General features: G+C 42.9%; 6 protein-coding genes across 8 annotated transcripts in view; 4 read left to right on the forward strand and 2 right to left on the reverse strand.

The window, feature by feature from the left end:
• Window positions 1–848: 848 nt before the first annotated feature.
• Window positions 849–5,714, reverse strand: LOC310799344 (fibrinogen-like protein 1; the record flags this gene model as incomplete). Its single annotated transcript, XM_083661937.1, has 6 exons — window positions 849–1,191; window positions 2,112–2,374; window positions 2,551–2,663; window positions 3,869–3,946; window positions 4,562–4,757; window positions 5,469–5,714. 6 exons carry the CDS (start codon window positions 5,712–5,714, stop codon window positions 849–851), a joined length of 1,239 nt encoding a protein of 412 aa, XP_083518063.1.
• A 7,764-nt stretch (window positions 5,715–13,478) lies between these two features.
• Window positions 13,479–16,087, forward strand: LOC310799345 (ras-related protein rab7-like; the record flags this gene model as incomplete). The annotated part of the gene is made up of 5 exons (XM_083661938.1): window positions 13,479–13,535; window positions 14,034–14,160; window positions 14,810–15,028; window positions 15,784–15,912; window positions 16,079–16,087. Exons 1-5 carry the CDS (start codon window positions 13,483–13,485, stop codon window positions 16,085–16,087), a joined length of 537 nt encoding a protein of 178 aa, XP_083518064.1. The 5' UTR covers window positions 13,479–13,482.
• A 4,035-nt stretch (window positions 16,088–20,122) lies between these two features.
• LOC310799456 (ras-related protein rab7-like) lies at window positions 20,123–33,348 on the forward strand. Its single transcript, XM_083662041.1, has 6 exons — window positions 20,123–20,448; window positions 26,828–26,890; window positions 27,701–27,827; window positions 28,927–29,145; window positions 31,293–31,421; window positions 31,978–33,348. The coding sequence occupies exons 2-6, from the start codon at window positions 26,838–26,840 to the stop codon at window positions 32,071–32,073; spliced, it is 624 nt and encodes a 207-aa protein (XP_083518167.1). The 5' UTR covers window positions 20,123–20,448; window positions 26,828–26,837; the 3' UTR covers window positions 32,074–33,348.
• A 1,045-nt stretch (window positions 33,349–34,393) lies between these two features.
• Window positions 34,394–39,605, forward strand: arpc4 (actin related protein 2/3 complex, subunit 4). The gene is made up of 6 exons (XM_083662036.1): window positions 34,394–34,452; window positions 35,592–35,710; window positions 37,046–37,157; window positions 37,353–37,448; window positions 37,585–37,755; window positions 38,743–39,605. Exons 1-6 carry the CDS (start codon window positions 34,450–34,452, stop codon window positions 38,746–38,748), a joined length of 507 nt encoding a protein of 168 aa, XP_083518162.1. The 5' UTR covers window positions 34,394–34,449; the 3' UTR covers window positions 38,749–39,605.
• Window positions 39,606–44,203: 4,598 nt separating this feature from the next.
• On the forward strand, window positions 44,204–60,103 carry LOC310799258 (structural maintenance of chromosomes protein 2-like; the record flags this gene model as incomplete). The annotated part of the gene is made up of 25 exons (XM_083661829.1): window positions 44,204–44,371; window positions 45,809–45,958; window positions 46,986–47,108; window positions 47,613–47,651; window positions 47,753–47,863; window positions 47,993–48,037; window positions 48,644–48,877; window positions 49,147–49,296; window positions 49,598–49,831; window positions 50,108–50,267; window positions 51,804–51,921; window positions 52,884–53,022; window positions 53,133–53,252; window positions 53,414–53,621; window positions 54,819–54,957; window positions 55,200–55,324; window positions 55,516–55,709; window positions 55,862–56,005; window positions 56,798–56,872; window positions 57,156–57,275; window positions 57,992–58,192; window positions 58,322–58,438; window positions 58,639–58,799; window positions 59,423–59,570; window positions 60,020–60,103. 25 exons carry the CDS (start codon window positions 44,204–44,206, stop codon window positions 60,101–60,103), a joined length of 3,507 nt encoding a protein of 1,168 aa, XP_083517955.1.
• Window positions 60,104–65,591: 5,488 nt separating this feature from the next.
• Window positions 65,592–71,436, reverse strand: part of pfkfb4b (6-phosphofructo-2-kinase/fructose-2,6-biphosphatase 4b) — an 18,844-nt gene continuing 12,999 nt past the window's right edge. For 2 of the 3 annotated variants that reach the window (XM_083662042.1, XM_083662043.1), the window contains exons 9-14: window positions 71,252–71,398; window positions 71,060–71,164; window positions 70,817–70,946; window positions 70,057–70,119; window positions 68,945–69,009; window positions 65,592–66,228 (exon numbers count right to left, since the gene is read on the reverse strand). In XM_083662042.1, coding sequence (XP_083518168.1) covers window positions 66,169–66,228; window positions 68,945–69,009; window positions 70,057–70,119; window positions 70,817–70,946; window positions 71,060–71,164; window positions 71,252–71,398 — 570 coding nt within the window. In that variant the 3' untranslated portion in view covers window positions 65,592–66,168. Of the gene's footprint in view, window positions 66,229–67,750; window positions 68,037–68,944; window positions 69,010–70,056; window positions 70,120–70,816; window positions 70,947–71,059; window positions 71,165–71,251; window positions 71,399–71,436 lie in introns of those variants that run through there. The other variant, XM_083662044.1, reaches the window with a different exon arrangement.

The raw sequence follows: 71,436 nt of genomic DNA on the forward strand, positions 1-71,436 counted from the left end.
CTTTTTGGCATGCATGATGATACTGGCACGGCTTTATTATAATTAAATATCGGCATCGGACCGATATGACATTTCTGCCGATATGACAGGCAGATATCATCTACGCCTGTTTAAGTAGGATGAATTGTTTTGTTTGAAAGAAAATGTTTAAAAAAAATCATGTTTTACATGACCTGAATTGAAAAGCATTGTAGTCTGCATCTGCCAGTGGGCCATCACAATAGGAGTAGGCATAATAATGTGTTAATTCCACTACAGGAGAGACTTGATGTTCACTGAAATTAAGTGGGGGCAAATGTGTGCATATATCGGCATCGGCATCGGCCAAAAGACATCGGCAAAAAAATCCAATATGGTGCATCCCTTCTTTGTTTCAGTTTTATGGACATTTTACAGAAATACAATACAATTTGTCTGCAAAGCAAAAGCTGCTGAATGAACAATAGACCCTTCTCACGGGGGCCATTTTGTGTCGAAGAGGCAGGGTAAACACAGGTGCGAGCAAAACACTAATGAGTGTTTCCAACTTCCATGATTGGAATTTGGAAACCCTCATTAGTGTTTTGCTTGCACCTGTGTTTATTCTGCCTTTTCGACTCAAAATGGCCCCCGTGAAAACGGTCTATAGAAGAATAATCTAGTGGGGTCTTTAGCTTCACCCACTGGTGATGTTGTTCGAAAAAGTCTTTATTTCATTCCTTTGTTGCCATTTGCACATGGTAAATGATGGCGGATTCTCTAAACAGAGTGATGTCCGGGAAGTGACAAAAACATCTAACAGGTTTCACATCTAAGATTGACATGTATTATGATACTGTGCAACAAGTTCCACCCGCTTCATTTCGGTTTTAGGTCGCTCCGACAAAGTTGCGAGGCCTCGTCTTCATCTCCACACTCTTAAAGGAGTAGCGCTCTCCAGACCGGCCGTCTGTCAGGATGTACCACGTGCCCCAGTAGATGCCGTTGGTCAGCCCGCTGTAGCGGCCGCGGTAATACCGTCCGTTCAGGTTCGCGGCCAGGCAGGCGTCGAACCACCAGCCTGCACCGTAGTACTGAGCACAGTTACCGGCCGTGTAACGGTCGTGGTCCCGGTCGGTGGTGCTGAAAGCTCTGCCATCGTGGTTGTAGCGTTTGCTGTAGCTCAAGGCATTGCCTGCATCGCCAGAGTATTCCCGCGCTGTCAGACGATACCTGGAAGAAAGACGGAGAGCATCAGAACCAAAACAAACGATCTATCTCAATCTTACAACAAAGGCCATGGAGGAATAGTTCCTCTCTCTCTCTAACCTCGAGGTATTAGGTAGGCTAACTGTACTGGCTCATGTGCCCTCAAGACCATCCAGAGTGATCCAGAGTGTACTGACCGTCTGCATTCAGTGTTGGGGAGGAGCACTAAAGCGTACGAAACAAGAAGAATCAACTAGACAGGGTTGCCAAATTGGGCAGTATTGTGCAGTATTACAGACATGTCAGACCGGTATATTCGAAAAGGTTGCACAAAAGATCCTAGCTGATCCACTGCACCCTCTATGGTGTGAGTATGCACTCTTACCTTCAGGGCGAACGTACTGTACGGCCAGGATGAGAACCAAACCTGGCATTACATCCTTCGTCCCAGGCAGCATTCAGCTTAACACGTTTTAATGACTTGGTCTGATTTTAGCACTTTTTGAACTTGCACCGGATGTCCTTATTGATCCTGCAAAGTGATGCTTTTTTTATTATGTATATTATGCTTGTGTTTGTGCTGTATTATATGTGTGCCTGTTATGTTTCTTTTTCTGGCTCTCTTTGTGTACACACACACACACACACACACACACACACACACACACACACACACACACACACGTCTGTGATGGTGGGAGGGAACCTACATGAACACAGGGAGAACATGCAAACTCCACACTCCTGGGACGGACCCGGGTTCGAACCCAAGACCTTGCTGTGAGGCAACATTGCTAACCACTGATCCACCCTGCCATCCATAGCCACATGGATATGGTGACCTTATACAGTCACAAGTGTGACTGTCTAATCTTCTGCCTAAACTTAGGTTACCTCCACCCGTTTAGCCAGTGTGTTTGTGCCCGTGTGTTATGCTGCTTCACCTCTGTGCCTCTGACACTACTTTGAAGGTGTTGTAGGTAGCATGGCGTCTCTGGTGGTGCCAGTCCTCCAGCTCAATGCGGAGCTGGTGTTGGCCAGAGGAGGTGAGGGCATGGAGTGCTGCATTCCCCAGCCAGTGCTCTCCCTGCGGACTGCCAAAGCCTTCCCGGTATTCCTGCCATGTCCTGTTGAAGTCCACTGAGCCATCCCGCCGATTCTGGAACACTGTCCATCCACCACCCGCCATCACCATGTCACATTTAGCCTGAACAAAAACAAAGACTTTAGAAAGGCGAAATCCTTTTGATCTGCTGATAGCAGAGGCTTCACATCAGAGCAGAAGAAGAAGTGGTGGCTGTCTGTGTGTTTTATGTGTGTGCTGTATCTGTCTGTGTGTATCTGTCTGTGTGTTTTATGTGTGTCCTGCTGTATCTGAAATACCTCCACTGCCGGCCTCTGCAGTTCAGGCTGGATGGTGTAGATTCCATTCTCTTTGATCCCCAGCTTGTAGATCTCTGCGCAGTCCTGAGGATGTAACCTTGCCAAGGGGGCAACTTAGAACCACACACAGTGCATTAGAACCACACACAGTGCATTTAGAACAACACAGTGCATTTTAACTTAGAACCACAGACAGTGCATTTAGAACCACACACGGTGCATTTAGAACAACACAGTGCATTTAGAACCACACACAGTGCATTTAGAACCACACACAGTGCATTAGAACCACGCACAGTGCATTAGAACCACACACAGTGCATTTAGAACCACACACAGTGCATTTAGAACCACACACAGTGCATTAGAACCACACACAGTGCATTTAGAACCACACACAGTGCATTTAGAACCACACACAGTGCATTTAGAACCACACAGTGCATTTAGAACAACACACAGTGCATTTAGAACAACACAGTGCATTTAGAACAACACAGTGCATTTAGAACAACACAGTGCATTTAGAACCACAAACAGTGCATTTTAACTTAGAACCACACACAGTGCATTTAGAACCACACACAGTGCATTTTAACTTAGAACCACACAGTGCATTTTAACTTAGAACCACACAGTGCATTTTAACTTAGAACCACACACAGTGCATTTTAGAACCACACAGTGCATTTTAACTTAGAACCACACACAGTGCATTCTAACTTAGAACCACACACAGTGCATTTTAACTTAGAACCACACACAGTGCATTTTAACTTAGAACCACACACTACTTTTGTTTTTATCTCTCTCTATTTTTCTCCACAATTGTACTTGGCCAATTCCCTGTCCCGGTCATGGCTCCACCCCCTCTGCCAATCTGGGGAGAGTTGTTCTTCCTCCACATGCTTCCTCCGATACACGTGCAGTCGCCAGCCACTTCTTTTCACCTGACAGTGAGGAGTTTCACCGGCAGGACGTAGCATGTGGGAAGATCAGGCTGTTCCCACAGTTCCCCTGAACCACCCTGAACCCTGGACAGACCGACCAGAGGATGCGCTAGTGCAGCTACTAGAACTCATACCCCACCTGCAGGCACAGCTAATTGTGTCTGTAGGAACGTCTGACTGAGCCGGAAGTCCCGCTGCCAGGAATTGAGTCCGGGTCTCCGCGGTGGTAGGCAACTCGGGGAGGGCTTTTACCTCGACGCTACCCACACTGCATTTGATTCAACTCATCAATCGCCACCTCAATTCATCATTCTGTCTCTCATACATGACAGGGCAAGACACCTGTTGATGACTCCTGATGCCCTCACCTGTAGGTGGATACTGTGTGATGCTCTTCAGTAAAAGCAACAGATCTTTCTCCCCCTCTCTCCCCACCGCTGCACTCTCTGGACATCAGACAGAGAGGAGGTTAGAAGCAAGAAGACACCACACGTAAAAATACATCTCCTGATCTGCTGTTGAAGGAATCCAATTTGCAGGATGGTTCTTTCAAGGTTCCTCACATGATGAGCCGTGTGTGTGTGTGTGTGTGTGTGTGTGTGTGTGTGTGTGTGTGTGTGTGTATCTATGTGTGTGTGTGTGTGTATCTATGTGTGTGTGTGTGTACGTGCATGGCGGCGCACATACACAGTTTTTCCTCATCCAACTCAGTGCACCTACATTCCGATGCACTCACCTCTGACCGACACTTAGCAGGCCTCACTGAGGTTCTGTTTACTGTGTATGTGTGTGTGTGTGTGTGTGTTGTGTGCGTGTGTGTATGTGTATGTGTGTGTGTGTGTGTGTGTGTGTATGCGTGCGTGCGTGTGTGTGTGTGTGTGTATATGTGTGTGTGTGTGTGTGTGTGTGTGCGTGCGTGCGTGCTGTGTGCGTGTGTGTGTGTGTTGTGTGCGTGTGTATGTGTGTGTGTGCGTGCGTGTGTGTGTGTGTGTGTGTGTGTGTGTGTGCGTGTGTGTGTGTATATATGTGTGTGTGCGTGTGTGTGTGTGTGTGCCACTGACCCAGTCGTTTGGCCATCGCCCTGAGGGCCTGGCTGTGACAGTGGAGGTCACACTCTGTCAGCACAGCTGCCATCAGTGCCAGGATGGCCCCTAGGGAGCTGCTGTCCTGGCCCCCCTGGCTCCAGGGGCCCCCTGTTGCCTGGAGGGAACGCATGCAGCGCTGCAGCTGAACTAGACGCTCCTTGATATCCCCAATCTTTTATAAGGAGTTATGGTCACATGTGAGGGGGGGGGGGGAAACTATAATCAATAATCCATGTTTAAACACTTCAGAATCAACGTTAAGTCAGTTGCATAGGAATTTGGTTGGGTGGAATGGTGCTGTCAGTGTATGAAGTAGTCATTAGCACGACGTGCATCAGTGATGATCACATCACACATCAGACACACAGACAGCAGAACTCCAGCAGGGGGCGTGTGTGTGGTGTTGGTGACACACTCAATCGGTCACTTACACTTACATCACACGTCCCATTGTCATAATGTCCCTCACACACCTGTTGCTGCATGAGCTCAGCACAGCCATACGACGAGGACCATTTTAAAGCAGATCTAATTTTATCCCTACTTTGATTGCCGTCACAGTTAGGTGGTGCCAACTTTACTGAGCCTACAGTCCCAAGAGAAGGGACCTGCTGGCGCGTGACAGACAGTCTCCTTGGCACACTCCAACCAACAGACTGCAGCTCCTCCATTCCACTTTGACTTGATGACTGTATGTCAATCACTGCTTCCTCAGGCTGAACCATCCCAATACAATATCATGAACTGTCCCTTTTTGTCCAGCTTCATTTAAAGATCTACGCTACTAAAGTTAGACGTGCTGCATCTCTCTGTGTGTAAACATCCTATTAGGCAAAGCACAGGACGTGACCTCGCGCTGACCTACATGGGCGATGTCACTCACCTTAGGCTGAACCTGGGGGAGATCCTGCCTGTGCTCCACCCTCCGAGAAGCATCGGAGATGGCCGGAAGCGCCCCGGCTTGACCCTCGCAGGCCGTCCCCGTCCCGGGCTGCAGCGCGGGCGGCGCGGCCACCAGGCTGTCCCTGCAGGGAGGCCGCGGGCAGGCCGGGGACGCGTCCGAGGACAGCAGAGCTCCCACACAGAGGGACAGCAGAGGGAGCATCCCCAGAGAGCCAAAGGGAACCATGGGAAAACTCATAGAGACAAATGCAGACCTGTGTCCCTCTTGATGGTCCACCTCGTCTTCCAGGAGGACAGCCTCCCTCCTATGTGCTACGAGTTTTCTTCTTAGTGATCCTTCTGTTGTTGAAGGTTCTCCTCAGCAGTAAACCTTGTCTCTGTCCAGTCCAGTCGATCTGTCGATTGACGTCTCAGAAGTGTCCTGCCCACGTCCACTACTCTTTCATTCAGCCATATAGTTTCAGCATGAAGTGCCTCATTCCAGTCTTCAGTGTGTGTGTATGATGACCTTTCCGTTTTTGCTTGGGTCTATCTCTTGATGTCCTTGTCTTTCTTCTGTCCTTCTTTCATCCTCTTCTCTCTTTCTTTCCTGACTTCATCTCACTGCCCTGTCCCCCTCTCTCCCCTCCTCTCTCTCTCTCTGTCCCCCTCCCCTCCTCTCTCTCTCTCTCTCTCTCTCTCTCTGTCCCCCTCTCTCCCCTCCTCTCTCTCTCTCTCTCTCTCTCTGTCCCCCTCTCTCCCCTCCTCTCTCTCTGTCCCCCCCCCCTCTCTCTCTCTCTCTCTCTCTCTCTCTCTCTTTCTCTCTGTCCCCCTCTCTCCCCTCCTCTCTCTCTCTGTCCCCCTCTCTCCCCTCCTCTCTCTGTCAGCGAGGTCGCTTTGGCTCAGATTCCTAGATAACTGCGGCACCCTTTGCTGTCTGACACAGACTAATGCACCCACCCCCCGTCACACACACACACACACACACACACACACACACACACACACACACCGTGCATCTTTTTGACTCATCTCATTCTCTCCATCTCTTTGTCTGTCTGTCTGTCTGTCTGTCTCTGTCTCGCTCACACACACACCACATACACACATGCACGTGTGCGCGCGCGCACACACACACACACACACACACACACACACACTGGGTTCCCACGGGTCCTTGAAATCCTTAAAAGTTTGTGAATTTGAGAAAACAAACAAGGCCTTGATGTTTAAGAACCAGTCTTTCACAGATCAACAGACTTTTTTGTGCACAAGTTCTTCACCTTGTAATTTGATCTATCTCACATTTTGCTGCAGTCACGTTTGTCTTCTTCTCAGACACCCTACCTCCCGGTCTGGACAGACATGACCCACCTCTCAATCAGTGGGCAATGTTTACAGAGATGAATATGCCTCGGATCTGCTCCAAGTATGCAGCTGTATGTGTGTCGTCCGCTGTCTCTTCCATTCCTGCGTCCCACTTTCTCAGCCGCCACCTTTTGTCTCGCAGTGTTTGTGTTTACAAAGCCAGTTCCAAGGAGGCCATAAAGACGAGGTGCGAGAAGGCAGGAATTCCTCTATAAACACCCGAGTCATCCCAGGCATCAGGATTCTACACAGAGGCACACTCCCACTAACAGGCACACAAACACACACGCACACACACACACACAAACACAAACACAAACACACACACAGGCGCACGCACACACACACATACACACACACACACACACACACACACACACACGCGTGCACACACACACACACACACACACACACGTGCACACACACACAAACACACAGAAACACACACACACACACACACACATGCACACACTGTGTATCTCCAGCAGAAAGCTATTAAAGGATTTGAAAGAAAACTCAAGATGTGGTCGTCCTTTTATATGTCGTACGTTTTACACACTTAGCATTTTTTTAGGCTTCTGTGAGATAAATTATTCTTAATGAAGTCAAGTCAAGTTTATTTGTATAGCCCGAATTCACAAGTATGTCTCAGAGGGCTTCACAGAGAATATGTCTAGCTAAATCTAGCTGACACAACAATAACAAAGTACAGTAATAATAATAATAACAACACGGTTGAACATTCTTATGATAGAGACAGAGGGAAAGGGAGAAAGTGGGGGAGGAGAGAGCAGGGAAAGGGAGGAGGTGGAGAGGGAGAGAGGAGGGTAAGAGGAGCAGAACAGACAGGATATACTGGGGCTGGGCGATACGGTCACGAATAGTCACAGGGGTCAGTCAAATTTTTCAATCAAGTTATGTATTATAGTTATCAGGCGATATGAGCCAGTGAATAGACAAGAAACGATTAGTCTGACATTTATCGGCCAGTCCTATAGGGCATACAGCAGCTACTCAATCTGCCTGGCCATCCCACTGCAGGGGCCGGGGCAGTAGCGGCCGAGGCCGAGGTAGCAGCGGCACACTAGAACCAGCAGCAGAGCGGCCAGGCCAAACAAGCTACAGCTCAGACAATCTGACTACTCTATCCATTACCCGGAACTAACTAGCACACAAGAAATCTAATCTACAACCTAGTTTGCCCTGTCCTAATCTAATCTAATTTTAGCCTGAACACTATAACAATCAAAAGGTCCAGCTCAGAGGTTTCCAAAGTGGGAGGTGGGCCTCACATGTTTGGGGGAGGCTCAGTGAGTTATTTCACTTATAGTTATTTTAGTAATTTGAATAAGAGTGAAGGGGCTTTTCCATGGAGCTTTTTCCGTGCTTTTTCTGAGAGGAGGCCCATATGGTCTCAGACTTGGGAATCCTCTGGTCTAATCTACATCCTACAATTAGGCTGTAGCTAATTTATAGCCTAGCCTAGCCTAAACTATTCTGACCTACCGGCATCCCTCAACCAATGATGGAGAGCACCGATGCCCCCCACCCCGGCCCCCGCCCCCACACCCATAAGGCGTGAGAGCGAAGGCCCGGCTGAGACACACCGGAATCCCCCCTCCACCCCCAGTGCATGCAAAGAAACCTTTCCATCCGTGGAATTATATCCCCGGGATTGCCTCAGTGACAAGCTGAGAAAGATCCTTGTGAGGGCCGATGCACCGTAGGGGCCCAACTATGGACCCCCTCCGGGATAGGCCGAGGTCAGTAGTGGTGATGATGAGGCCGGGGAGGGGGGGAGGGGGCGGACGAGCAGGCAAAGAAGTAACGAGTATTGGGCCGAACGACCGGATGAGCAGGGCCAGCAGCTGTGGTGAGGATCATCGGGCAGGGCCATCAGAGTTGACGAGACTCAGGCCAACAAACGGCACCTGAGGAGGAAAAGAGAAGGGGGGGGGGCAGTACGGCGGAATCTCCAGACAGAGGTGGAAATAGTCGTGCATTCCTTTATAACTGGGAACTGGTAATCTTACGGTTCAAAGGTCATGAGCTGGGACGGTGACGTCACCAGAGCTGGTATTTCCCATTCCAAACTCGTAGGAGCCTTAGCAGCCCCGACCTCAAAAATCAAAGATGGCCACGCAACAACAGTAGTTAATCATCGTAATAATCGTAGTAAATGTTGTTTATTATCACTTCTGTCTTGTTTGTGTCTCATTAAATCAGCTGTACACACAGCACTGCCTAACTTATATCTGTGTGGACATGAGGCTGCAGTGTTTGTATGCGCAAAATGCCTTGTTATCAACTATTATTGCTAACAATGGCCAGCCTGGCTAGCGACTGGATCTGACCAGTGAACAGTGAACTTCCCAGCTCAAGTTTTCTGCAAATGGAACGCTAACAAAACGGATGTGATGTCATTTAGCCTACATCCCTTATTTTGCGATAAAGGAACGCACGACAAGTTTGGCAGCTATAGTCGTTTCCTGCCTATGTTGCTGGGACAACTAACTAACTAACAAATACTAATTCAAGTCCAAGTCCAGGTTTAGACTGATACTGCTGGCTTAGTTGCAGCCCGCTCAGCAGTTCAGGACTAAATTTATTCAGCAGCTATTAAAGTTTCTGTCTATGCTACTAGGTAGACTAATGCTATACTACTAAGTCAGGTCTAAGTCCAAGTTTAGACTGATAATGATAATGAAGACTGTCAACTGAGAATTATCTGAGAATCCCCATATGCCCGCATTTCTCCTGGAAAAAATCGTTAAGATCATCAATGAAGATGTGAGAGAATTGAGATTAATTTGAAGTTATTATTTCAGTGATATCTGAGCAACCTAGATCATGTGTTTTTTATTTATAGCTCCATATTACTATTTATCTCAGGAGGTTTGTTTAAAAGGAAGAGTTATGTTATCAGATGAAACTGATCTGAAATCTAATTTGTGCTTCTGTCGTCTCAATCTCCATGTCCACTGATTTCAATGTGTTTCTCTGAAGCTAGATCAGGAGAAACACATTGTAGGTAGACAGTGACCAGATCTCATACTGTACTTCACAAGCGGTTGCACAACTTTTAGGAAACACATTTCAGTTGTTAGTCAGGAGAAATGTGCTGTTGGAGGCATATCTTGCTTTGTCACGCTTCTTAGATTATTATTATTTAGAAGTTTATTTCAGGGACAACGCACAAAAAACATTAATCTCAGAAGAGAAAAGATGCATTGCACTAGATTATTAGCCTAGGTAAACCCAGCCCCCACGTGACCTGCTCTCTCAGTTCGTGTAGTGACTGAGAACAGGTCTGAGAGTAGGTCACGTGGGGGATGGGTTTACCCAGGCTACTAGATTATAGCTTTTGCTATTTTACATCTCCAGTCCCTTGTTCATACAATTTAAAACAATACAATAATAATCTACAATGTACAACAATAATATAAACACTCACACAAACATATAGAACCCCTCCCCCCCCCCCCCCGCCCCATTAAGGGTACCCTACTGAAAGTGGGAACAGGATTGATTAGCTAGCAACTGTCCTTTCAGGTGAGCTTTGAAGGTGTCATTTGAGCTACACCTCCTCATCTCTTCTGGCAGACTGTTCCACTGAGTTATTGCTTTTACAGAGAAAGATGAGTGTCCAAACACAAAAAAGATACCTTTTTGTACTGAATGTTTTTTTTATCTCCTTTAGTATCATTACAATATTATATTATTGTTGTACTGATGTTGTAATTTCATAATGACTGATCACTATAATAGTCTTATGTTTACTGTAACGTTCCTATAAAAATAAATGTATTCATATTATTGTTATTTTTGGTAAAGGATGAGCATATGTGTTTATTTCTCTTACCACCTATCAGAGGTTTCACTTCTTACTGTCCTGAGACTTGGGAATGTTAAGACTTCTGAGCAGCAAGCTTTAACGACCCCACACTGTGCCAAAAAAACAAATGTAGGTTAATATGTCTGACTACCAGTTCACTTTGCTCATTCATTTGAAATGAGTTGACACTGTCCTCTAGTGGTGGTTTATTACACTTCCCCCCCTGTCAATGATTTAGCCTATTCCATCGAAACACATTGGAAATAAAGAAATGCATAACTTTTTAAAATCCACAGTGTTTACATGTGTTTTTCAGTAGGCTATGTATAAAATTTGATTATCATAGAAATGTTTTTATACAGATCGACATCAGTAAATATTGGTTATCGGCCATACCAGCAATGTTAATATCGGTATCGGCCAAAGTTTTCAAATTGATGCATCCCTAAAAGGAAAAGGAGCAAAAATATTGATGATTAAAACTGAATAATGACATAACAATATAGTCTATCCATGTTCATTTAAAATGTGATATTCCTCTAAAATTGGCCAACATTTTCAAAATAGCTAAATTGACCGATTGATTGATAGATAAATTAATGATTGATTGATAGATAAATAAATCAATCAATCATGAGTGGATTCAGCAGACTTTATCTGGGTAGATTGATTGAATCATTGCAGAATCAGCAGACTTTATCTGGGTAGATTGATTGAATCATTGCAGAATGCAGATATTCAGACCTTAGGTTGCTGCCGAAACTTTTCAAGGCCAATGAAATCAGCTCAGGGCGTGGTCATCCCGCGTTTATATCCTAGGGAAAAAGATCTCAGCTACATAATGTTAGCTACCCTAACGCCTAGTTAGCCGCTAGCTGTCCTGAACAATAACACAGCGTTTAGCACTCCAGACTCCAGAGATCCTCCTCGAGAAGTCGCCGCTCCCGTGTGTTACAAAGTAAGTTTTGAAGATGGCAACAGTTAGTTTGTTTAGATCAGGGGTGTCAGACTCATATTAGGTAGAGGGCCGGATTTGTTCAACTGAGACCTCATGGGGGCCGGATTTTTTTTTTACTAAAATCAATTTGACTCATTTACCCATTTACTTCACAAAAGAAATACTGCTCTTTCCATTTCTCTTGAAACTGCCTGCATTCCGTGTCAACCTTTCTCTTTTTTGACAGCATCTATTCTTGTTGATTCTTTTGTTTTTTGGTAGGTAGCTGAATGCGCGATTCAATTCCAGCGTGGCATCACTTTGTTTACACCTGATGGCCTACTGACATACTTCCTTGTAGTGCAGGTTAATTAACTTATGAATGAACTCTTAGCTTGCTTATTAGCCACACGTAGTTCATGATAATGGGGTGCGAATTTAATAATAATAATAATAATTAAAAAAATATATATACAGTATATATATATTCCAAAACATCTCGCGGGCCGGATGAAACCTGCCCGCGGGCCGGATCCGGCCCGCGGGTGTTAGAAGTAGCTATATAACCTTTTGACTTGTGGCCGTGATGATTAAACAAAGCATCATCCCGTTCTCATGTGCTTCCAAAATTGAGGAAGCAAATTGTCTCAAAGACAATTATTGTTTCAGTCATTCAGCTCATTCAGGACTCAGTCTACAGTCAAAGAGGTTAGAAGATCATAGACGGCATAATGAATCAGTGTCTCTTCTGTCACAGTTTAAAGGTCTCTGATTTGACTGACTTGAGTTGTTGCTTTAAACATCTTGAGAGATTAATTTCCATTGACTCAAAGCTGTGGTTTATCATGCTCAGGTCTTGTAAATGTCAAACATGTTTGTGTGATGTTTTGTTCATGTGGACACTTTGTTCCATAATTAGGCTGTGCCGCCAAATGAAAAACCTGTTTGTGACTGTGTGGATTGATTGGTATGTCTGATTGGTTAATTGTCTGTGGATTGATTGGTAATGTCTACAAGGTCCTCTGTGATTTGTACATGATGTTGACATTGGGTGTAAATGAGAAGTGGTCAAGTTCTCTATGATTATCTGACGGTTATCTAACAAGTTATTGCACTGCACTACCAAAGAAAAGCTGTGAAACTTTTTTTAACCAGTGACTAAATTGCTGTTTGTCATTTTATCTGCAAAGTATACCTGTGGTACCACCCTCACAAACATAGGCCTAAATCTAATCTAATCTAATCTAATCTAATCTAATCTAATCTAATCTAATCTAATCTAATCTAATCTAATTTGACACAATAGTTTTGCCTCATCACCACTAGCACACTGGAGCCAACCAGTGCTTTAGTAGTTTGTCTGATTGGTGCTTACAGAGAATCTGACAGATTAAATGACAGATGGTTCACACGGTTCAGCTTTGTAGTGCAAAGGAGGAGTCAGTCCTGTATAATATATGGATGAGATGAAGAAATGGCCTTTCTCCTTAAACGTACTTCGAGAGAGAGAGAGAGAGAGAGAGAGAGAGAGAGAGAGAGAGAGAGAGAGAGAGAGAGAGAGAGAGAGAGAGAGAATGATGTGTTCACGAGGGCCAACAGCTTAAAAGCACATGACTGGAATGAATGGCGTTCAAACTTGATTGGTCCAGCGCCATGGAACTCTACATGCAAATTTGTAGACTGCTTCTAATGGGCTTGTCTAAATACATAGAAACAATTTTACGTGTACATGGGATGTATTGTCCTAATGTAAACCTGCTGATTAGGTTGTGACTTGTGATTAATAAGTTAAGGTATGAGGCGTTTGGATTATTGAGCGCCCCCTGTAGGCTAAACATTCATTACTTTCTGTTGTCTTTCTGCAGCTTTGGCAAAATGACATCCAGGAAGAAAGTGCTCCTGAAAGTCATCATTCTGGGGGATTCCGGGTGAGTCATGAAACAGTCCTTTCTTCCCCTGGAGGTTCACCACAGCATTGCAGTTTGAAGTGATCACCAACCAGTTCTGCTCTATAAATCAAAGTTTGGCATCTGGTTAATGTTTATCTCAAATTGTCTTGCTTTATTAGTTTGTCACATTTTCCATCTTTTCGGTGACTGTTATGTTGTCTCCGTTTTAGTTTTAGTTTGACTTCCTTTCAGACAGGATAAGCTGTCTCCAGGCAGAGTAAGACTCAAGAGTTATGCCATTGGTTTGCATGCTCAGTGTTGCACTGGATTGCCTGTTGAAATTGATTACATCAGTTATGTACACAACATTTGAAGGGGATTTAATTGGTTATTGTCTTACCTTCATTAAGAAAGGTTTTTGATGTAAACTCAGTAGAACTAATTACTGTACTGAGTGAATACTACCTATCAACCTTTTTATTGGCGGTTTTCCCAACCATCTGTTATCCTGCTGTCTGTCCTCTGCTTCTCTGACAGTGTTGGAAAGACGTCCCTGATGAATAAGTATGTGAATAAGAAGTTCAGTAACCAGTACAAAGCTACAATAGGAGCAGACTTCTTGACCAAGGAGGTGATGGTGGACGACCGACTCGTCACAATGCAGGTGCAGCACAGTTACAACTGGGGGGATTACATTTTCTGTAAAAAAAAAAAAAAAAATTACACCTTTCAGTCAAGCATATACACATGTCAATGGTATTTTTCACCTCAAAAATATATTAAAATGCCATGGAGTAAGAATATCTCGACAGCCTGAATTGCATCAGTCAACAGTAATACAGCGATTTAAGAACAGCTTATGTCTTTGTCTTTATTTAAGATCCCCATTAGCTACAGCAGAGCTGCAGCTATTCTTCCTGGGGTCAATGTCCAATGTCTGCTCACTCTGGCTGCCATAGTTAATACTATCATATGAACTCCTGTCTTATTCAGTGGTTGTACCTACCAAGCTACAAACAAATGCTAACAAACCATTATATCAACATGCAAACAAATCAATACTTTAGCGCAGTGGTTCTCAAAGTGGGGTCCGGGGACCCCTAGGGGTCATTGAGGGGGTTCCAGGGGCATAAACAGAAACAATTAATTATTATTCATTACAGATTCGGATTGTTCGTACGTACGTCCATCCAATGTTCGTTAACACGATATCTGAGGAACGCCTTGATGGAATTTTATCAAATTTGTCTCAAACGTCGACTTGCACTCAAGGATGAACTGTATTTGTCTCCTTTCTATTTGTGGTTGGCTAGATCTGGGACACAGCTGGCCAGGAGAGGTTCCAGTCCTTGGGTGTGGCATTCTACCGTGGAGCAGACTGCTGCGTGCTGGTGTTTGATGTGACCGCACCCAACACCTTCAAGACTCTGGACAGCTGGAGGGATGAGTTTCTCATCCAGGCTAGCCCCCGAGACCCAGAGAACTTCCCCTTTGTGGTGCTAGGCAACAAGATCGACTTGGAGAATAGACAGGTTGGTATCACTGACTGATATGGGCAATGCCCCTTTGGCCTCGTAGGTGTACATCATTACCCATCCCACAGTGTAGTGCAGCCAAATGTCAAAACAATTACGGTAAATATAGTGCAGTGAGGTGGACCAGGAGGAACCAATGAGGCTGGCCAAATTTACAATAGGCCTTATCCATCAATTGTGAGTAGAACAAATCTGTGCATAATTTGTGAACACTCATGGCCATTTTTACTGCCATTTCCAGATCACCTTAAATTATTTGGAATAGGTAGACTGTGGTGGCAGATTGTCTTTAGTAAAACAGACTTGAGAAAAGACTGGTCTTTTTGTTGTTGTATTTAATTGTTCGAACAATGGCACAAATCGCTTCATCAAAATGATAGGAGCAGAATATTATACTAGAAAATTGCTGACTTACAAGGTCAGATACCACTTGTTTGTCATATTGTCATATTATTCAAAGATGTTATAATGATAGATACCTGAAGAAATGTATGAATACATCAGAGAACATCCAGACGGTTCTTTCTGCTCATCACTCCGGGAAGACTAAAACCCTTTTCTCAGCAAGAAACCACATTCTTTCTATGGAACAAATTCTGCAAATGTATTTGGTGACTCAAATTTGGGAATGACTGACGTAGGGTAGCACAGTGGTCCCCAACCACCGGGCCGCAGACCGGTACTGTCAATAACTTTGAACCTGCATCTTCTACTGGTCGTGTTCGTAAATCTCTTACTCTTCACACATACAGGTAACCACCTTAAGGGCTCAGGCATGGTGTCAGAATAAGAACAAAATCCCCTACTTTGAGACCAGCGCCAAAGAAGCCATGAATGTAGAACAGGCATTCCAGACTATTGCACGTAACGCCCTTAAACAGGTGGGTCAAAGCTCATTGCAACCAAAAAATATCATGATAATGTGTGCTTTGGTGTTTGCATATATCTTTGTAAGGCATGTTTAAAATCTAGTCCCTGTAACACCGTTGGCTTAACGTTCCCTTACACTTTGTTGCACATTGTTTCCTTTCTTCTGATGCCTCTCAGGAGAAGTAAGAACACAGTCAGCACACGGCCCCTCTCACACTACCAGCAGTCTATTCTGTCTGCCTTGGAGAAAGTGAAAGAGCCCGATGAAGATGAACAATTCATGATGAGTCTGGTGCCCACTCTGCGGAGGCTTAGCAACCAAAAGAAGGCGCACGCTCGTATACGTGTTCAGCAAGTGCTTTATGACGTAGAGTTTGGCGACATGTAGATACACATATTTCTTTTCTTCATACTGCTGTTGGCTAGGGTAGGTAACTGGTGATTTGTGTCTTGTTTATTAGTTTGTTAGCCTGTTAGCTTGTTTTATTCTGGATTGGGCTTCTAAATGTGTTTTTTTTGGCACAAGGGATAGTAACATCTTGTCCTGTGTATTAATTAATACTTTTCTGTGAAATGTTCTGTTTCCTAACAAGTAGTTTTTACTTGTTTATTCCCTAATATTTAAAATATGAGACAGTTACTTGTTCTTTCCCAATATTTAAATTCAAATCATTTTTCACTTGTTTTCTATTATAGTATTTTGAATACGAATGAGCTTTACTTGTTTTCTTGTATGCTGGCATTTAATATGAAATATGGATCAGTTGATTAAACATTCATATTAACATGTTGCTGTTCTTTCATTCGAAATGGCAGAAACATGAATGCTCTGTGGTCTTAACTGTTTTGATCTGCAGGTATTATAAAGGTCTGAATTTGTCTTCAGGTAGGCTACAAGTAATCCAGCGTGTTAGATTGACTTTTTTAAATTTAATTAATTTGGTAATCTAATTTTCAAATTAAAACAAATCAGAGAGATACAACAATAATTCATTAGATCAATTATTAGATTACATTATACATATTCATACAATTATTAGATTACATTAACAATTAGAACAAAGAGAACAAATCAGGGCATTCTTCAGATAACATTTTTGGGGGGAAAACATCTGCTGGAATGCTTAATGTTTTGCATTTTTATGTTGGAGATGTCAACTGGAGACTAATTTCTGCTCCATCGCCTTCAGTTAAAGAGTGGGGGTCTGCAGTGGAGGGAGGATAGTGAGGAGTGTGTGTGTGGCCGTATGGGAAGTGTATGGTGTCTAGATGCATGTACCAGCGGCTGAAGCCTGGAGGAAGATTGCAGGGGGCTACGAGAGGCTCTAACTGTTTACATGTGGAGACCAAACAGGGTTTATGATCAGTACAAATTTAGCATGCTCAACAAAATGTTTGTACAGATACAAATGCATACAAATACAGGACACGGTCCTGCCAAGGCACTCGACCGGCCGGAGAGGAGAAGCAGTTGGTGAAGGTCTCTCTCACTGCAACCGTTTCTCTGGAGGCGTTTTTGCTGCCGACCCTCCCAGTGCTCTCCACTGCCCTCTCTGACTCTGCTGGTAGAGCGAGCATGGGGGACATCCTCTCCATCGCAATCTCACTGGAGGAAGTTGTGGAGGATACATGTGGCCTTCACAGCATCTCCCATATTTGGCTCTCTCTTTGGATGTTACTAGTGATTTAACCAAAATAATTGACAATATATGTTGTTCAATTTTGTGTGGAAAAACTAAAATGCACTATGTTAAAAGATCTGTAATAATTAACACATCACTCTGGGGGGTTGAATTTTTTGGACTTAACAACACTAAACAATACTTTCGAAATTAATTGGCTTAGACCAGGCATGTCTAAAGTCCAGCCCGGGGCCAATTGCGGCCCGCGGAGGGATTTTAAGCGGCCTTCGGCTTGTCTCTCAAAATATACTATATGTGGCCCTCAACACAGTGGTTAATCAAACAAGTTCACTTTGCATTTTTTCCGTTCACCAAACGATGGCAGCACTAACATACAGTTTGTAGATAAGCACCAAGTAGGAACACAGGCAGAACTAGCTTTTGTCTTGGTCTCTCATGTTTAAGCATAACTTCTCTCCACATATAGATAAACTGAGAACAAACATTGCCCACATGCTCCCTTTTATAGATATAGAATAGATAGATGAAGTTATGTTATCAGATCAAACTAATCTGAAATCTAATTTGTGCTTCTGTCGTCTCGATCTCCATGTCCACTGATTGCTCAATGTGTTTCTCTGAAGCTAGATCAGGAGAAAGCCCCCCCCCCCCACACACACACACACACACACAAATAGGCTACACTTTCACTCACAGTCAGCAGACAGGACATAATCTCTACTGGCCTCTTTGACATAACATCTGACTACCAGTTCACTTGGCTCATTCATTTGAAATGAGTTGACGTTGACACTGCCAGCGGCTGTAGCTCAGGAGGTAGAGCGGGTTGTCCACTAATCGCTTTGGATGAAAGAGGTCGGTGGTTCGATTCCCGGCTCCTGCTTCAAAGCAGCGACAATCATCCCCATTCCCAAACAGCAGAAAGTGACCAGCCTCAACTACTGGCGCCCAATAGCCCTCACGCCCATAGCCAGCAAGAGCTTCGAAAAGCTGGTTATATCACAGATCCGCCCCACACTCCCCCGGGATCACGACCTGACTGGCTGCTTCACCACCTGGTACGGGAACTGTACCACCATGGACCGCAGCGCGCTATTAAGAGTGAGGCGCGTGGCCCAGCACGTAACAGGATGTGAGCTGCCAGAACTGCAGGAACTGTATAACCAGCGGTGCCTCAGGAGGTCCCTGAAGATCATCAAGGACACAAACCACCCCCACAACAGCCTGTTCTCCCTGTTACCCTCAGGGAGGAGATACAGGGTCCCAAAAGCATGCACAAATCGCTTGAGGGACAGTTTCTTCCCGCAGGCCACGAGACTCCTTAACATACACAAATAGTGTAGTAGCTGTACTGTACTGTACTGTAGCTGCTACCATTACGTATGTCTAATGTTTAATTGTATGTTTAATTAGGTATATGCTATTTGCACCTGTGCAAACAGAATGTCAATTATGTTTAAGTATGTTTAAAGTATGTACATGCCATTTGCACCTATGTGCAGTGAATATGTCACTGTCTTTGACTTGTCTTATCACTTTACTGCCTTATTGCTTGTTGTTTCTCTTGTTTTCCTGCACCTATATGCCCTGTTATTTTGCACTATGTTGTAAACGGAGTCTACAGCACAAGAATTTCACACGTGATACTTGTACTACGGAGTGACAATAAAAATCTTGAATCTTGAATCCTCCAGTCTGCATGTCGAAGTGTCCTTGGGCAAGATACTGAACCCCAAATTGCTCCCGTTGGTGTGCCAGCACCCTGCGTGGTAACCTGCCGCCATCGGTGTGTTAATGGGTGAATGTACCTACTGACTGTAAAGCGCTTTGGATAAAAGCGCTATATAAATGCAGGCCATTTACCATTTACCATTTACCACTGAGTTGACATGCAGTCATGTTGTAGATGTGCAGAAGGTGAGCTGCTCACACAAGGCTTTTGAGAAGACAGGCCAGTAGGCCTATAGTAAAAAAAAAAAAAAAAAAAAAAAAAAAAAAAAAAAAAAAGTAGGCCTATTTGTTGCTTTAGCAGCCTACTTGCAGCGCACTGTTCACACCCATTACCAACTTTTGACACAAACATTCGGACTAAAAGGCCAGACCCATTGGGAAGGAGGGCCAGTGTCAAGGGTCGAGAATGCCTAGCAGCACCTCTGCAGAGCTCTCCATAATGCAGCCCTGGGTTGTTGAAATTAAGCCATTGTTACTATTATAATGTTGTGAAACTTGTGTTTGTTTATTGTTTGATTTATAGGCTAGATCAAGAAAATGATCGATTCTTTACTGTGACTGCGTTGATTGATCAATCAATCAATCGATCAGTCATTGCTTGCGTGCTTGTTTGTTTGATTGATTGATTAGCTAGTTGGTTTAGTGAGTGCGCATTATTGACTGACGAATGAATGTATGACGTAGTAATGAAGGTAACGTTTTTACAAGTACAGAGAAATAAGACAAGGCAGTCTTGTGTACACAGAGAATGAAATAAAGATATTTAAAGTGGGCGGGGCCACATGCCTCTGACGTCTGACGCAGGCGTTGTTTTGGAGGAGGAAGTGAAAGGGAAAGAGAGCCGAGCCGAGGATAGAAATAGCTAGCTAGCTCGCTGGCAAGTTAGGCTTCCAAGTTAAGTGCCAAATTTTCAAACCAGTTGTAGATAGCAGCCTCACAAATCGGAGGTAACGTTACTGCTTTGTATGTGTCGTGTCCGAGGGCAGGGCAACAAGGATTAGAAGTGACAGTGAGGTACGCTAACGTTATTGGCAATTAACGCCAGGTTCCGTGCCAGCGAGCTAACGTTAGCTACCCTAGTTAGCCACTAGCTTGTCCTGAACAATAACAGCTAGTTTAGCAGTCGAGCGATCCTCCTCGAGAAGTCACCGTTCCCGTGTGTTACACAACAAAGTAAGTTTTGAAGATGGCAACAGTTGTTTAAGATAGCGTAATATGTGCTCACTTCTCAACGCAGTCAATGTCATGTTAACGCTACGCTACCAAAGGTGATGGTGCAATGCTTTTCGAGAAGCTGGTTGGCAAAAACAAGGACGGCCTGTGCGTAGCTCCGGAGTCCATTCCAACAAGGAAGGTCGGTCGATCATTCTCCCAAAAGGATGCCTCTCGTTTTTAACTTCGAGAGGGAATTAATTAATCTATGTAACGTTCCCTTAAATACATTATTTTTAGCTGGCGTTTGTGATCGATGTCTTTAAAAATGTAAACCATCTGGTTGCTATTAACGTTACTTATGCAACGTTTGCTTGGATGGAATGTAATGCTAGCCTATCACCACCTAATCATGACAATCCTGTGCAAAATACCACTGCCGCGTCCCTCACCTTGTGGCCCGGAGTGTCTTATGTGATGCTGTGCTTCATCTCCCCTCCTTTTTTTTGCTTCCCTCATTCTTAAAGTCAGAACGTTACTTCTTAAATACAAACCAATGTAAAGACAATGAGGCTTTAAACGTTACTGTTCTTTCTCTTTGTTTTCAACAAGTATTTGTAACTGTTTGCAGTTATCCATCCATAAATAGATGCTGGGGGAAACCGCTCATCTCAGGACAGTTGGAATTAAGTGCAGGGGTTTTCAAAGTGTGGCAGAGCCTCCCCTGAGAGAACATGGAGACAGTCGCCCCCCCCACCATATATATATATATATATATATATATATATAGATATATATATATATATATATATATATATATATATATATATATATATATATATAATCTTTATTTTTTAAGATTTTAAAACATCTTTATCCTTCTTGTTTCAAACATCATCACTGATGATGGGTGACTGAGACAGCTGCTTTTCATAGCTGTCTCACCCATTGTGCGCTCTCGGCAATATCTGCGCACCATAGCATTACTTTTCATTTCAACACTGCATAGATCCTTTACATGTGCTCTCGGCAATAATCAGATCCATTTTGGCTCTTTATTTTGCTCAGTCACCCCCTACTTTAATGGAAACAATGAGTCTGTGTCTTTGATGCGCATATATACGAGTGATGGACACACTGTGCAAAGGAATACAAGCAGATCATCCTCTACCTGCAGTCTTGACCGGTACTTGCTTTTAATCATGGTCAAGGCGGAAAACCCGCACTCACACAGGTATGTTGAGCTGAAGGGGATGAGGTGGGGGATACTGTCATTTGCTAGCACCTCGTTGCAGAGCACACACTGTGGCAGGGGAGCATCCCTGGACCTCGAAGTTTGCTACCAGACTAACCAGAGTTTATTTTTTTCCTCCCTCTTCTGTTTTCCCCCCCATCGCGTCGCGCCTTCCCTGAAGCTAACCCCCCCCCAGGGGAGGCACGCCTCGCAGTTTGAAAACCGCTGCCTTAGTGGACTTGAATAGCTCCTTGTGAGTTTGGGTCTGTTCCTGGTTGTGATCCACTCAAATCCCACGAGTTAGTTGACTCCAGGAGGACTGAAGTCGAGCAGTGCTACTCTTCACGGAGGCTTGTCAAGGATAACGTGCTGGAAAATGAAAATGTTACACTATGTACTGTAGCATGAATAGCTGCTTCTCATTTTATATTGCAAACTCCACATTCCAATGTACTCTCTTATAGTGGGGGCTTTGTCATTCTATGTTTGTAATTTAGCATCTGGAGTCTGGACCTATCACTAGGCTCATGCCAGCCATATCTGTGGCAGTCATTATTTTCGTCCAAAACAGTTTTGTTAAGGTCAGAGGTTAACTTCATTATCCTGCAAGGGGACATTCATGTGGTCATCATGCATGTCTGTTGTTACAGTACAGTACACCCTGCTGATTAGAATGGGTTGTATAGATGTAGTCCTGTGGAGGAAGAAACAACACAGCATAGTTTAGATTCATAGCAATCTTTTGCTACGCTTGATGTCAGAAGTAAGATAATGCTGTAGTTATTCCTTTCATTCAATGTAGTAGAAATGTTGGTATCAATGTGTGTCGCTGTCTGTGTCCGTCACAGATTTTGACCAGATTGACTTGCCTCAGTCTTAACAGACACAGGGCCCTATCTTCGTACAGGCGATATCCCCTATTTACGCTTGTGCACCTGTTTGCGCATGCCTTAACGCAGGCAAGATAACAGTCCGCCTTGCGCAGTTGTCCAGGTGTTATGCCGAGTTTGAATGCCCTAATAGCAGGTGAAGGTGAATAGCCTATTGCAAGTAGGCTACAATGTACAAGTTTTCTCAATTACCGTAATTTACCATAACCCCTCCTTGCAATGTGATAAAAGTTTCTCAGTGAATTATAGTTGATTGCCTCACCAAATAATCTGCTGGTTACCCAATTTTAGCAACAGATTTTGATGTCCTGGGGTGGCACGTCCGTGCGTAATGACGTTTCTGCGCTGCGCGGAGATTATGGTTGCGCTCCAGCGCAGCGAGGTATTTAGCACATAAGACGTCCTTTTCAAAGCTCTTAGTGCAAAGTAATTGCGCGCTAGGATAATGCCATCCCCACATTTTAGCGCTGAAACGCCTGCTTTGGCATGTGGCACGCCTATGCCCAGTACAATTATAACAGGCATGCGCTTGTGCCCGCCCCCTATTTGCATTGCGCATGGCGTTAAATGACTAAATTACCGCTTTTGGGAAGATAGGGCCCAGAGTGTCTCAGCAGCATGTTATCTTGACAAGCCTCCATGAACACTGGAGGAGCTGTGTGTAACAGACACAGACACACAGCTTACACTGTCAACCTGGAAGCATGAAGATAGCTTCACTTTGTGACGTGTGATCAGATGATTGAGTATTGAGCAACATGTTAACTCAGACTACCAAACCTATATTTAGTCCAGAGTGTTGTGTCTGTGTGGGTGTGTGCATGGAAAATCCAAATCACAGGTGACAGGCACACTCACAGATAGATAAAAACTCAGGTGCACCGTGCAGCAAGGCACAAAGCAACAACTAAAAGGAGAGAAAGCCAGTACACATGAATGTCCTTTCAAAGGTTTTAATCCATCATCTGGGAGACGGTGACAACCGACGTTTCAGCCAAACAGGCCTTCTTCAGCGTTGTCTGTGCTGAACAGCTGAACCATTACGCAGTGAAACATACTTGTCACTTTGGTTGTATTGTAAATTATATTGTATTGTATTTGTGTACTGTGGTATGTATACACTGAGTGTATAGGCCTGTATAGTTGTGACTGTGCGTGTAGCCTACAAAGTTATGTAGACTAGGTTTACACTTTCTTTTTCTTTTCTGTCGGTCCTTTGTGATCATGTCCTTGTGTCTTTAGGCAGAGGGTGCACTCAAGCGATTTTGATGTCACTGATTATGTCATAGACAATTGTGACATAATCGTCTATGACATCATCAGTGACATCATCGTCAATTGTGATATCACTGATGATGTCATAGACATCATCAGTAGACATTGTGACATCATTGTGATGTCATCAGGGATGCAAAGTTGGCAATTATGCGCTGCGCATGCCAATAGGCCTAGTAGGAATTGCCTAGTGAAAATAAAGTTGAACTTGAAAATTGTTCAGATTGCCAGAGTCACACTATAAGTTTGATCTAGCAGGCTGTATATTTACACTATAAGTTTGAGCTAGCAGGCTGTATATTTACACTATAAGTTTGATCTTGCAGGCTGTATATTTACACTATAAGTTTGATCTTGCAGGCTGTATATTGTTACACTATAAGTTTGATCTAGCAGGCTGTATATTTACACTATAAGTTTGATCTTGCAGGCTGTATATTATTACACTATAAGTTTGATCTAGCAGGCTGTATATTTACACTATAAGTTTGATCTAGCAGGCTGTATATTAACACTATAAGTTTGATCTAGCAGGCCATATATTATTACACTATAAGTTTGATCTAGCAGGCTGTATATTTACACTATAAGTTTGATCTAGCAGGCTGTATATTATTACACTATAAGTTTGATCTAGCAGGCTGTATATTATTACACTATAAGTTTGATCTAGCAGGCTGTATATTATTACACTATAAGTTTGATCTAGCAGGCTGTATATTTACACTATAAGTTTGATCTAGCAGGCTGTATATTTACACTATAAGTTTGATCTAGCAGGCTGTATATTTACACTATAAGTTTGATCTAGCAGGCTGTATATTATTACACTATAAGTTTGATCTACACTATAAGTTTGATCTAGCAGGCCATATATTATTACACTATAAGTTTGATCTAGCAGGCTGTATATTTACACTATAAGTTTGATCTAGCAGGCTGTATATTATTACACTATAAGTTTGATCTAGCAGGCTGTATATTATTACACTATAAGTTTGATCTAGCAGGCTGTATATTATTACACTATAAGTTTGATCTAGCAGGCTGTATATTATTACACTATAAGTTTGATCTAGCAGGCTGTATATTATTACACTATAAGTTTGATCTAGCAGGCTGTATATTATTACACTATAAGTTTGATCTAGCAGGCTCAGGCTGTATATTTCTTTGCAACACCGTTGATGTAAATGGGGAACTGAGAATGAAACAAAGGCTGTGATGATTAAACAAAGCGTCATCCTGTTCTCATGTGCCTCCCAAATTGAGGAAGCAAATTGTCTCAAAGACAATTATTGTTTCAGTCATTCAGCTCATTTAGGACTCAGTCTACAGTCAGAGAGGTTAGAAGATCATAGACAGCATAATGAATCAGTGTCTCTTCTGTCACAGTTTAAAGGTCTCTGACTTGACTGACTTGAGTTGTTGCTTCCATCATGTGACTGTGACTAAGGACTACAGAGTGACGCGCTCTTGTCCATGCTTCTGTCAGCGGATCTGTGCGTCACAGTGTGATAGTCACTGGAGTGTCGTGCTTGAAGTCGGGGAAAACATTGTATTCAGGAAGAATACAAGTATGCCTTTTGCAGCTCTTGATGACTTTTATGTGTAAGGATAGATAGGCTAAGCTGTGCAGTTTGGTACGGTTTTGAGAGGTAGTTGATTCACTATCTATTAACATTGACTCAAAGCTGTGATTTATCATGCTCAGGTCTTGAAAATGTCAAAACATGTTTGTGGGATGTTTTGTTCATGTGGACACGTTGTTCTATAATTAGGCTGTGCCGCCAAATGGAAAAACCTGTTTTGTGTGACTGTGGATTGATTGGGCCTAAAACATTTTTTTGTTCGGTTCCGGTTTCCAACCGACCCTGTCAATTTACGTGCGACCCAAATTTATTTTATGTCGCCAGTGATGTGGTGTCAGCAGCTTGGTTCGCTCGTCAGTGGCGTCTCACGTTTGAATAACATTGAAGCATTCATATTGACTTAAATATTTTGTTCATATAAAAATGTGTGTAGAGCACAGTGGTAGAGTACATGCAGGCTATCTTATGAAAAAAGTATCCATCGCTGCTGTAATTTTAAGGAAAATAAAAAAATATATATATTTCCTGTCTATCCCTTGCTGCCACTGGAAAAAAAAAAAAAAAAAAATCCCTACCGACCATCACCTCAACTGACAACAAACAGGAACCAAACTTTTTTTTTTTTAGGCCCTGGTGATGTCTGCTCTACAAGGGCCTCTGTGATTTGTACATGATGTTGACATTGGGTGTTGATGGGAAGTGGGAAGTGGTCAAGTTCTCTATGGTTATCTGACAGTTATCTAACCAGTTATTGCACTGCACTACCAAAGAAAAGCTGTGAAACTTCTTCTTTTTTAACCAGTGACTAAATTGGCGTTTGTAATTTTATCTGCAAAGTATACCTGTGGTGCCACCCTCACAATCATAGGCCTAAATCTAATCTAATGTGACACAATAGTTTTGCCTCATCACCACTAGCACACTGGAGCCAACCAGTGCTTTAGTAGTTTGTCTGGTTGGTGCTTACAGAGACTCTGACAGATGAAATGACAGATGGTTCACACGGTTCAGCTTTGTAGTGCAAAGGAGGAGTCAGTCCTGTATAATATATGGATGAGGTGAAGAAAGGGCCTTTCTCCTTAAACGTACTTAGAGAGAGAGAGAGAGAATGATGTGTTCCTCCTCGTGACCTGGCCAACAGCTTAAAAGCACATGACTGGAATGAATGGCGTTCAAACCTGATTGGTCCAGCAGCATGGAACTCTACATGCACATTTGTAGACTAATGTTTCTAATGGGCTTGTGGTCTACACAGAAACAATTTTACATGGGATGTATTGCCCCAGAACAATATAAAACTAGGTCAAAAAATGAGGTCATGACTTGTGATGAATAAGGTATGAGGCGTTTGGGTTATTGAGCGCCCTCTGTAGGCTAAACATTCATGACTTTCTGTTGTCTTTCTGCAGCTTTGGCAAAATGACATCCAGGAAGAAAGTGCTCCTGAAAGTCATCATTCTGGGGGATTCCGGGTGAGTCATGAAACAGTCCTTTCTTCCCCTGGAGGTTCACCACAGCATTGCAGTTTGAAGTGATCACCAACCAGTTCTGCTCTATAAATCAAAGTTTGGCATCTGGTTAATGTTTATCTCAAATTGTCTTGCTTTATTAGTTTGTCACATTTTCCATCTTTTCGGTGACTGTTATGTTGTCTCCGTTTTAGTTTTAGTTTGACTTCCTTTCAGACAGGATAAGCTGTCTCCAGGCAGAGTAAGACTCAAGAGTTATGCCATTGGTTTGCATGCTCAGTGTTGCACTGGATTGCCTGTTGAAATTGATTACATCAGTTATGTACACAACATTTGAAGGGGATTTAATTGCTTATTGTCTTACCTTCGTTAAGAAAGGTTTTTTGATGTAAGCTCAGTTGTGATCGTTGGAACTAGATAAACTAATCACTGTACTGAGTGAACACTACCAGCTCAGTGGCCTTGTGGTTTGAGTGTCCGCCCTGAGACTGGGAGGTTGTGAGTTCGATCCCCGGCCGAGTCATAGCAAAGACTATAAAAATGGGACCCAAATTTTGCCTCCCTGCTCGGCACTCAGCATCAAAGGGTTGGAATTGGGGGGTTAGATCACCATATGATTCCCGAGCGCGGCACTGCTGCCGCTCACCGCTCCCCCAGGGGATGGGTCAAATGCGGAGAACAAATTTCGCACACTCAGGTGTGTGACAATCAGGGGGACTTTACCTTTACCTTACTACTTACTTATCAACCTTTTTATTGACGGTTTTCCCAACCGTCTGTTTTCCTGCTGTCTGTCCTCTGCTTCTCTGACAGTGTTGGAAAGACGTCCCTGATGAACCAGTATGTGAATAAGAAGTTCAGTAACCAGTACAAAGCTACAATAGGAGCAGACTTCTTGACCAAGGAGGTGATGGTGGACGACCGACTCGTCACAATGCAGGTGCAGCACAGTTACAACTGGGGGGATTACATTTTCTGTAAAAAATAAAAAAAAAAATAAAATAAAAAATTACACCTTTCAGTCAAGCATATACACATGTCAATGGTATTTTTCACCTCAAAAATATATTAAAATGCCATGGCGTAAGAATATCTCGACAGCCTGAACCTCCATGGGGTGTAGTTTAGGTTTCCAACCCCGCTGCAGTGCAAACTCACTCTACCTAAGCATTCTCCTTCCATACTGTAAGCCTCTCTACCACATCTTCCCATGGCACCATGAGCACCACAAGAGATACAAGCTGCTCTGCCTCTGACCACATGAGGAAGTCTGGCCTTGAGCTAGTGCTCACTCCTTCCGACGGGATTATCACATGTTTCCCCTAAACGACAACTATTTGCCTATCTCTGCCTGCTCTTTGCTGCCCACAATATGCCCGTTCAAAAATACTTAACTCCTAATCTTTTCTCCCTCACAGACGAAACCAACTGTAATATCTTCCTATCACCTGATGAATTAATGTCTTACCATTTTGTTTTTTTGATAGTCAGTTACATTTCCTTTCATCTGTGGCCTCCTTGCTTTAAAAAAAAAGATAGTGAACACAGTGAAGTTCCAATCAGTCATTTGTAATGAACACACATGAGTGAATAAAGTGCTTGGATTTAGCCTAAGCAGAATCTCTGAGTCTGAGCCTTGTGCACTCTTGTCATCTCAAAATTGCGGTGCCAAGCTTGATACACTTTGTTCCTATGTACAGGATCACTCTGCACACTGCGCTGTGTCAGGATCACTCTGCACACTGCGCTGTGTCAGGATCACTCTGCACACTGTGTCATTGCTGGTCAAGATTGCTTTGAGTTTATGTTAAGTGTTAATGATTCATTCCGATGTCTGAGCATGTATGGCAACGGACTTGTTTGCATTCAAGGACTTAGGAGACTGGTATATGAGAACATCTCTGTGAATTATTGGCCCGTCATTTTTAAATAATTTGTCCTTGAAAAGTTTTTCAAATGGATCGTTACAAATGAGTGGCAACCCTGTATTTGTCACTTTCTCTTATCGATCTGTCTCCTTTCTATTTGTGGTTGGCTAGATCTGGGACACAGCTGGCCAGGAGAGGTTCCAGTCCTTGGGTGTGGCATTCTACCGTGGAGCAGACTGCTGCGTGCTGGTGTTTGATGTGACCGCACCCAACACCTTCAAGACTCTGGACAGCTGGAGGGATGAGTTTCTCATCCAGGCTAGCCCCCGAGACCCAGAGAACTTCCCCTTTGTGGTGCTAGGCAACAAGATCGACTTGGAGAATAGACAGGTTGGTATCACTGACTGATATGGGTAATGCCCCTTTGGCCTCGTAGGTGTACATCATTACCCATCCCACAGTGTAGTGCAGCCAAATGTCAAAAACAATTGAATACAGTGCAGTGAGGTGGACCAGGAGGAACCAATGAAGCTGTCATTTTAATGCACCATGTTGAACCGACTCATTTCACTCCAAAACAGCTATGCAAAATAACTGTTGAGGTTTGCAATAGAGAACCGCAGGAACGAGTCGGGAAGTATGCTTCCGGGTTCGTCGGGAAAAGTGAATGGGGTTTTAGAATGGGGATTTCACTTAAAGGCATAAAATAAGGTCTATGGTTAACAAAAGTTCATGGGAACTCAAATTTGGGTTCAGCAGGATAATCTTCACAAACGTTAATAACCTTTATGCTCCAAAAGTCATAAAAGTTATTGTAACGTGTAAAGTAATGTTTATCCCAATTCTAAAACCCCATAGAATTTTCCACTGACGAACCAAAATGTCTGCGATTTCTGGTTAAGCCTCCAAAAATACGTCATCCCCGCGGTACCCTATTCGCTGATACTTTACTCAAATCATTTGTTTGCCATTCAGTGTGTGCCCTGCCCAGGTAAACGTGACAGTCCACAAAGTCATTTTTGGATGCCATGATACATTAAGCTGGCGGATCACTTCAATGTAGTTTTCAATCTGTAGAATGTAGAATTCAATCTGCCAAGCGCTGAAATAGTGTTAATGAACTACGGTGACCATGATTCTTTGGAACTATGATGTAGTTCAGTGTTTCTAAAACTTTTTTCCTGGGGACTCAAAAAATGACAAACCATCATGGCCTAATTCACAATAAGCCTGCTAGATTGAAAGACTTAAGGCCGTTTCACACAGATGCGGTGCGAATGCAGAGGCGGAATGTGGTACGAAATTCCGTGGGAATTTTCCGCATTGCAACCTATACACACAGGTCTGGTGCGAATTATTCGCAGTCCCACATTCATTTTCCGCAGCGGAAAAACAGTGTTCAGTGTAACCTATGAGTGTACAGTAGTTATTAATGTCCCTCCCCGGCTCCCGTCTAGTAGGACAGCACCGCCTACTTGCGCAAGCTAGCTACCAGTCGGCTAACGTCAGACACAGACAGACAGACACAGCAGCGAGACGAGCCATGAAAAGCAACTGGAGGCAGTGAAATTGCCGTCCATTTCAGTGAAATGGAGGCAGGAGCAGCGGACCCCAAATTTGAAGCTAAACTGCTAGTTAGCACTTGGATACAAGTGGCTAACATTAGCTCCATCCATTTACAACAGTGGTTTACAACGTTAGCAAGTAGGAATTTGTTTCAGCTACATTACCATCTTCAGTGAATCCCAGCTGCTGGGCGATCTGAAGATCTATTGTCCTTAATTTCGGTGTTGATCGTCATGGTGTTTGTCATATAAAATTGGATGTTGAGAAACCAAATTGATGAGGTTCGGCAAGAGTAGTGGAGGTATGACATCAGCTGTAAACAAAGGATTTCATTGGTCAAACGTATTTTCCGCAGGCGGAAATCCGCGGACGTCAATGTCTATCTGGAAAAATAAAATGCCGCACGAATGTTTGGCTGCGGTGTGCAAGCTTCAATTACAACTAATTAAAACATTTTTTTGCGAATATCTGTGCCGATTATTCGCACGGAGATCCGCACTGGTGTGAAACGGCCTTTAAAGTGCATGAAAAAATCGGAGTTAGTGGGGACACTCAGAGTGCAGGCCTCTGCCAAGGCCAATACTGCAGGCTGCTACAATATGCACATTTTGTGAGTCTGATCAGAACCCTAAACCCAAATGTTACAAATGTTGTCTTAACTTATGGATTAGCAAGGTTTTTAACCCTGTGACAGCAGGGGCTCTAAGGATCGCAATGTCATTTGGTCGATCGCTCTGTTCACTACTTCTGGTCATGTGGGTGAAGTGTGCTGCAGGCGCTAGATTGCAAAATCACAATCAGGGAGACCTGTATTTGATTCCTAGCAGATGCACTTCAGCAAAATACAATGTTGTCTTGTTTATTTTTCAGTGATTGTATATATGAATATACCTGCCCCATCTCATGTGGAGACAACCTTGAACCTGACCCTTCTACTTGTCATGTTTGTAAATCTCTTACTCTTCACACAGGTAACCACCAAAAGGGCTCAGGCATGGTGTCAGAGTAAGAACAACATCCCCTACTTTGAGACCAGCGCCAAAGAAGCCATAAATGTAGAACAGGCATTCCAGACTATTGCACGTAACGCCCTTAAACAGGTGGGTCAAAACTCATTGCAACCAAAAAAGATCATGATAATGTGTGCTTTGGTGTTTGCATATAATGCATGTTTAAAATCTAGTCCCTGTAACACTGTTGGTTTTCATTATTCCATCACTCGTTCGAATACTTTAAGTGTGTGTGTGTGTGTGTGTGTGTGTGTGTGTGTGTCTCGCATCGCATGTGTTACATGAGAACTTGATTATTTTTGAATTGCTAAATGTCAAGTTGCATGAAAATTGTTTCATGCTATTTGCAACCTGCAACTAGTTGCCTGAAGGTTTCAGTGTAAAGCCAGCCTTAGAGTAGGCTACTAACTGACCATGTTAGTTTTTCAATGATTGTAATCTGTTAATAGTGACATTTTAAATGTATAATGTTGTACTCATTACCCACGTTTTCGTGTATACGCCGAGAAAATGTCTGGTCATGGAAATTTGGTTTAAAGTCGTGGAAAAGTCATGGTAATTCATTGGTCAAAATGTGTATGAACTCTGGTTCAACATTCCCTTACACTTTGTTGCACATTGTTTCCTTTCTTCTGATGCCTCTCAGGAGACAGAGGTGGAGTTGTATAATGAATTCCCGGAGCCCATAAAGCTGGATAGGAACGACAGAGCGAAGCCTTCAGCAGAAAGCTGCAGCTGCTGAGGAACAACTTGGACCATCTTCTCTCTTGGCTTTCTGGAACACCCTGTCACCGGTTACTTCACCCGCACCACCCGCCCAGGGAACGGACTTCCCTACTGGTCTTCCTCCATGCCACCGACACGATCCCTCACACAGTATGCTGCACATGGATGTATCCCCACACTTAGTACACACACGAATACACTAGCATCCTCCCATAAATATGCTGAGAAATCCTGTGCCCAAAGATCACACGAGAGAAGAACGCCCACCCCCTTCTGACCTCTCAGTCCCTGACTTGATAGTGAGTGATCTCCCATCCTGCCCATGTCCCACATGTCTGACGGGCCCCTGTCACTCACACTGAGGGGCCAAGATGGAGCCATGTTCTAAGAGTGCAACTGGGAACTCGAGATGGACTGGCCGATGCTCTGTAATGTGAGATGATGTTGGCTACGGTCAGCATCCCAAGTATCTTATTCTCTGTCCCTACTTTCTGTTTCTCCAGAAATGTCTGCTTTCTATTGCCTATCTGTCAAGAAATAATCAAGCTGAACTATAATATATATCTATTTTTTTTAATTGGCTGTTGATGTTATTTCTCAAGCCAATCTGAAACACATACTTGTTTTTGCACTTTTACTCCCCCCCCCCCCCCCCCCTCCCTCCCTTTTGTTTTTCTTCCTTTAAATGTAGAGGGATGGCTGCTTTGGGGCAATGTCTGCTACCACACGCCTTTTGGGGAGCTTCAAATGACACCGCCTTTCTTTGTCCAATTTTGTTGAACACCTTGGTGATTATATTGCCATGCCCCTTAAACAACCTCACACTGCAAAATAAATATACTTAAGTAGACATTAATAAGAAAAGCTGATGATGCAGTCACAGTGTAAAACTTGGATTAATTCCCTGAAATATTAATACTATTTTTATGTAACATAACTTGTACTGCTATTATAACTGCTGTATGTGTTCTGTCTTGTCAGACATCTTCTTTCAATGCTGGGAATTACAACATGCCACCACCACAGCATACACCTGTCTACTGTCATATGTCTTTGTTATTGCTGTTCTCCCTATCTGCTTGTAGCTCAGGTTGGCTAAGCACTTAATATTACTTTTTAACAGATTGTGTATTATGGTGTATAGATGGTACATGTAAAAGGCTGATGGATTGAATTGAAATTGATCTCTCTTTTCAAGAAAATCAGACTTTTGCCCTGGTATTACTCATTTTCCTTATAGAAAAATCACTGCGATGCCAATGATGTTGTCAAATTGGGATGTCAAATAATAAAGTTCTTGAATATATCAATTGTCTAGCAGTATGACTGTCCAGGCAGGATTCTCAGTGGTCATACAGGAATGAATTGCAAAAATATCAAACTTAGGCTACTGAAGCTCAAGGTGACATGCTCATGAAACCAGCCCCAAATACCAACTACGGTAATTCACAGGTGTCTGCAGATCTTTTGCAAGTAGTTTCCAATCTGCCTGTACATTTTGGGAATGTGGGAGGAAAGTTCACCCTCGCGCAAACAAACACAGGGAAATAACATACAAATTCCAGGCAACAGTGTTGACCACCAGTGTTGGGGGTAACTCATTACAAAAGTAACATATTACATGTAATATATTACTTTTAGCAGTAACTCAGTAATATAACTTATTACTTCTAGGATTTCAGTAATATTATACCAGTTACTTTCTCAAGTAACTCAAGTTACAAATTGAGTTACATTTTATTAAATCAAAGCACATATTTAAAAAAGATAAAATCATTTCCTAATCAAACTGTGTTTTTGTGCAAATAACCACTATAGATGACAATAACAAAGGAAAAGAATAACATTTAGAATTTTGGATCATTCACACTGACTTCAAGGCGGTTGAAATTATTGTTCTGGATGGTTCCGGGCACGGCAGCGATGTCATTCTGCTGCTGCTGTTGTTTTGGTAAAAGTAATGCAAAAGTAGTGTAATAGTGTAATAAGTAACGAGTTACTCTACACAGAAAGTAATATTGTAAAGTAACATATTACTTTCAAATAAAAGTAACTAGTAATATGTAGCATATTACATTTTGAAAGTAACTTGCCCAACACTGTTGACCACTGGGCCACCCGTTACGCATTCATGTTGAAAAGGAAAATTCTGCAGATTTTTAGGGAAACGCTTTCCCCCCCTTCCTAGGATGGCAAGGGATCAGGAGTGATGATTGGTTGGATTTAGGCACGAGGAGTGATGATTGGTTAAGGTAGATAGGGTAAGCCAATCAGAGGGAGTAGGGCGGGTCATACCGTTGCCATCCTAGGAGAAAAATATCGCTCACGGAAAATCTCTTCTTGACAGCGTAGTTACTTCCGCCTTTAGCCGCCTCTCGCTCCACAGACAGAAATGGTAAGAGAAATGACGACTATATGCCGAGAAACACACTACTTAACACAGTTACATCCATTCAATCAATTCGCGGTTGGTTTGTTATCACTCCACCTAACCAGTGTATCCATACGCAAAGCTTTTAGCTTCAGCTTGTGTGTTGTGTTTGTATCAGTCTCATTTTGAATAGCTAAGCAGCTAGCTAGCTAACGTTAGCTGGTCGGCTTGCGGGATAAAAAGGAGAATGTCAAAGATAATAGTATCCAGACCGGGTAACGCAAGGGCGCAAATAGGTGGTTATCGCATGTTGGTTGTTATTATTATGGCTTGTGAGTTGGTAATCGCGCCGTGGAGGCTAGGCTAACGTTACTACAGCACTATGCTGATGCTGATACAGGCAGGGGAGGGCACATCTGGAGCTGCCAGCTGAGCAGATGAGCTGCGTCCATTCCTCTGCTGCAGTCAACTCGAGTCACCTGCTGCTGCTGCATCTCACTTGCATTTGGGTCACCACAAAATTCTAATGTGACTGTTTACTGTCTAATATTACTCTATTACTGTTTTGTCCCACTCCTGTGGGCAGATCAGAGGGGAGCTGGCAGGGTGTAGTGTTACTGTTTCTCAACAGTGTATACTATGGAGACACTGGGTGTGGAACCTGGGTAGTCTGGTTGGAGGCCCCTCTAAATTATTACTGTCCAATGATTCGATTACCTACACGTATATTTGGTATTCATATTTATATGAATTCCCCATTTTTCATTTTAACCCATTTACACCGTTCTCGCCGCAAATTATAGGGTTGTTCTCTGAAATGTCAAATTCATAAATTCTTGTTCATTATCATTTTAGATAGACCCAAGGTGATTCAAACTTTCTTCATGCACCCAGTTGCATTACAACACATTTGCTAGTCTTCTCATGTGAGGACCACAGCCCACTGTGGGTCCTGTTTTTGAAGCACTGAGCAGCTCGACTATACAAGGGTATCAAGGGAAGTGAAAGCAGATAAAGGCGTGTGGATGAAACTTCTTGATCCACCGGATGCAAGACCTTTTGCCTGCCATTCAATAGCACCTGACTGCAGTTTTTGGCATTCCTTGAAGTCATCCGGAGTCATTCTCAACTTGCTTGTGCTGTTGCTCACCTTCTTCCCTCAGACGGCAACGTTGCGCCCATATCTGAACGCTGTGCGTGCCACTCTGCAGGCCGCCCTCTGCCTGGAGAATTTCTCCTCCCAAGTGGTGGAGCGACACAACAAGCCAGAGGTGGAAGTACGGTGAGTCTCTCACATTGTAACGTCTCTTTGGGGCGAGTAGAGCTAAGCAGTGAATGCAGACTGAAGTTATTCATTATAATCTGAGTTTACTGTATGTCTCTTATACCTGTGGCCAGAAACACAGGGCTTTTCCTGCATAGAGGAATTTTGGCGCCACCCAAAGAGGTTTTAGTCACCCCCAAATGCCTGCTATATTTAAGTTCAGGACAGTCCTGACTGCATACTAACTCAAAATCAAGCATTTTTCCTGTTATCATTTTAGAGAATTTCATAGTTAAAGTCCCACATTTTTACCTTCAAATGGCTCCCTTTCTAAAACTTGGGGTGCTGTTTTTAAAACTCTGACTACACATCAACACGTAATTTTTTACTGTATCAATTTAGAGCATTTCAAAGTTAAAGTCTCACATTTGTATGTTGAAATGACAATGTCTGAAACTTGGGGGGGTGCTGTGAAAACACATTGCTCAAACACATTGCTCCATAATTTCTGACAATGACCCTGACAATTTCTGACAATAATAATACACTTTATTTATATAGCACATTTCAAACATAAAATGCCAATCAATGTGCTTTCCAGAAATATAAAAAGTGGAATAAAATGACAGTAAAAACATACAAAACAGTAAAAAACCCAAAATAGTGGTAAAATGAGAAAAGCATATAATAAGCATAAAAATGAATGACAGGAAACACGGTACAAATTAAAATAAGTGAAAGATGGTTCCTAAGAGAAGGCCCTTTTATAGAGAGGTAGGTCTTCAGATCTTTCTTAAAAATATCGACAGATGAAGATTGTCTAATTTCTAGGGGAAGGTTATTCCAGTCTAGGGGCATAGGAACTAAAAGCAGCCTCTCCATATGTTTTAGTTCTAGACTTTACAAAAGAATAAGATCACCTTAAAATCAATTCTAAAATCAACCGGCAGCCAGTGTAATGATTTTAAAACAGGAGTATGATCAAATGTCTTTGTGTTTGTGAGTACCCTGGCTGCCGCATTTCAAACCAGTCTCAGTTTATTAAAAACTTTTTTTGGAGCGCCAGTAAGTAGAGCATTCTAATAATCCATACGACTTGTTACGAATGCATGCGTTAATCTTTCAGCATCATCCTGGGAAAGGAAAGGCTTAACTTTGGCAATGTTCTTCAGGTGGTAGACCCTGACACTCGTCCAAAAGTCAAATGTAGGCTACGCACGTAAGCAGCGCATTCTGAGTTAGGAAAAACCCTGGACACCTCCATAATTACAAAGAAATGGTAACAGAGGGGACTGATCGGGAACGGCACATTCAAAGTGTGTGTGTGTGTGTGTGTTTTCTGTGCCCTTCCAGGAGTAGTAAAGAGCTGCTTCTCCAGCCTGTCATCATCAGCCGTAATGACAAGGAGAAGGTTCTGATTGAGGGCTCCATCAACTCTGTCAGAGTCAGCATTGCCGTCAAGCAGGTCAGTCAGACTGCTGTCTGGTTACACATGGTCACATGGTGTCACATGGTTACAAATGGTCACATGGTTTGACCCTGACTGACTCAAAACAGGCCATTACATCCATAATAATTGGTGATAGACAGGAGTGACGTAGAGATTTGAGTTGAATCCCGATCCTGAAAACTCTAAACTGTGACCGATCTGTCCCTGCAGGCGGATGAGATTGAGAAGATTTTGTGCCATAAATTCATGCGCTTCATGATGATGAGAGCAGAGAACTTCTTCATCCTAAGGAGGAAACCAGTGGAAGTAAGGGGGGATTGAGATGTTTACATCTGTCATTGATTGTTATTGAAGGTTTGCCTTATCCGACTAAAACGGATACATCTGATTAAAGGATCTGTAACGCGCTGCTCTTGTCTTGTCATCTGTCTTTCTTTTGCAGGGCTATGACATCAGTTTTCTCATCACCAACTTCCACACAGAGCAGATGTACAAGCACAAGTTGGTGGACTTTGTCATCCATTTCATGGAGGAAATTGACAAGGAGATCAGTGAGATGAAGCTGTCCGTCAATGCCAGGGCCCGTATTGTCGCCGAGGAGTTCCTAAAAAATGTGAGTCGTGGTTTTTCGGTCTTCTGTCTCTTTACCTGCATGTAGTCATCTAGTTTTCTACTATTTTTGGTGGTAAAATGGGTTATTAATGTCAATCAAGACATAAAAAAAATCAAAATGCAATCTGTGGCAAAATGGGGTGTCTGGGTAGTGTAGAGGGAAAGCACTTGCCTACCACCACAGAGACCTGGGTTCAATTCCCAGCAGCAGGACTACTGTACCTCCGACTTGGTCAGACGTTACTACAGACACAATTGGCCGTGTCTGCGGGTGGGAAGCCGGTAAGGTATGATTCCTGGGTTCAGTTAAGCGCCGGCAACACATAGTTGAGTTCAACAGAAATGGCGGTCCTTATACCCTGTATACACCCTGTTGCGTAACGCAAGCGTTGCAGCAATTTGTTGGATCCACTGTGCACACTGCCTCTTTAAACGGCGGGGTTTGTGTACATGTCGCTGATTGGATACCACCTCTGACACGCCCACGAAACAAGAGGCAACGTACGTCAAACCTGTTGCAAACAGTTTAGAGGAAACATGACGTTCAACCCGGAAAACATAGCACACGGTGCAAAACATTTAACAGTTTGAACAAACCCCTGGTTGCCGCACTAGTCCCTCCTCTGGTCGGTCGGGGTGTCCGTTCGGGGGGAGGGGAATAGCGTGATCCTCCCACGCGCTACATCCTGCTGGTGAAACCCCTCACTGTCAGGTGAAAAGAAGTGGTTGGCAACTGCACCGGGGGAAAACAGTGATGAAAAAAATAAATAATAATAAATAAGTTGTGGTTTTTATGTCTTTTCTTCTGGCTCTTTACCTGCATGTAGTTTTCTACTATTTTGGTGGTAAATTGGGTTATTAATAAAAAAATAAGTCCTCAGCTGTCAATCAAAACACATTGAAATGCAATCTGATTTCATATATTTCTGCCTGTCTTTCAGATTGATTGTAGATTTTGACACAATGTTGTTTTGTTTTATTCTTGCAGTTCTGAGAAAATACCAGAGAATAAATTCCTTTTGCTGATCTTGGCCGTCGCTGCGGAGAGTTCACATCACAAGGCAGAGGGATGAGAGAAGATATGATCACCTGAGAAACATGAAAAGTAAAGATGTATTGACTGGGGGTGTAACAATACGCGTATTCGTACCGAACCGTTTCGATGCAAGGCTCAATACGCATTGCAAACCATATGAATCCTTCAATGAACAGTCCAAGTCTTCTACAAGGATATCATGGTCATGGGAAACTAAAACTGAGATGAAAAAGAAAGGTGTTAAACGACATTGTCGTAAATTGAAATTGAAAAAATTAACTAGACTGTGACAATAATAAAATAAATAAGTAAAAGAAATAAAATTAATCTGGCATTTCTACTTTTTTGCTGTATTGAAAACGTACTGAACCACTGTGTTGTATCGAATCGAACTGTGAATTGTGTGAACCGTTACACCCCTAGTATTAAAATAATTAAAATGTCCCTGTGCTCAAAAATATTGGTGTTTGTACATAATGACTGACTGTTCACAGTCTGTTAATTTCTGCCTTCAGAACATAAGAAAAATTCAGGGCAGGTCCTTTATAGAGAAATCACTAATCAATATTGATGAGCACAGGGCAACATGGAGTTTCTTTTTTCAGATAATTTAAACAGTTTGTTTTTTAAATATAAATATTATATGCACATAAATTTAATTTTGCTAAGTTTTTGTTACGACAGACCTTACACCATGAGGGCAATGATTTGGTGCACATTTTTCATGTCTTAGTACACAGAGTAGACCCTATTGTAGATGGAAATAATTATACATGCTGGCATTGGAGATGAATAAATACCTTATCGCTTGTTTGTATTTTAGTTATTTTTTTATCTGTTGTGATATTACAAAAGTTAGCATGCTTTGCAGCTATCAATCTTTTCACTGCCGCATGTTCCATGTTTGAGGTGAGCAACATGACAGGCAAGAGGACAAATAATCCTGGGTCAGGGTCTAAAGTAAAAATCCTTACTTTCAGGCTAGTAAGCCTTACTAGCCTGACCCAACCAGATATGGTCTTAGATGTTGGATATGGTAATATTGTGATATTAGACTAGATATGGTCTTAGACGTTGGATATGGTGATATGGTCATATGCAGTGTTGGGGAAGCTACTTTGAAAGCATAGCTTAGGATGCTACCAACTACTTCACCATGGAAGTAGTTGAAACTACAGCAAAGCTACCCTGGGAGAAATGTAGTTTAGGAAACTACAAGCTATGCAGAAAAAGTAGTTCAAACTACTTTGTAAAAACAAAAACATTAAATTGACAATGTACATGTGTGATATATGAAATAAAATATAATCGCCTACAAAAAACCACAATGCCAGCAAAAATATGCCTCTCAATTGAGTTTATTGCAATAGTTTACACCCAATATATTCAATGTTATATGTTTGTTTTGTTGTAACCAAATCTGAGTTCTTCTGGGTTTTGTTTCAACAGACAAACAGTAAAGACTTGACTAGGATTGGTTAAGGTCGTTAGGGTAAGATTCTCTGGGTAAGCCAATCAGAGGCAGCGTAGGCTGTGCCAAGAAGTACAGTAACGTTAGTGGGATCCTGGCTGCCTTCACAGTCTATGCTGCCTTCAAAGTGATCAGGATGGGGGGGGCAGTCCTGTCAAAGGGGGTTCTGGTTCAACAGTACGGTAATCTCCCTCTGGTCCTCCCGACTTGTTTTGGGCGTGCCACTTACCAAGGCTTGAAGTGTATTTAGCACATGGTCCTTGGAGCTGGAATAGCCTTGGCAGTGGACATGGATCAGAGGAATCAGCAGCAAGATGAGAAACTGATAAGGAGATCCAAATGAGAGCCAAAACCATCAGAGTAAAAACAGCTGACAGATACTCACAGATGGAACAGCGCTTTTCTTGTTATGCCCTTTGAACAATGGCCTGTTCACCACACACACCCATGATCCACTCCCTGACTTGAGGAAACCTGTTTGGTGGCCTCACACAGATCAATCAGCATCCAGATCTACTGGATCCCAGCCGATTTAGTACCTGGAAAGATCTGGTCCAGGTGACATATCAAAGACTGCAGGATACCGTGCAGGTGGCTCACCTGGTAGCACATACGACGGAGGCTCGGGTCCGAATCTGACCCGACGTCCTTTGCCACATGTCATCCCCTCTCTCTTTCCTGTCTGCCTACTGTCCTATCTAAATAAAGGCAGAAATGCCCCCCAGGATATTTACAGAAGATTTTCAGGCTCTCAAGTCCGGTAAAGAACTTCCTAATTATGAAGCGCAACTTTCTTTTTCAAATCACACACTCATATTCCTCTCTTATCTCCTTCATGTCAGGCCTACTTCAACAGTCACAGATCAAGGTTTAAAGCTACAATATGAAAACATTACCAGAGGAAGTGGGCTGTATAGCTCACTCAGATAAACATGCTGATGTTGTGTGATATTCAAATGTTCTTTGTTCAATCCCTGCCTCAGGCAGCACCAGTGATGCTATTTTTTTTTTATCATCAGTAGTTTTAACACTGATAGAAATAAGCTGATGTAGGAGTCTAATCAGTCTCTGACTCTAGCTCAGTCAGATAAACAACTGCTCACTCGTTCAATACCAACCTATGTGTTGTTTTCAGTGTGAACAACACAGTGTGTAGAATTCAGAAGAAATACTTAAGTAGACTCAGTTATGGCAAGAGATTAATTTCTGGACTTCCAAACATCAATTTAGACTCTAGATCACCTTTCTACATTGATTAAAAGCAACAATACAGTATAACAATTTCCTGGTTTCACCTGAAGGTAGCCTGGCTTTCCTTTGAGTGAGCGACATAGAGAGACAGTGAGAGAGAGAGAGAACCGAGTTTGGCAAAGTTTGACCTGTCTGGTTTTAGAAATGTTACATTTCAGCTGTCAATCAACATAAAGCTGGTGTGTGTGTGTGTGTGTTGGGGGGGGGGGGGGGTGTCATGAAGTCTCAGAAAAATCTAATGGTAAAAAACAAAGAGCTCTTCCTTTATGTTTTTTTTTATTTGAGACATTTTATGCTTGTGGGAGAGACAGAGAGAGAGGAATATGCAACAAAATCCCACACACTGGATTTGTTACAGGGTTACTGTGTGAGGACTGAAGCTTACATGGTAAACTACACACCCCAAGCTGAATTTAATTGAATGTACCTTAAGGTTAGCCTGGGTAAACCCAGCCTTAAACGTGACATCACAGGCTATGCATGTAGCGTAAGTTTCTTCATGACTGATAGCACATAGAGGTCATGTGGAGGCTGGGTTTACCCAGGCTACCTGAAGGTAGCCTGGCTTTCCTTTGAGTGAGTGACATAGTGTGTGTGTGTGTGTTTGTGTGTGTGTGTGTGTGTGTGTGTGCACCCCCCAAACGTCTCCTCCCACAGCAGGTTTACTACATTTTGTTCATGAGAGAGAGGGGGGTGAGAGAGAAAGAAGGAGAGAAAACCAGCAGAGAAATATGTTGTTTGCGCTGCAGTCAAAGCACATGATTTTCGGACTAACGCGCTGTCGGATTAGTGAGATTTTCATTGTCGGGTTAACGAGCTGTCGGACTAATGAGATGTCTGTCCAATGCATCATTTTTCGGACTTGTGAGGTGTCGGACTCGTGAGGTGTTGGACTAGGGGGCAGTCCCCTTTGTGAGACCCTTGCAACTGTAAATCTTGTACACTTTGGATGAGCAATAAAAGTATCTGACTTGTCCACCCTGATAGAAAAAGTGAATGGAGCCATCACCTTTCTAGCGAGATTTGGGTTGGCCACAGGAGAGGCATGTCTTGGCCCTCTTTTGTTGGGGCTGAGGTGGCTGTTGTTGTTGTTGCAGCTGCTGCTTCTCCAAGCTGGTGTGGACGGTGTGGACCATCTTCTCAACAGCAGGAGCAGCAGCAGCCTGTGCTTGGGGATTGGTGATGCAGGGGGCAGAAGTGTGACTGGAACACATGCAGTTGCATTAGTGACAGTCATCTGTGGTGGAGGCAGGCCAGGCTGTGGTAGAAGTAGGGATGAAATTATTACCGGTTTACTGATAAACCATGATACATTTCCTGACAATAGTATACTGTTTCAAATTTTTATTATCAATAAAACCAAAGTTTGATTACAGCGCTTTGAAAACCACTGTACTATTGTCGATGGATATTGCGCATTCTAAGGCCGGCCAAGTTGAAATATATAGTATTGTCATCTCATGGTGTCTATGGGTCATTTATAAATAAAATTAATTATTTTCTTTTTCTATAGATTTTTTTTTTTTTTTTTAATCCATATGTTTTCCAGACCTTTATTTGCTTTAAAGATTACACGTCTGGTGTTCAATGTGATTTAGGGAGATAGACATCTTGCCCCTGCTAAGTAGGTTATATCACAGTAGCTATAGATGAATATTGTTCTTCACAGGCAGAAATATCAGAATATGAGATGATTGGCAGGGTTCCTAAACGCTTTCCATTCTAAAACTCCATACTTGCAGTAACGTTATGCTATGAGATTATACTCTCAGTTAGTTACACATAAATTCAGACAAGCTAGCATTACTAGTCACCCTGATTTCAGATGAAGTCGTAGCTAGCCAGCTAGACAATATTACTGTAATACATGAAACAAACACACATCAAGACTGCCCATTAGCTAACGTGATCCAGCTGCTACATACATGCCAATAACGTTATGATGACACGCGAATTCAGACGATCTGAAAGCATTAACTTATCTAACTACCTTTAATAGCACTACTGTAAACACCACCTCACGTTGAGTATGACACGATTACATAGAGAAAGTGATTTCAGACGAACTAGCACCCGCAAGCTAACATGCCATCCCAGCTAACATCATACATACACATCAGAGCGTTACCTCTGCACATAAATCAGTGAAAACTGTCAATGGTGAAAACAGACGCGACCAGGCACATGATATATCCTAACATTAATAAATCAATATGTTCTGCCCCCCCCCCCCCCCCATCGCCCTATAACTGCGTTAACTAACGCTAATGCACAGCAACACATGATCTGTCTAAGCGATGCTGTCTAAAGTAAGCTACATCAAAACAACATGAGGTTAATCAATAAAATGTCATATTATTCCAAATTGAGTTATAAATTACTTGCTTAATTCCTAAATGGAGTTTCTCCTTTACTCCTCCGCCATATTGGCCACAGCAAAGCAAGCGAGGAACTACGGGAGACGATAGTGGTCAGCGGCCGCCCGCGCGCGCTGTCTTGTAGTTTGCCGGGCACTTGTTACTGCTTTGCGTGCGCATGCGTGTGATGTCCTCATTGTTAGATGAGCCGCCAAAATTCGCCAAAGGTCGGAGAGAGAAGGACGCGGGGTTTCATGCTTCAACTTTTACTGCTTTGGAATTGAAAGTCGATAAACATCGCATCTGAAACTCGCGGGGAAAGGACAGCGTAAAGATGCACATCAAGTCTATTCTTATTGAAGGGTTCAAATCCTACGCACAGAAGACGGAGATAAACGGATTAGACCCTCTGTTCAACGCCATCACAGGACTGAACGGCAGCGGCAAGTCCAACATCTTGGACTCGATATGTTTTGTTTTGGGGATTTCCAGCCTCTCCCAGGTAAGTGACCTCCTATTTATTAACCCGCTAACGTCAGAACGTTCAACATAACGGTTAAACGTAAATTAGCATGTTAGCCTTCACGCTAATATGCGGTTGATGGACTCGGTTAATAAAGCGTCATCCCCAAATTATCCCCTAGTATGTAACACTGGCGTAGCGAGACTTGGCAGGCTTTGGGTGTGCCACAGAAAGACACGGTAGCTACGTGTGCCAGGGGGCTAACCATTTGCGGCCCGCCACCCAAAAAGATGTGGGCCTTTTTAAGCCAGATTTCGAGGAATATTAAGAGCGCACAGGCTAGAAGAGTTCTGACATCTCCATTCACTCCAATGGACCAGTTTTTTTTTCCAGGAAGTAGAAAGTGGAACTCTTCAGTAAAAAAAGCAGCACTGTCGAGTTGCATCAAAATAGACAGTGTTGCAAGTGTTTTTCATCCCTTGAAATGAATCAAATTGTACATTATCGGCCCTATTTTAGCATGCAAAAGTAGCGCGAGACCCATTCCTGGCTGTTCATTGGCTAATGATTCTTGCATTTTGGTCCTCCGCTGACGCCACTCTCTTACTAGAGGACACTAGCACAGGCCTTCTTGAGACGTCCTCTCTGCACATGGTAGCATTGTTTGAAAGTGTTTTTCATCCCTTGAAATGAATCAAATTGTACATTATCGGCCCTATTTTAGCATGCAAAAGTAGCGCGAGACCCATTCCTGGCTGTTCATTGGCTAATGATTCTTGCATTTTGGTCCTCCGCTGACGCTACTCTCTTACTAGAGGACACTAGCACAGGCCTTCTTGAGACGTCCTCTCTGCACATGGTAGCATTGCCTGGCCCTTTACCCCGGGAGGGTGTTTTTGGCTGCATCCCCCGCTGTTATTAAAGTCATTGTTTCGGCTGCATCATCTTCATCATCGTCTGTCTGACTGTCTCCACTGTTCACCACCAATACAGGTGGGGGAACGGGTGCACTACAAGCAGCACTTGTTGAGGGGGGGGAGGGCGACGAGTCGTCTTTTTCCTCGTCAATGCGACGTTTCTTGCCTTTGTCGAAAAAGCTTAAAAGCGAGCTGTTTCATGTCTTCTTGATTTGGCGCTGCGGCTGCATTTGTTTACTTTACTAGACAACTTAGCTAGTTTCCCATGATGCTGTGGGGCACAGAGGCATAGCGGACAGTCGGACACTTAACGCATGACAGGCTGCATGACAGCTGATGTATTTTGCAGACAAACAAAACAAAAATACAAAAGGGGGGGGTGTGTGCCAGCTGCCTGTGTGGGTGGCACAGGCACAGCTACGTCACTGCTATGTAACGTAACTAGCAGCATTATGTTAGCTCAGACAGTAAATCCGGTGTTCCCTATAAGAAACAACACATTTCGGTGGTCACATATTTAATTCCTTTGATATTAACACCCCTTCTTTTCACTTGACAGGTGCGAGCCTCAAACCTCCAGGAGTTGGTCTACAAAAACGGGCAGGCTGGTATCACCAAGGCCACCGTGTCCATTACCTTTGACAACTCCAACAAAACCCAGAGCCCTCTTGGGTTTGAGATCCACGACGAGATCACCGTCACCAGACAGGTTGAAGAAACAGGAAAACATGTCTTGTTGTGGGCAACGTTAATGTGTGTGAAATCCGGGTTAACACGTTCACTGCCAATGACGTATTAATCCGTCAAAAAAAATCCAACGGTTGACTGCCAATGACGTATTAATACGTCAAAAAAATGTTTTTTTTTTTTTTGACCGTGGGATGTGCATCTAACCCTTTTACATCTCTTATATAATTATTGGAGCCACCGAACATGTACAACCCATTCCACCGACCCACTAAGTGGCGACAGTGCTCTCCCAGACTAGAGGAAGGCAAGCAAAAAGCAGTGTGAGGAAGCCATTCTCTTGAAAATGGATTGGCGAAAACGCTTTCGTTTTCGCGCTGATTGCTGGCAGTGCGGGATTGCAAATTTGCATAATAGATTACGGGTGGAACACACTTTGAAACACGCAGCATAAATAAGACCAGAATCGCAAAAGCTTCATCAAAGCTCTCAACACAAACCCCAAGAAACGAGCGAGCCCATATCCAGACTTGCACAGCGGCCGCCAGCAGACAGGCAGCAGCAACTCGTTTGTCACAGACCCGCTGCAGAGCCAAGGAGGGCGGAGGAGAACGCCCACGGAGGGAGGAGTTGGAAGCAGAGGGGGGTTTCCTGCTGTTATGGAGGAAATTACTGTTCAAAACTATTGTTTAGATGTCTGACGTCTTACTGATGCCAAAAATGAATGGTTAAAGTGACTGTTCTATCGAATTTCACAAAAAGCCGTTTATCTCAAAATAATTTTTCAGACGCTGAAACCATGCTGTATTCAACTGCTAATGCTTACATAACTACTAACTCTACAAACTAACTCTTTTAGACAGAGAAAGCACACATTCTATTAGTTCTTTTGAGATATTGTGTGTTCACAAAATCTTAGCAGAAAAGAATCCTCAGGTCTTGAAAGATGAGCCAGAATCCTCAAAAAAACCCTCTGGCAGAACCTACCTACAGTAAAAAAAAAACGGCTGGCAGTGAATGTGTTAAACATGACTGTTTTCTTCTCCAAGGTGGTGATTGGTGGCAGGAACAAGTACCTCATCAATGGGCAGAATGCCACCAACACCAGGGTGCAGGACCTGTTCTGCTCCGTTGGTCTCAATGTCAACAACCCACATTTCCTCATCATGCAGGTCAGAATGCCATCTTGTGTCTGTGGCAATGTGATTGTGTTGAGGCTTTTTACAACAACAAATCCCATTTCTATCTAACAGACATTTGTTTTCTGGTGTTGTTTCAAATTCCAATCACAACCCTGTAGGGATGTCACAATATATCGTCCCACAATATATCGCGATATCAAAACGTGACAATATGTATTGTTGAGATGAAATCTCATATCGTGAGAAAAAGAAGTTGAACATGGTGGCACTGATCTGCATCTGATTGCGTGCTCGCTCTCCTTTTCATTGCTTTGTTTGAACAGACGAGGGACGTTACAGACACGGAGGATGAAAATGGCGAAATTACTCAAATTAGCGTGGAGGATGCCCCCTCAACTTACAAATCGATGGCAAAAAAATATTGTTAAAATATCATATCGTTATCGTGAACCCAATATCGTGTATCGTATCATATCGTGAGTGTATCGTGATACCCCTACAACCCTGTGACTAATCCTATTTTGAATGTTTTAGGGGCAGATCACCAAGGTTCTAAATATGAAGCCACCAGAGGTACACATTACACATATCTACATCTCACATGTAGACAGACCTCTTTGAGAAATCCCGTCCTGCCTTTTTGCAGTCTTCCATTCAATGTTAATTTCTTTCAGATTCTTGCCATGATCGAGGAGGCAACAGGCACCAGGATGTACGAGTGTAAAAAGATTAGCGCTCAGAAAACCATTGAGAAGAAGCAGGCCAAGCTTATGGAGATTCAAACCGTATGCCAGACACCCAATCTCTCATCTTTTGTCCGGTGTTTCTTCTGTTCATCCAGCAGTGGTAAACTGTCACAACTACTATTGTCACCACTGTTAGTGATACATTCCCTTTTGATTATTCTCCTTAAGATTTTGGATGAGGAAATTACTCCCAACATGCTGAAGCTGAAAGAGGCAAGTTGTATTGAAATTCTTAATTGACTTATTCTGTCATTATTATTATTACCCTTACAGAAAAAACACATGAACTTCACATGTGCAATTGCATGTGTGATCACATGTGGAAACATGTTAAATTTCACATGTGAAAACATGTGGAACACGTGTGAAACATGTGCTTTGCCCATGGGAATCGTGTGGTTTTGGAACGTTTTCACATGTGAAATGTGTGAAACCCATGTACATTCCCATGTGATTACATGTTAAACCTATGTGATTACATGTTAAACCCATGTAAATGTTGTTTTCCACATGTGAAAAACATGTTGCTATACAACATGTGGCAAAACATGTGATCACATGTTATAACATGTGATAACATGTTTTTCACATGTGAAAACATTCCAAAACCACATGCTTGCCATGGGTTTCACGTGTTCCACATGTTTTCACATGTGAAATTTAACATGTGTCCACATGTTCTCCACATGTGGACACGTGGTGAAACATGGACACATGTGAACCTCATGTGTTTTTACTGTAAGGGTACTATTTCTGTAGTCCCAATGATTCTTCATAAAATATAAAAAATACCATTCCCACTTTGCACCCGCCCTGCAGCAACGCTCATCATACCTGGAGTACCAGAAGCTGATGCGTGAGATCCAGCACCTCTCCCGGCTGTATGTGGCCTGGCTGTTTGTGTGCGCAGAGGAGACCAAGGTGAAGTCGGCGGTGGACCTGGAGGGCATGCAGGACAACATTACCCAGATGCAAGTCTGCATGGCCGAGAACGAGCATAAAGTCCAGCAGCTGTCGGCCCAGATCCAGGAATTGCAGGAGAAAAGGGACAAGGTATTTGGGAATGCTATTGAGGAATAACACCGCACACACCCTTGCTCAAATTCACTCACAATTTGTCCTTGTCTTGCCATGATCACTTTCTTCAGAATAATCATTTGAAGATCCATTTGAATCTTCCTTCTTCTCATCTTTGGATCTTGACAAAAGAAATTGGGGGGGAGAATGGCACATTCCCATGAGAATTCAATATTGTATATTGCATGATTGATGAGGGAGTCATATTCCGTTGTCTGGCACCTGATTTATCTGCTGTTCTATAGGATGTTCTTGGAGTATTGAAGTCCCTGGAGCATACTCTGTCTGAGGTGAAGCGCGAGGACGCCAAGGCCCAGAGTGCCTTGGACATGAAAAAACAAAACCTTAAAGATGAAACCAAGAACAGGAAAGAGCTTCTCAAGAATATGGAGGAGGTGATGATCGTGAGAACAGACTACTGTTGTTGTCTTTTCTTCCCCCTTTCAGTCGTGTCAAACGGACCTCAGTCTTGGATTAAATAGATCCTTTAGCTTCGGTTTCCCTTTGTGCTGGGCTCATCTGTGGTCATATGAAGGTCCCCCCCCCTGATTTCCTGTGACCTGTTCAACTTTTGTAACCTGTTGTCAAAGAAGAGCTTGTTAGCAACTTAAATAATTCATATACCGTGAGGCCGATGCTTGCATCTGATGCACGATCTAAACTGTTCTCTCTGCTCCTCCCTCTCGCCGTCCTCAGGACAAGAAAGTGCTGCTGGTGAAAGAGACGGAGGTTTCTAAGCAGACGGAGAAGCTTGCGGCCCTGCAGGAGGAGGGCCAGCAGGACAGCGCCGCCCTGGAGGCAGCCGAGCAGCATTACAAGGCTGTGTCGGCGGGCCTCTCCGCTAACGAGGACGGGGAGGAGGCCACGCTGGCCGGGCAGATGATGGCCTGCAAGAACAACATGAGCAAGGCCGACACCGAGGCCAAGCAGGTGAGGAGACCACTCGGACACACGTCTGCCTGTGCATGTGCTATTTCTGGTTGTATTTCCAGGATGTCAAACTTATATTTATTTATGCATGTGAGTAACAATGTCACCCTGCCAGTTTAGACTTAACCTTCTCACTTACTAGATGATGCCTGGATATGCCTTGTGGACATGCTGCTTCTCAAAGGACCCCTTAGGTTGGGAAAACACTTTGGGGGTATTATCAACTTCTAGTAATCTATCATACATTTCCGCCTTTGTTCTTCTCTACCTTTCTAGGCCCAAATGACCCTGAAGCATGCCCAGACTGAGCTAAAGACCAAGCAGGCAGAGGTGAAGAAGATGGACAGTGGCTACAAGAAGGACCAGGACAGCCACCAGGCTGCCAAAGCCTGCAGGGAGAAGCTCCAGGCTGAGCTAGCCAAACTCAACTATGAAGGTGTGTGAAGGTGTCATTCCCTTCATCTGAAAAGCCATATTTCAGACCATATTGCACAATAACAATTGTAGTATTTCATTCCAGTCTATTGCGGCATGTCAGGGTTTCCGCAGGTCTTAACTCATTGAGTGCCAGCCACTTTTGGAGAACGGACGCTCCCAGTGCCAGAGTTTCAGAGCTTTTTTCAGTGATTTCTCGAGGCCCACAGAATATTGTGTGATATTACTATGTAAACAATGAACATGCAAAAAGAACGATGAGACTCTTTTCTATCATCAGCAAAAACAGGTTTATTGATATCATTTTCCGTTCTTTAGTTATCAGCCGGAGAAGATAGCTTGATTTAACAAAAAAGAGCCTTTTTTTTCTAGAAGCTGAGATAATGGCCCTTTTGTGAAATTAAACATTTCAAACACATCACTGACTCTGGCTTGCGTTTGCCAACCCTGTCCTGCTGCCTGGGTCTGTCTGGGTGTTGTGTGTGTGCTGCTCTGCGTGCCCCCCCCCCCCCCTCTCAACTGCACACTCCTCCTTATGGGAGGTGGCTCTCTGCTGAGTTTGCTCTGCACTGTGAAGGGTGCGCGTCGCGACATCCAGCTTTTTTACAGCTTCCGCGTGTGTTTGTCACCGGCTCCTATGCTTCCAGTTGAGAATAAAAACAACTCCACGGCTGATCATGCGAATAGGCTGTTGCAGCGGACATGGAGGAGCTCAATTGTGGGAGCAGATTGGCTGCTGCTGCTGCAGGCACATCTAACGTTAAAACGCTTCATGCATATCGATGCATACGGATGCGATGCGATTTCCGTTTGCCCAACGACTTATTCTCTGTTTTTCTCTGCCTTTCTGTTAACCTGGAGAGCACTGTCGCCACCTAAGGGTTCTGTAAAATAGGTTATAGACCTCCAATAGCTATAATAGTTGTACAGGAGATGCGGAAGGCTTTGATCGACGTCCCACCGTCAAAAAACGCATTGGACGTCGAAAGACGTCCGTGGCTTTCTACGTCACTATTTAATTGGACGTCGAAAGACGTCCATGGCACTCAATGAGTTAAAAAGTCTAAAATCCTAATCTGAATTTTAGGCCTTAAAATGTCTTACATTTGACTGGATTTATATAAAATGTCTTAAATACCATTTTGCCAGGTCTTACATTGTTTGGGTTATGACGTTAACGTTACTCTTATAAAGCTGCATTAAGCTCTGCCTCGCATAAAGCTGCTGCAGCAAACACCTCCTGCCATGCCCTAATACAGTCACATCAGGAGCATCAAAGGCCAATTTTCCTTCATATCCTTTGTACTTTTCTTTTGCTAATATAGATGTGAAATAGGTCTTAAATTGCATTCATAATGGTCTTAAAAAGTCTTAAATGTAACTTGTTGAAACCTGCAGAAACCTTGGTATGTGCTCAAAGACTATTTACATTCTTATTATATACATTCTGCAATATTAGGAGCTTAAGTGTGTGTGTGTGTGTGTGTGTGTGTGTGTGTGTGTGTGTGTGTGTGTGTGTGTGTGTGTGTGTGTGTAGATGGCAAGGAGGAGAGTCTGCTGGACAAGAGGAGACAGCTGTCCAGAGAGGCTTCTAAACTTAAAGAGACTTATGAGACCCTTGTGTCTCGCTTCCCCAACCTGCGCTTCGACTACAAGTAAGGGGTTATATAACTAACTGAGCACTCGTCTCTGACTGTACTTAAAATGACAAAGAGAAGAGTTTTTAGTTTGTCTGTCTTTATTTAGTTATTTGTTTGTTTGCTTTAGAGACAAAGGAGTCCCATTCATTTCCAAAGGAAAATAATATTTTTCCTACCTTGATCTGATTTTTGTGTTCCTGGTCACAACCCTTAATAGAGCAAATTAATGTATGTAATTAATGTAACCCTAACTCTAACCCTATATGTATGTCTATTCTAAATGAAAGGATCTCATCTAAATGCCTCACAACTGGCTGTAAACTGACTGAATCTTAAAGCAAAGCCACACACTCACTGTGTTTGGATAATCCTATGCAGTCTTGATTGTAAATGTGTGTGAGACTTGAGTGTGCGTACACATTACTGGAATCATCTGTAATGTGGAAAACTCCTAATGGAAGCTCCCATAACATTTGAAATCACTGTTACGCCAGACTCCTGTAATTATCATCATGTTACCCCGGGCCCCTGTAACTCCTCATATTACTAGGGCTGCTAACGATTATTTTCATAATCGATTAATCTGTCGATTATTTTCTCGATGAATCGATGAGTTGTTTGGGTCTATAAAATGTCAGAAAATGGTAGCAAATGACGATCAGTGTTTCCCAAAGCCCAAGATGACGCCCTCAAATGTCTTGTTTTGTCCACAACTCAAAGATATCAGTTCACTGTCATACAGGAGTAAAGAAACCAGAAAAAATTCTCATTTAAGAAGCTGGAATCAGATAACTTTGACCTTTTCTCTTAAAATTGTACTCATAAAGGTTAATCGATTATCAAAATTGTTGTCGATTAATTTTCTGTCGATCGACTAATCGATTAATCGTTGCAGCTCTACATATTACCCCGGGCTCCTGTAATTAGGTTGAATGACCTTTGCCAAGCAGCAGTGTTGTATTAATGCTGTGCTGTAGGGACCCGGAGCGTGGATGGGACCGCAGCAGAGTGAAGGGGGTGCTAGCTAACCTGATCACAATCAAAGACGCCTCCTACACAACAGCACTGGAGATGGTGGCCGGAGATCGACTCTATAACATAGTAGTGGACACACAAGTAAGATGGAGAAATATCAATCCGTGTATAGGTGTTGTGCGTGTAATTGCATCTGCATACCAGGGGGACAGTGTAACTTCAAAGAGGTGGTCATTTTTTTTGTCTGCTAGAAGACTGGTAAGAAGCTGCTGAATAACAGGTCGCTGAAGCGAAGGTTCACCGTCATTCCCCTGAGCAAGATCTCTGGCAGGACAATCAGCCAGAGTGTGATTAACGCTGCCAAGAGCCTGGTGAGAGAACAAGGGCTTACTAACCATTTCATTCAATTTGTTCAAGCTAATTGAATCACTGTGCGGCGCATGGATTTTATATTGCATGACACACAGCATGACTCCATCCCTTCCTTATTCCCGTTCTCTCCCGTCTGTTTGCCCTCTCCCTCGTCTCTCAGATTGGGGAGAACAACGTGCACACAGCTCTCTCGCTGGTGGGCTATGAGGCGGACGTCAGTAAGGCCATGGAGTACGTGTTTGGCTCCACGCTGGTGTGCGACACCCTGGACAATGCCATGAAAGTGGCTTTTGATAAGCGGGTGATGACCAGGACCGTCACGCTGGAAGGGGACATCTTTAACCCTTTTGCGGGAAGTGTGACTGGAGGTGAGAGCGAGGGAGATGCATGCGCTCTATGGAGAGTCCCAACAGTGTGCGAGTCATCAATAACTAAGGTCACTAGGTGGCGCTTGTAGAGAGTAACAAAAGACAAACAAGAAAAATATGCATTATAGCTGTGAACTGTACTGCACCATTGGACATCTTTTGCACCTGCATAATAATGTGTTCTTTGTCTTCGTATGGTGTCTTTTCCCCTGTCCTTTTAAATGGTTTTAAACATTATTTCCCACGGGCTACAGTGTAATATTTACTGGCAGGCTAATATGGGTACATACATTTTCTGTTGATGGCAACTATTTTATACACGTTAATGACTAGGGAAAGTTCATTGTGAAACCCCTACCATGCACACAAAGGAGTTATTCTCAATCTAGGGCTGCTTGATTATGACCAAAAAATAAATACATTTGTGATTATTTTTCACTGATATTGAGATCACGATTATTTAACGCAATTACTCATTGACTATGGTAAAATCGTGCATTTATTGGACTTGAAAAAACTTATTTTAAATTTAAATACAATTTAACTGAAAAACAAAGGAAAAAATATAAATAAAATAGCCTAACTAAAATAAATAATATATACAAAATTATAGTTTTACTTCGATTATCTTGTTTTCATAATTATGGGAATTAAGCCAAAATTCGATTTGATTAATTGCACAGCCCTAACTCAATTTTAAAAGGTTATCGCAGGGATTAAAGTCCTCAGTCGCTATGACGGATTTCAGTCAATTGGAGTCAGATATGAAGTGTGAAAAGTACAAAAATTAACGCCCCTATGTATATTATCTTATTTTTTACTTTAAAAACGACAACAACATATATTAATTGTGATTTATTATTGCCACTAATTTGCATCTATATTGGAACCTATAACATGCTGATTCAGCCTGGAACACAACTTATTCATCATTACTGGGTGTTTGGGAACTTTAGAGTGAAATTAGTGTGATACTGTATGCACAAACTATCTGCCTTTTTTTATACATGAAAACCTATGGGAAGCGAGCGCACAGCGATACAGTTATTTTGACCAACAGGTGCCTGCACATCCACAACCTTACTAAGTCACTTTTCCCTCCTAGCCACACACAGTACAAATAGTCTGTGTTATCTTGTCACACCGATGTGTCTCTCTTTCCCTGCCCTTCCTCTCCTCCCCCTCCCCCCCATGCAGGAGCTACTCCTAACCAGTCGTCATTAGTGTTGACCAATGTGCAGGAGCAGAGGGTGGCTCAGAAGAACTTGAATGAGAAGGAGGCCCAGCTTCAGGACACTGAAAAACAGCTGGCCGGCCTGAAGGGAACCGTTGAGAAGTATGCAGACACACACACACACAAAATACATACACGAGTGGAAATGACAAAGAATACACTTGTAGGCGAGTCTCTTGTCTCGAGTTCCACCTTTACGTAATTCTTTAGAAATCATAATACAAATCGCACTACTTCTCCACACTGTAACATCGGTAGTCTCGGTGACCTGCAGCTGGGTTCAGATGTTCTCTCTGGATCTCTCAGAGCATCACTCTGTTATGATCTTTGTCCACCCCGTCCAGGTACCATCAGCTGAAGCAGCAGTACGAGCTGAAAGTGGAGCGGGAGCAGATTCTGCTGACCAAGCTGCAGCAGAGCTCCTTCCACCAGCAGCAAGAGGAGCTGGAGAGGCTGCGCAAGGCCATCGGTCAGCATGCAGAGAGAGAGACACTTAACACTACATGTATCCAAGCACAATGCACATAGTGTATACAAACACATATGGTGATGTGGCCCAGGCGTAACTCGCACACACATCCAATGGCAAATTGCAATTGTAATGGGAGATAGAACAGAGTTGCATTACTTCTTGTGTTTTTGAAACGTGTGTGTGTTCAGAGGAGAGCGAAGGGACTTTGCTCCGCACCAAGGAGGTGCAGCAGCGGGCCGAGGAAAGGCACAAGGTGCTAGAGAGCAAGATGAAGAACGCTGAGGCGGAGAGGGAGAAGGAGCTGAAAGCTGCACAACAGAACCTGAATGCAGCCAAAGCAAAAGTGGATGCCTTGAACAAGAAGCTGAAGGAGAGGCAGCAGGTACACTGCCCAGAGGCACACACACAAAATAGCATATAAACCTCAGTTTACTCATCATCCCCATGCATTACACTACTATATCATTGATTTCCATAATTGGGGTCATTTTCTCCCATCTTTTTTTTCTTCTTCTTCTTGCTGTGTCTGTGTAGGAGTCTGACGCGGTGGCCCTGGAGCTGGAGGAGCTGCAGAGGGAGCAGGCTGGCTATGAGCAGCAGATCCAGGCTGTGGACGAAGCCATGAAGGCCATCCAGGAACAGATAGACAGCATGGCTTGCACTGTGTCCCAGAACAAGGTATGGTGTCCCTGCGTGTTTGGGAAGGCACATGGAGTACTTGTCATAGCCAAACTTGAAAATGGGTACTCGTGAGGACAGTTTTACCCGTCCTCAGAAGACGTGAGGCTCGTTTTAGCCCTTAGATTCAAGTTAAGTGTTCAGATGTGTGATGGGAGATAAATAAAATAGAATGTCCTTATAGGTCTATGTGTGTTTGTGGTCTTTGAAATTGAACTATAGAGTACATCATATCCCAAAACAAAGCTATTGTGGTGCATGGTAAATGGGCTGCATTTATATAGCGCTTTTATCCAAAGCGCTTTACAGTCAGTAGGTACATTCACCCATTCACACATCGGCGGCAGGTTACCACGCAGGGTGCTGGCACACCAACGGAAGCAATTTGGGGTTCAGTGTCTTGCCCAAGGACACTTTGACATGCAGACTGGAGGAGCTGGGAATCGAACCACCGGCCTCTTTTATCCAAAGCGATTAGTGGACGACCCGGTCGACCCGCTCTACCCCCTGAGCTACAGCCGCCCGGCATCCTCCTGGTGGCTCACCTGGTAGCAAGCATATACCACGGAGGCTCAGTCCTTCGCACGGGTTCGAATCTGACCCGAGGTCCTTTGCCGCACGTCATCCCCTCTCTCTCTCCCCACCTTTCCTGTCTGCCTACTGACCTGTCATATCTAATAAAGTCAAAAATATTTTTTTAATAATAAAAAATATATACATTGTGTAAAATGTTCTGGTGCTGTTCTCATAGTACCCCTCTTTCACCTTTCTTCTTTCTCTCCTGCTGTGTAGGAGGCGGTGCATGCAGCCCAGGAGGAGGTGGCCAAACAGCAGGAGGTGATCTCGGCACAGGACAAAGAGCTCAAGGTAAATCCAGACTCTCCTTGGGGTCTAGCTTTTTGCCCTTGCTGTGAGATGCTCATGTTGGAACATTGGCTATGTGTTTCACATGAGGACGGGCAGGGTTTGAAGTCCACACAACGAAGTTGAAGGGCGAAAATTAGGCTGTTGGAACGGCAAAGATAATGATTACTTTTATTAAACTTTCCACACATTGCGTTTCTCGTCAGCAGAATAAAACTGTTTATTTGACTTTCATCCCGTGTGGACTGTTCATCAAGTGGGTTTTATTTTATTTTGAATTGTCCAGGGGAAGAACACAGAGGCCAATCAAATACGGGAGCAGACAAACGAAGCCCAGCTGAAGATCAAGGAGCTCGAGCACAACATTAGCAAGCACCGCAAAGACAGCGAGGATGCTGCTGCCAAGGTGTGTACGCGCACGCACACACACACACACACACACACACACACACGAAATATGACCTCAGTCATTCCTCCACTCCACCCACTCCAATAATTGATAATTGTTGCAGTTTCATAAATCTTTTGATCACTACTTTGATATGTAAACTATTTTTTCTCTCTCCCCGGAACGTACCTCGGACGAATAGATTTTGACAAGCACATTTTCCTCTACATTATGTATTGGCCTTCACTACGACACACCGCACATCCTCCTCCATATACAATGTAAATTACTGTATATTCTTTATTCAAAAATGTTCATGTTTACATTTTCCATTCATTTTAATGCTGGATGCATATACCGTATTTAAATGGTTTTCATTTGTCATATCGTAAATATATATTTTTTATTAATCTTCTTTTTCTGTATGTTTCACTCTACATGCTTTAATTCGTGAATCATACTTTTGATGTGCTCAATACATTCTGTAACACCCCATTAAAAAAAAAAATCTACTCCCATGTAAATCGTCTTTGAGTACCTTTAAACGTGCTCTATAAATAAAATGTATTATTATTATTATTCGCTCTATTCTTGTTTTTTCCCCTTCGCTGTATATCCCTCTATTTGCTGCTGCAGCAACCCAATTCCCCCCTGAGGTGCATTCAAGTTTAATCTCATCTAGTATGATGAGGGTTTCCTAAACATTTCTGTCTCCCTTGCCGTTGTTCTTCCAGGTGTCCCGGATGCTGGAGGAACACGACTGGATCCAGCTGGAGCGCCACCAGTTCGGGAAGCCCAACACCGCCTATGACTTCAAGACCAACAACCCTCGCGAGGCCGGCCAGCGGCTCAAGAAGCTGGAGGAGACCGCCACCAAGCTGGAGAGAAATGTCAACAAGAAGGCCATGAACATGCTGGACGGGGCACAGAAGCGGGTGAGGACACACAGAGGCAGAGAGGGGGTGGGAGTCTGTGGTGTGAATGAGTAAAGGGCCCGAAACAATAAACGCTGTTCCCTCTTTCTTTCTTTGTCCCTCCCTCTAAATGTTATTTCCCTCCTCCAGTACAATAACCTGATGAAAAAGAAGAGAACCGTGGAGAGTGACAAGTCAAAAATCCTGCAGATCATCGAGGAGTTGGACGAGAAGAAGAATGAGGCTATCAACATGGCCTGGCAGAAGGTCCGCTCTCTTCCTGCACCTGTCCTTTGTCCTTTCCTTCCTTATTTTTGCCCATCAGAAGTGGTAGTACCTCAGTGACAATCATGTCTGAAATTAGTTTTCAGTTCTTCTGAACAATGCTAACTCAATAGGAAGTGAGTGAAACACCTGCAACAACACTCATTGATGTTGGCTTCAGTGTGATTTCCTTGTTTGTGCAGGTAAACCAGGACTTTGGCTCCATTTTCTCCACTCTGCTGCCGGGGGCCAACGCTCGCCTGGACCCTCCCCAGGGCTGCAGCGTCTTGGAGGGTCTCGAGGTCAAGGTGGCCCTGGGCAGCACCTGGAAGGAGAACCTGTCCGAACTCAGCGGAGGGCAGAGGTCAGAAAAAGCACTTGTATGTTCATTGCTCAGTGATAGGTCCCCCCTCCCTTGAGAGAGCAGGCAGTCCACTCCCCTCTTGTATGTTCATTGCTCAGTGATAGGTCCCCCCCCCCCGAGAGCAGGCGGTCCAGTCCCCTTGGGAAATGTGTTTTTACTGAGGCAATAGGGAGTATGAAAGGGAGAGAAGGTTTCTGTTCTCTTCATATTGGAATCATTAACATTTATTGAGCACTCGCCTTGGATTTAGAGCTGGTGCTCTTGGATGCTTTTTGGTTGATCAGTGATGAAATGATTAAGTCAATTGACAGAAAATGTCACATTATTGTTTTAGTGACGTATCAAGTAACAAGCGCAAACTTTAAGACCACAAATGCTGAGATGTGCTTCTTTTCTCTGTTTCGTATCATGCTGGTGAGTCTAAGTAAGCAATTTTAAGACCACTTTACGCTCCGGTAACTCATGATGGGCATTTGTCTTTTTATTTATTTATTGAGCAAATCATCAATAGATGAGTTCATTAGATGATGAAAAGTGACAGGCAGCCCGTCGTTAGTCAGCTGATCAGTGGCTCATTGTGTCTGTGTGTGCTGGTGTGTATTTGTCTGTGTGTTGTGTTTCAGATCACTGGTGGTCCTGTCTCTGATCCTGGCCATGCTGCTGTTTAAGCCCGCTCCCATCTACATCCTGGACGAGGTGGATGCTGCCCTGGATCTCTCCCACACACAGAACATCGGGCAGATGCTGCACAGACATTTTAGACAATCCCAGGTGTGTTTACACACGCGCACACACAGACACACACACACACACACACACACTAGTTTGTTTAACACTGCATTGGCACAAAAACACATGAATGTAGTAGTTCTTTGTATGTATTAAGATTGGGTGTGTGTGTTGGATAGACCAAACTTGTAACACTACCTCTCCTTCCAGTTTTTGGTGGTTTCCCTCCAGGACGGCATGTTCACCAACGCCAACGTTCTGTTCAAGACTAAGTTTGTGGACGGCATGTCCACAGTGACGCGCCACGACAAGGCCGGTCCAAAAGACTAGAAGAACAAGCATCTTTTGTCAAATTTGCTCAGGTATTGCTTCTCTTGGCACCATATCACATTGTGTAACATCAGACAATCTATATAATGTTGCAGTATCTGCTTAATAACTGCTGGTTATCACAGAATTGTTTATAACTGTAACACTGTCTCTCCTTTCAGTTTGTGGTGGTTTCCCTTAAGGACGGCATGTTCACCAATGCCAACATTCTGTTCTGTTTGTGGACGCCATGTCCTCCACAGTGACACGGACCACCCTCAGCCAGAGTGACGCCAGGACAAGAGACAAGAGGAACAAGCAACTTTTTTTTTTTGTTGTCGTCTGGTGTCGCTCTTACTTTTAGTTTCACTTCAGGAGTGTGATGTTGACTCGATCGATTTATTTTTGCCTTGCACCCAAGTTTTCTCATTGGACAGTTTTACCCGTCCTCCGAAGACGTTAGGCTCGTTTTAGCCCTAACATTCAAGTTAAGTGTTCAGATGTGTGATGGGAGATAAATAAAATAGAATGTCCTTATAGGTCTATGTGTGTTTGTGGTCTCTGAAATTGAACTATAGAGTACATCATATCCATCACAGCTCAAAACAAAGCTATTGTGGTACATCCTCCTGGTGGCTCACCTGGTAGCACGCATGTACCACGGAGGCTCAGTCCTTCGCACGGGTTCGAATCCGACCCGAGGTCCCAGCGACCTCTGTATATGTATCAGTATGTGGTGTTTGTCCAGCCCTTCATTGGGAAATGCAGCTTTATGGAGTGGGATCACGTGGTCTTCAGAAACTTTGATGAGATTGACAGTAAGTAAACATTGTTTCAGATACATGGTGGAGTTGTGGAAAAGTGTGTGTGAGTTTGGAAGAGGAGTGCACCATTAGGTGGAGACATGCATCCATAGCAGTGTTGATTTCGTAGACGAAAACTGAGGAAAAATGTTAGTCGACTACCTATTTTCACTGGTGAAAACTCGACTAAAAATGTTAGGGAGGGACGAATTGGGAAGAGATCCAATGAGAAGAGAAGAAGAAGTTAAACATCTGTGTCTGTATTGCACACACTTAAAACAATTCCAGAATAACAGATTAATATATCTTTACAATAAGTTTGGAAATTCTAATGAATAGTTACGGTTTTCTTTGACTAAGATGAGATGAAAATACTTAGACACTTAGTTGACGAAAACTTGACTAAATAAAATCAGGATGAGGTTGACTAAATAAGAGCTTAGGAGAAAGTTGATTATAGCTCACTCAGATAAACATGTGAATGTTGTGTGATATGCAAAGGTCGTTGGTTCAATCCCAGCCTCAGGCAATTTCTTAAAAAGTACTCACATTATAAGCTGCAGCAGTGATCCTTCTTTATCATCACCAGTAGTTTGAACACTGATAGAAATAAGCTGATGAAGGAGATTAGTCAGTCCCTGACTAGCTAAACTCACTGGTACAAATCTCACCTGTCTCACTCTTTATGCGCTGTGTTATTGTCAGTGTGTAGAAATGAAGCTTAACTCCCAACAGCACATATCTCAGTCGGCTGAGTGGCTGCATCACTGTCTCTGTCTGACAGGTAGACTGTTGGTTCGATTCCCGATGGAGGAGACATACTGTATTACAGCACTGCCCTGTCTTTAACATCACCAGTGTAGCGCCTCCTACAGGCAGATACACAGAGCGACAGCACCTACAGATCCACAGAAATGTACGCTGTGGACAGACTGCAAAGAGATCCAGACATGTCATATACTGATTCTAGAGCAGTTTTTCTAACATTTTTTTTACGCTAAATAACTCGGATATAGGGTTTGCAATTGGAACCTTTGCAGTATAGTTTATTGAAGAACATTTATGTTAAAGTCCCTGGAAACCAGAAATATTTTATTATTATTTAGCATTTTGAGTTCATCACATCACAGGAACCTCAACGATGATGAACGTCGCAAAGTATATAAATTTAGGTTTGACAGTCATGGCAAAAGTAATGAGAATCAATTAGATTTTAGAGTGTATTTTCTCCCGCAGACTGTGTGGGCGTGTCCCGTCTGCAGCAGGGAAATTTCCCTCTCTCTCTCTTGAAGGAGACCTCTCTCTCCATTAAGGGATTTTTAATGGTAAAAAACAAAACAAAGATAAGAGCTCTTCCTTTATGATTTATTTTTAATTTCAGACATTTTATGTTTTATTGACAGATGTATGAGAAAAAGACAGAGGTGTGGGAGAAAGAGAGAGAGAGAGAGAGAGAAGAACAATACTGACTGTACCTGAATGTAACCTGGGTTTCTTGTGGGCGAGAGACCTATACTTATAATGAAAGAGAAAACCCAGGTTGGCCCAAAATCCCACTGTAAAAAGTTCGACCTCTTGCATTTTTTTAGCCTGGAAAGCCAGGCAAAAAATTTTTACATTTCAACTGTCAATCAACATAAATCTGGTGTGTGTGTGTGTGTGTGTGTGTGTGTGTGTGTGTGTGTGTGTGAGTGAGTGAGTGAGTGTGTGTGTGTGTCTGTGTGTGTGTGTGTGTGGTGGGGGTGGGGGGAGGGGGGGGGGGGGTCAGAAAGTCTCTGAAAACTTTTAATGGTAAAAAAAAAAAAAAAAAGATAAGAGCTCTTCCTTTATGATTTATTTTTAATTTCAGACATTTTATGTTTTATTGACAGATGTATGAGAAAAAGACAGAGGTGTGGGAGAAAGGGAGAGAGAGAGAGAGAGAGAGAGAGAAGAACAATACTGACTGTACCTGAATGTAACCTGGGTTTCTTGTGGGCGAGAGACCTATACTTATAATGAAAGAGAGAGAGAAAACCCAGGTTGGCCCAAAATCCCACTGTAAAAAGTTCGACCTCTTCCATTTTTTAGGCTACTTTTTTTTTTACATTTCAACTGTCAATCAACATAAATCTGGTGTGTGTGTGTGTGTGGGGGGGGGGGGGGGGGGGGGGGGGGTCAGAAAGTCTCTGAAAACTTTTAATGGTAAAAAACAAACAAAGATAAGAGCTCTTCCTTCCATAGACCTCTGAAGCCTACAGACTATAGATGCACACACACACACACACACACAACATAATTTTAGTCTGTTACATAATATTATAGTCTTGTACACATCACATAAAATAACCTGTCCTCCCGATCATTGAGCCTACAATCGTGTACAAGTTGTGTGCAAGATAGAGTATATATATGCCCGGCTCCCCACATAATAGAAGTAAAAGTATAGCTCATTTCGTAGAGTGCTCGGTTTGAACGTGCGAAAACGTGCTTCGAATCCCGTGAGTGGTGCTGAATGTTTTATTTAAGATCTTGGTGAAATATGGTCTAAATGTGAACGTTTAATCAACGTCTGCAAATAGTCGGTGAAAAAAACTTTCACTCTTGAACCTTTCTTGCACGTTTTTCCTTTCAACCTAAAAATGCTCGCTGGGACGGAGTGACAATAAAAATCTTGAATCTTGAATCTTGAAAATCTCACATTTGACATAATGGTTTTATAGGCAGAGAGGAAGACAGAGAAACAGAGAGGGGAGGGGTGAACTTGGAAGTGTGTGCATTGGAGCACATACATGGTGCAGTCAGACTGAGCAGGGCTGCCTGTGTTTATCAGCAAAGCGTTCCTGTCTCAGGGTCATTGTCATGCTGTGTTTTCTGAGCAAAGGGGATAAATCTGCTCCTTGATGTGTCTGCCTGTCCAAATATGCATTTATGACTAATAACTCATACCATTAATTGTGCCTATGCAATTATAGCTTATTGATTAGTAAATGCCAATCAATTGAACTTAAATTTTATACAACAGTTAGGTTAATATCAGTGTAAGAAAAAGTCCACAATGGAAATAAGCCTTTTGATTGATTGATTGATTGATTGACTTTATTCATGACTATAGAGACAATAAAAGATCCAAGGGATAGCATGTAAAAGTGTAAACACTTAATTCCAAGATATGGTCCCTGATGTGTTATTGTGTTCTCAACCTCGATGATTTTTTTAAATGCATGTATGTATTCCTGCTGGGCAGTTGTATACATATCTTTTTTTATCAATTATCAAATAAATTCAAACCTGGTTATTAACTTTACACGTGTTTATTTAAAAATAAAAAATATACTAAAATGCTTGAGGGGGCTTAACTGGGGCTTGGCAGATTTGTGAGGGGGCAATAGCCCCCCTTGCCCCGGTATAGCGCCGTCCCTGGAAAGGAATATATAAGTATATATTTATTTTATTTGATCATTACTGTTGAACCAGAACCCCCTTTGACAGGACTGCCCCCTTTTCTTTTGTCCTGATCGCTTTCAAGGCACCATAGACCATGAAGTCAGCCAGGATCCCACTAAACTGTACTTCTTGACAAGACACACAGCCTATGCTGCCTCTGATTGGCTTGCACTGAGATTCTTACCCTAACCAATCCTAGTCAAGTCTTTACTGTTTATTATCTGATAAAACAAAACGCAGAACAACAACAATATAACATTGAATGTATTGGGTGTCAATAAACTCAATTGAGAGGCATATTTTTGCTGGCTTTGCGCTTTTTTGTAGGCTATTCTATTTTATTTCATATATCACACATGTACATTGTCAATTTAATGCTTTATTTTACAAAATATTTGAACTACTTGTTCTGCATAGCTTGTAGTTTCCTAAACTACATTCTCCCAGGGTAGCTTTGCTGTAGTTTCAACTACTTCCATGGTGAAGTAGTTGGTAGCTTCCTAAGCTATGCTTTCAAAGTAGCTTCCGCAACGCTGGTTACAGAATACCTAAATTCTTTCCAGAATAATTCAAGATTGATTGACATTTGACGAGGAACAAGGCATTTGGAATTATATTTTCAATAATACAGTTATGTATAATAAATGTATAAGTACACACATTCTCAAAAAAATTACATACTGTACAATACACACAAGTCAGTTATACACACAAAACTTACAACAAGCTTACATGTCCAGTTTGCACAACACCTTTCTTTCTTGTACTCCCAAGTAATTACAGGACCTCATGTTAAAGGACAAAATCTCTGTTTTTCCCATGGCGCTGGGTCAGAAGATGGCAAAGTCAGGACACTCAGTCACTCACTCACTCATGGACGTTTAGTGTGGCTAGGGATTGGGAGCAATTGTTAGGGATAGGAAGGTAGGGTGTAGACTAGAGTCTGGATTCGAGGGGTGGGTAGGGGGAGTGGCTAGGGGCATGTCGGTGGTGGGGGCGTGGCTAGGGGGATGTGGGTGGTAGGGGCGTGGCTCCTTGAAGCTGAATGGCCACACCACTGTGACATGGACTTAAAGGTTTGCGCTTGTTACAAAGTAAATCAAACACTGACTTGTCTTAACTCACACATGTGGATTTGGCTTATTTACTCACCGACAGATACATTAGACATTTTATCATGATTGAATGTTTAAAATAGCATGTCAGTGTATGTGACAAACTTGAATAGACTGAAAACTGAAAACCCACAAAGTTCACAATTGATGCATACAGTATACTGTATATGTCGTGCTAGCTAGACTTTGCATATGGGAGCTACTTTCCAGAGGAAAAAGTGTCAGTTGAGTTTAAAATTACATTTTCATCCTATATATATGGCATTTGGATTTGATCTTTACCCATGGAATGTTAAGAGATCCGTTTTTAATCCTTATTTACCCAAGCTAGGTAGAGCAAGCACAAAGGCTCTATTTGGCAGCAACCTGTGTCAAACTCCATTATACATTCATACTTGGAGCTACCTGGCACAACCAGACTTTTGCCCATGTGTACTTTGCAGCTTCACCTACACACAGTTGTGGATTAATCACATTGCTCGAGGGCACGTCGGCAGAAGTTGCTGAGGATGGGGACAGCATTGCTCTGCCTGCCTCCAGGTTATGGTAGAGTCGCTCCATACAATACAAAAACAAATCTTTAGAAACACTGGACTCACACGGCAGTGTTCACTTAGCACACAAAATAGACATTAAATATAATTATGGAAAAATATGCTGAATGTTTAAGGTGTCAACCTTGATCAATTCAGGAATAACACTAGACTCATGTCAAGAACATTTTTCTTTCGTTTTCCTCGTTGGGATTTGAGGTAAAATTACAGCATAGTTCACAACAGAGAACAAGGTGTACAAAAAAAGGATTACATTTAGTAAAAGTGCTTTACTAGTTGGGTCTGGGGAGGTGCAACAGCTCACATCTCCATTCATATCAGTCCCGAAGCTGTCATGGTAACTGGATCATTCCCATAACGGTGTCATGGCTGTGGTGATCAGAGGTCCTAACCGAAAAATGGAGACGGTCCACTGGAGCACAAGTGCAGGGGACTAGAAGTGAGCTGGGACTGTTTGCAGAGCATCTTCTGTGGTGCGGTGCATATTAACATTCTGAAACAATGATAAGAGAGGAGAGGACTGAGTATTGAGTATTACCTGTTTGACATTTTTAATTGACACCTGGTCTTTTATGATCACTGCCTCATTATTGACTGCCTTTCCTTCAAACAAATGATCAATCTATGTTCAGTCTAGCTAAAGCTTCCTCTCATCCGATTGTCAGGTACTTTTGCCCGAGTATTCTACACACCAGGTAAACCTCCAGTATATATTGTAGGTGGGGATCAAGGGAGCAACTATATATCTATATATATATTAAAAACAACTTCTGTTAAAAGAACAGTTCACCCAAAAATGAAAATTCTGACATATATTCACCCTCATGCCAGTTAAAACACAGGTGAAGTTTGTCCATATAACACACAAGCAGTTGTCAGCACAACTCGAGAGAAAACCAGTCACCATTGACTTCAGTTGACACTGTACTGTACAAATTTCACTTGTGTTTCAACTGGTATGAGGGGGAGAAGATGACTGAATTTTCATTTTTGGGTGAACTATTAATTTAAGGTAGTTTGATGAAGAAATATTCAAACATGCCATACAATGGCTTATAGCGATAGTGCGCTCTTGAGCCAAAGAACCATCTAAATTACAAGTCTCACAAATGAGTGTTAATATGATTATAATAAAGATTATCAATGGTCAGTGTTGCATCATGGACACTGACTTACCATTGTCATTCAAATGTTAAGTCTTTTCTGGGAATACAATAGAACTCCCGGTATGCATATAACTGTAAGGGGTGAACCTTTGACAATACAATAATCACTGACGATTTTACCAGAAGAAGAAAAACATGAGTAAAATCAGATTTATTTTTGATCTGGATTTTGATATTGACAAAGTAATCTTTGGACAATCAAATAAATACACAAAACATGAAAAACTGTTAAATTGGTAAAATTATTCAACTGTGCATTATTGAACAGCAAGTCCACAAGCATATTACTCTACTGAAGTTTATAGACTCGGCATCACTGTGGTGTACTGATTAACAACTCAGACAGGATTGTATTGTGAATATCAAATTATTCTTCAGTGAACAGTAAAGCAGGACAGATTTTATAGGACACAGATCTTGGCATAGAGTAAATGTTCATTTGAGACCAAAAACATAATCCTGGAATGAATATGATATTGTGCAAAAATGGCATCACAGTTTATACACATAAGTAAACGTATAAAACGACAGAAGCTACATTTACAGGTATAGTTGTAAAAAACAAAAAAATCGACAAATTCTAAAAACAATATTCACGTAATATCCTTATTATCAGGTTCACGTCACACACACTCTCTCTCTCTCTCTCTCTCTCTCACACACACACACACACACACACACACACACACACACACACACACACACACACACTCTCTCTCTAAACTGAATCCCAGTTGTTTACTGTAGCTCGTTCATTGCTGGATGAAGAACACATAGTTGTAAAAAAACTGAAGGACCTGAAAGAAAAACATCATATGATGTCCCCATGTGCGAGATAAATGAATGGGGAGGTGGGGAGTGTCACAGTTGTCTTGTAGATAAATGAATGGGGAGGTGGGGAGTGTCACAGTTGTCTTGTAGATAAATGAATGGGGAGGTGGGGAGTGTCACAGTTGTCTTGTAGATAAATGAATGGGGAGGTGGGGAGTGTCACAGATAAATGAATGGGGAGGTGGGGAGTGTCACAGTTGTCTTGGTTGCTGTCAGGGATCACAGGTGGGCGGGGACTGTGATCACAGGTGGGCGGGGACTGTGAACACAGCTTCCTCTGCCATGTGTGAAATGTCTACATTCTCTGCATAAGAAGAGAGGGAAGGGATCAGCACTGACCACTAGGCCTGTATAGTGCCGCAGGAATGAGTCCTAAAACCCGGAAGTTAGCATCAAATGCCACCTGGTTCCCTTGTCTCCAAGTCAATGGGTTTTTTGTACGGGGATTTTGATTAGATGCCTGAAATAAGGTATGAGGTTAACAAAAGTTTATGAAACTGAGACCTTTGTGTTCAGCAAGATATTCTTCACAAATCAACACCATTTTTATGATTTTTGAAGCGTTTTCTGGCAATCGCGATTTTCAGAAAAGTGGCGTTCATTATGCTGCTGAACAGAAAAGATCTCAAGTTTTTTAAACTTTTGTTAAGCACACAGACCTTATTTCAGACACCTAACCAAAAACCCCATTCATAAATCCCATTGATTTCCAGACGAGGAAACCCAGCTAACTTCCGGGTTGAACTACAAAAGTGCGTCATCCCTGCGGTACTCCATTCAGGAGGGTACCAGATCATAAACAACACACTGCAGCAGAGATACACTCCCTTTCAACAGTATAAACAACACACTGCAGCAGAGATACACTCCCTTTCAACAGTATAAACAACACACTGCAGCAGATACACTCCCTTTCAACAGTATAAACAACACACTGCAGCAGATACACTCCCTTTCAACAGTATAAACAACACACTGCAGCAGATACACTCCCTTTCAACAGTATAAACAACACACTGCAGCAGATACACTCCCTTTCAACAGTATAAACAACACACTGCAGCAGAGATACACTCCCTTTCAACAGTATAAACAAATACACATGCAGTCTGTTTGCCCACAATCTCCTCCTGAGTCCTAGGACACAGGCGAGGTCAGCACTGCAGGGTGGCTGAGGGAAGCAGAGGCTGTCTGTGTGTCTGGGATACCTACCTCTGGTCTGTCCCTGTGTGTGTTCACTGCCTCCACCGTCAGACAGACAGACTCCACTTTACAGCCTACGGTAAGGGCAGAGAAGAGTGAAGGAAGATGATGTTGAATCCTTGGCAGCACTGACCAAGGCCCAATCCCAAAACACCCCTTGCCTCCACCACCTAGCACTTAACCCTCTGGTTTGCATGTTCATGTGTAGGGGTAGGGTGTCCTGATTCTTGCTGGCAGTGGTATGCAACCTTGCCCTACTCAGGAGCCACATTGACAAAAGGAATTGTTTGCAAGAGCCACAATCCAAAACAGTCCCTTTTGTCCCTTTTTAGATTTTTATATTTATTTATTTTAAGTAGGACTTCAAAGAGCCACAACTACCCATATAGGAGCCACATGTGGCTCTAGAGCCTCGGGTTGAGTATCACTGCTTGCTGGGATGGTGAAGTGGTCGGGCTATAGACAGCCAAAGTCACGCCCACTTCCGGTTTAGGCATACGAACCAAGGGATTTCATCCGCTATTCTTTTTTCCATAGACGTTTCGTAGAATGCGTATAAAAAATAGATTTACTTGGTCAAACAAAGTGATTCAGCTATATTTAGAATCAGGAGAGACAATATAACATTTCAGTCGTACCAAAAAACAAAACAGCGGATTTAAAATAAAAAGTTTCAACGTTGTTTTTAAGGCTTATTTGTGTAGGACTGTTAATTTCCATGTCACATTTCCCCCATTTGATGGATAAATAGATTTGATGTCCAACAACAAACTCATAGCGTCCGTCTGACTACTGATGACGTACAGTATCAGGGTCTGGAGTAAGGGTTGTCGGTTGTCCCATTTCACAGGGGAAGATTTCAACCACTACCCCTTTGCTTGTAAGTTACAAGTAAAGGGGTAGAGTTACAAGTTGTAACTCTGTTCCAATGAGCAAGTGGAAAACGAGGGCTAACGGTAAAAATGATAAATGGGATTGGCCCAAGACAGTGAGTTGGTCTACATTTTGCTGCCAAATACAATCAACGATAGCACAAGAAATCATGCATATATTTCTGGGTGATTTAATGTGATAGAATAATGTCGCTAGTCGATATTGCTGTAAAACTCTGCATTACTCACCATATGCTACAGGTGTCAACTTCAACACAGTGTGCAAGGGGCAGTTTAGATAAGGCAACTCATCTGTGGCGGCAGAGACAGAACCAGAACAAAAATCACTTCTGAATTCCATGTTACAGCAGCTGTACTCTAATCATGGCTTAGGGATCTGTGCTGATGTGACAAGTTTAAAATGGCATCTTCATTCTATAGTGTTTGAATTGTATCTTTACCCATGGAGGTAGGAGGAAGGAAAACGTGGACTCCAAACGAGGGCGGGAATATGTTACATAATCACAGATCTACATTTTGCCACAATTTGCTGTGATAGGGATCATTGACATTGCAATATTATTGTAGCCCACAATCCATACATTATTTCCATGCATATCTTCCACTATAGCAGTTTTCATTCACCGCTTTCATCCAACTTATCACAAAGACAGTATCCTTCCTACTCTTTACGACTGGGAATTTACCAGAGTTTCTGAGATGTGATGTTTTGAATTCTAAGTCTGCATCTGAAAACTGACTTTGACTGATGCTGGTGAACTATATTCAGTTATTCTTTTACTTGTGCTTAATAAACTCAACATTTTCTCAAATGTTTTTCTTGTTGGCATAGACTTTCATTAAAGGCTGCAAATGGAGTACTATTCTACCTTTCCAATGTAGCCTTAGAAAAGCAAGATGAAAAATATTGTGAAGCATATCCTGAATGGTGAAACCATCTTTAAACTGAGATATGTTAGTATATTTTGTCACCCCGAATTTTTAATACCTGCAGTCTTGTCCAGGAAATATGCAAGAAGACAGCGCATGACGGCCTGGTGACAAATGACCAGGACATTCTCCTGCCTCTCCAACTCCATGATCACAGGCTCCAGTCGCTGCACCAGGTCTTCATACGACTGAAGGACAACCACAGACCCGTCAGGCACACACAGACATAAAGGGCACACAAACATCTCCCATATGAGAGAGAGAGAGAAAAGAAAAACATTCGTAAGTATCACTCTCTCACCTCTCCTTTAGGATAACGGTAGCGGTACTTGTCTTGGTCTCTGAGCGCGAACTCCTGAGGGTAGTGCTCCTGGATCTCTTCATACATCATTTCCTCACACACACCCTTGGTACATAAAAGGAGAAGATCTGATTAGCTTATGAACACAAACTGTTCCTGTATTCACTTTGACAAAGGCAGAAACAGACATACAGCATGGATCTCATTCAGAGACTTCCACTGTTCGTATGGCACTCCAAGGGCCTCCGCGGTCTGGATCGTTCTCTTCATCTGGCTGGTCCACACTCTCAGATCTTTAATGTTCTGGTCTTGGATGAATTTCCTCAGACACTTGGAAAACTAGGAGAAAAGAGACCTCATTGTAAAATAAACACCAA

Source organism: Poromitra crassiceps (assembly GCF_964638095.1).
Source record: "Poromitra crassiceps genome assembly, chromosome: 27".
Taxonomy (NCBI): domain Eukaryota; kingdom Metazoa; phylum Chordata; class Actinopteri; order Beryciformes; family Melamphaidae; genus Poromitra; species Poromitra crassiceps.

Bases quoted from the DNA above. Each gene is read 5' to 3' on its own strand.
- LOC310799456 (XM_083662041.1), top strand. From the start codon at position 26,838: ATGACATCCAGGAAGAAAGTGCTCCTGAAAGTCATCATTCTGGGGGAT. The intron at 26,891-27,700 runs GTGAGTCATGAA...CTTCTCTGACAG, and splicing joins ATCATTCTGGGGGATTCCGG to TGTTGGAAAGACGTCCCTGA. The intron at 31,422-31,977 runs GTGGGTCAAAAC...GATGCCTCTCAG, and splicing joins CACGTAACGCCCTTAAACAG to GAGACAGAGGTGGAGTTGTA.
- arpc4 (XM_083662036.1), top strand. The intron at 35,711-37,045 runs GTGAGTCTCTCA...GTGCCCTTCCAG, and splicing joins AAGCCAGAGGTGGAAGTACG to GAGTAGTAAAGAGCTGCTTC. The intron at 37,158-37,352 runs GTCAGTCAGACT...CTGTCCCTGCAG, and splicing joins TCAGCATTGCCGTCAAGCAG to GCGGATGAGATTGAGAAGAT.